General features: G+C 32.3%; 2 protein-coding genes across 2 annotated transcripts; one reads left to right on the top strand and one right to left on the bottom strand.

Annotated features, from left to right (window-relative positions):
- Positions 1-19807: 19807 nt before the first annotated feature.
- On the top strand, positions 19808-48884 carry LOC143066533 (sodium- and chloride-dependent glycine transporter 2-like). The gene is made up of 14 exons (XM_076239436.1): positions 19808-19830; positions 21788-21942; positions 22691-22822; positions 23671-23941; positions 27522-27654; positions 29181-29315; positions 30123-30226; positions 36409-36533; positions 37332-37444; positions 38557-38688; positions 39866-39965; positions 40739-40839; positions 41757-41924; positions 48738-48884. Exons 2-14 carry the CDS (start codon positions 21813-21815, stop codon positions 48822-48824), a joined length of 1731 nt encoding a protein of 576 aa, XP_076095551.1. The 5' UTR covers positions 19808-19830; positions 21788-21812; the 3' UTR covers positions 48825-48884.
- Positions 48885-62523: 13639 nt separating this feature from the next.
- Positions 62524-64511, bottom strand: LOC143066764 (GTPase IMAP family member 4-like). The gene is made up of 2 exons (XM_076239575.1): positions 64499-64511; positions 62524-63836 (listed from the first exon to the last, which is right to left on the bottom strand). Exons 1-2 carry the CDS (start codon positions 64509-64511, stop codon positions 62674-62676), a joined length of 1176 nt encoding a protein of 391 aa, XP_076095690.1. The 3' UTR covers positions 62524-62673.
- Positions 64512-72089: the final 7578 nt, after the last annotated feature.

Raw genomic sequence — 72089 nt, 5'->3', positions numbered from 1 at the left:
CTATGAGGCCTGAAGTTGTATAGTTATTTTGACGTCAGGCTCTGATTGATTATCAAATAGATGTTGATAAGTTAGTACAATGTGGAGTTCTTGGACGACATATGATAAATAAGTGAAGAACTAGCACAGGTTCAGATTTGAAGTCGTCAATATTGAAATCCTACAACCTGTATTTGTAATTGAACATTCAAGTCGCAACTGTTTTGGAATATATATAAGAAATTATCTGTACAGATTTATATCAATAAAAAATGAAGGTATTTGCCAGTGAAGTTGTTTTTTTTTAAGGATAGACTAAGACTTAAGCGAACTAAGTTTGAATACAACAACAATGATGAAAAGTCTGAATAAAAATAGAAAACATGTATCAATTTTAGAATGTACAACATACAAAAGTTGCTGAAATAATAGTTAAACATCAGTCGTATCAACATTATGAAATAGACTGTACAGCATGGACGTACAGTTGCAATTTTGCTGTTCTTATTTTTTAAAACATAAATATTTTTTTAAATGTTTAACAATAACTTTAGCTTTGTAGTTAAATATCAACTATACGAAATTCCTGAAATATGTATTTTTTTCTCGTTCACCTGCATTAAGCACCATACACAATTTATAATATAAACACATATACAACAGCACCAATATTTATAATGACACATTAGAACTAAATTGACTATAATAAAGTTCTAGCATCTAGTATAACATAGAGTCCTCCAGATTTGATTTCGTCTTTACTGGTTCAATTTCGTAATCTGTTTGTTGTGGTTGGTCTTGCAGCAATCTCCTTCTATGGTTGCTATAGAACTTTTTAAAACATTCACATACAAGAAAAATGAAGGCAACGAAAATACCAATTGCTACGACGTAAAATGAACTATGTATATCTATTAAAGTTATTGGTGTAGATTCTTTGCGTGCATCATTGTGGCACATACCGTGTTTCGGCCAGTGTTTTAATTTCCACATCTGAAATAGTCCATTCCCAAACAAGGCAGTCATTCTGGAATTTAAAACAAGTAAATTTATATTCATTTAAGAATTAACTTATTCAATTCAACTGTAGTACCTATAAAAGGTTCATACTTAAAGTAACGTCCAGCAATGGTAATCTTTTATAATAATAACATTCTTTATTTCAAAAGGCTAGGGACAACGTTAGTTACAATCAGGGTCGATAATCTTTTCGAGATTGTAAGGAGTCCGTCACATGCAAAGATTGCGGAAGTAACTGTCATTCAACAGCTATGCACATCGATAGGAACTATCAAACTATAAGAGAAATTGAACCAGTGTCTTCTCGTGGCGGGGAGGGACCATTGCTTCAAACTGTCGAAACGAAGTGTACTGCAATTTACGGAAATGGATTTTTCTGGAAATTTTTATTCAAAAGGTCTACAAGAAAGACGAACCTGAGAAATCCATAAAGAACGTTTATTACAAATTTTCTGTACACACAAGAACGAAAATGTTGGTAAAGACAACGTTTAAAATCAGCAACAATCATCATATTTCCCTTTCTCAATGAAGGAGGCAATTGAAAATGTACTTTTCCAATTGACTGTAGAAATCATCTGGGTAAACCTTAGGCGAGACAATTTCATTATTGTCAATCAATATTTTTTAATACGGTATTGTTCCTAAAAGAGGGGCGAGTGATACAAGAGGGACATTTAAATTCATAAATTGGAAATAAACCGACATCGTTATGGTTAAAAAGACAAAGACAAACAGACAAACAACACAACATAGAAAACTAATGGCTAAGCAACACAAACTCCCACCAGAAACTTGACGTGGTTTCATGTGCTCCAGAAGGGTAAGCAGATCCTGCTCAGTGTGTCGATCAAAAAGCAAATGCCTTACTCTTTTTCTCATAAACGTAAATAACAATATTTTCCCACACTGATTCTGATGATGGTTAATGTGTTATTTTGATTTAATCAGAAATTGATTTTGATATTATTGTTTCTGAATTAAAATAATTATACTTAATCAATTTGTGTGAGTCTGAGGTGTCTTTCGGGATTAATTGTTACTAAGAACAGTCAAATCCGTAGCATTTGGAAGGCATTGATGTAAAATTATGTAGAACCATAAGAACCAATACGACGAAAGGGACATTTTAATAACAGCCAATTCATCTCAGTTAAACTATGCCAGGGAATGTTGAAACCATAATTCTTTTGTATGTCAGATATGAATAATTGCAATAAATATTACTGTTGACTCACTAGGTTATATATGATTAGAAAAGAAATTGCAAAACCACATTTTTACTCGTTAACTGTTATAAAATTGAGAATGGAAATGAAAAATGAGTCAAAGAGACAACAAATCGACCACAGAAAACTGGCAATTTGTCATTCCAACTCACGATATCGTTGCATTTACAACTTTCAATGTTTAGTCATTTGACAGAAGATGTGCACACGTTATGTTTAGTCATTTGAAATAAGATGTGCACACGAAATGTTTAGTCATTTGAAATAAGGTGTGTACACGTAATGTTTAGTCATTTGAAATAAGGTGTGCACACGTAATGTTTAGTCATTTGAAATAAGATGTGCACACGTAATGTTAAGCGATTTAAAATAAGATGTGCATACGTATACGTAATAATTAACAGTTACTTACTCATCAGAAAAAATCTTGGTGAACGGAGAGTTATTAGGGAGTGCTATGGCGTATTGCATTGAAACAATATCTGATGGCACCATTGCCAGATGACAATTAGTAGCCATCGTTAATTCAAAGTGAGTTTTGTCACCAACATATGCGTAGTTTCCCTCCATTACAAGTCGTACTTGAACATCTCCGTCTGCACTCAGAATATTAGGATTCGTTTTGTTGTTGGCAACCACTCCCTTCCAAAACTTTACATAATCTGGTCGAGTGGAGGACTATTTATAATATAAAAAACACATGTAAAAAAAGTAACTGATCTGTCGAAACACAGATGTCCGTTAATATAACGACACACAACGCAAAAAAAAAATGAACTGTAGAAACATCAATGCATGTTTATAGTAAAACACAAAGCAAAACTAACTGAACTGTCAAAACATGAATGCCTGTAAATATAAAGACACATTAAACAAAAGTTACTTAACTGTTGAAACATGTATGCCTGTTAAAAAAGACACATTACTCAAAACTAAATGAACTGTCAAAACATACATGTCTGTTAATATAAGACACACAACGCAAAAGTAACTGAACTGTCGAAACATCAATGCATGTTAATATAAAAACACATTAATCAAAAGTTACTTAATTGTCGAAACATGCATGCCTGTTAAAAAAATACACATTAATCAAAACTAACTGAACTGTCTAAACATGTATGCCTGTTTATATAAAGACACAAAAAAAGTAACTGAACTGTCGAATCATGCATGCCTGTTAATATAAAGACAAAAAAAACAAAGTAACTGAACTGTCTAAACATCAATGCATGTTAATATAAAGACACATTAATCAAAAGTTACTTAGCTGTCGAAACATGCATGCCTGTTAATATAAAGACACATTAATCAAAACTAACTGAACTGTCAAAACATGTATGCCTGCTAATATGAAGACACAAAAAGCAAAGTAACTGAACTGTCTAAACATATAGAAAGCTCGCAGTAACTGATAAAGCAATTGAAGTCAGACCTGGCTGACGTTAATACATAAAAGGAGAACAGAGCATTCTAGAGTATTTTTATATGTGGTATGAGTGCTCATGATGGCTCACATCAAACAGTAAGGTATAAAGGGTCTCCAAATATATGTGTACAAAAATTCAAACAAGGAATCCAACCATAGAAAAAAAGAGCGCACGTAAATTCTACAATTTCTATTGCTATACAAAAACATAAAAAATACCAACTTTCTATTTGATACCCCAAATGCGTTTTCGACTTTAAAAGACTCAAAAACGAAACTGAAAAGCAATGGAAACTGGAAATTCAGAAAAATGTGGCCAAAATACGGATAAAACTATTGTGGGATATAAAAGAGATTATATAAAACATCAAACATCTTTGAAATTATGTAATGTTTACCTTGAAAATCGTTTCAAAGACAGTTCCCTCTTGTGTTCCCCATTTATAACTACCAAGTTCTACAAGTCCAGCAATATCAGAGAAAGGCAGTTTATCTTTAGTTACAGTTAGGAAGGCCACAAGGTTACCGCTGTATGTTGCCATCATTATGATGCAAAATAACCACCAAGAGCTTCACCCCCTATGTTTAGAAAAGTAGAAAATATCTATAAAATTAATATACATATTGTAGTTATAAAAAGAGTCTACGAAAGTTCTTATGTTATAAACTGTTGATTAACTTATATTTCAATTACAATTATTAATTTACGAAAAAGCATTTGTAGACGAAACAAAACTGGTTCATTTGTTAAAAAAAAAAGAAAGACGAAATATATCAAAGGAATATTCCTTTGTCGAAAGCAACTGCCTATGCCAAAACTTGCATAACCTGTTTTTACATTTTATCATAGACATGTTTTCATTAGAGTCTTATGAAAATAAAACCCATCTTTGATACAACGACCGTAGCAGTAAATCCTGTCTGATACAATTAAGGTATTCAAGTCATGACCGGATCAAAGGAATAGTTACAGGGGTGACATGCTATAATATTTTCAGTGTAAGTGCTTTTGTTTGATAGAACAGAAAAGGGGGGATTCGACAATAGGAAAACAAGTTCATTTGCTATCCAGAAAGTAAACAAAACAACATAACCTTTACAGTATATCATGTAACTTCAAAACTAATTATATATTGCCGAATGCTCTATCATATTATTTTAATTTATTTTTGGTAATCTTTGTCATCTTTTCGATTCTTTTTCACATGTATAACGGACTTTATATGAATTGTGTTCTTTTATGACATAAAGGGAAGTATTTAGAGCGTGAATAAAACTCTAATCGATTGCATTCCTTCATACATATATGTTACCATTGTAATAATAAATTTATGTTATGACCTTCAAACATATTTCAAAGAAAATAAATAAAAGTATGAAAAGGTGTGGAAGTTTGATAAGGGATAAAATTACCTTGAGTTAATAGGGCACCGTACATGTACCACAATGAGTCAGAGAAATGATGCAGTCCTCTTACTTTATCTCTTTCTTCCATTCTTCTATAGTATGGAGTATATTTTTCGAAAACAAACAAAAATAATGAAGTAACTGTAATGAAGAGGAATATACACAAAAATACATATTCGCTTAAGGGATCTATTAATGTTCTCCATTTTTTTGCATTTGGATCAGGCTTTTTCAACAAAATAGCTGCAGAATCATAGTAATATGGTATTGCAAAATCGACAGCGTTTTCCCTTTGAATTGTCATAGTTAAAGGGGCTGCAACTAGATCTACGTCCTGAAATATAGTAATTATTTAATTGAATTTGATAAATTATGAAAATCTGATTTCAACTACAGCTTATTTATAATATATATCGTATCTGTTCAAATATATATGCCATGTGTTTTTGAATTCCTTGTGCTTAATTGTGCTCCTAGTCTACTTGTGCTTGATATATTCGTTATAAAAAAGGATTATTATCATCTAGTATTTTTTCTTCTAAGAATGACGTAAATAAATTTAATTTACGTATACTTTTAGCTGTGTCGGTTTGAATATGCAGATTATTCTCTGTGTAAATCCTTTTGCTGTCTTTGTATGTTTTTCGTTAATCTTTGCTTGTTGGTCATCTGAAAATAAACATCTGCCGCCGTCTTTTTATAGATTTAACAAAGATTCAATCAAACTTACAGTTTCTCATGTCTTTTAATATGATGATTTTTTAATATTCTTTCATAAACGATACTGCGACCTGTCAAAGCTTTTTGTGTATTATTTCTTACGCCTACAACTATACTGTATTACTTTTGGGGTATTTACAGCACTATAATTGATTTAATATCTTTAAACAAACTGATACGAAATAAAAGACATTTTGAGTAGGCATTCAAACGTAGTATATACTTAAACCAAAAGTTCCTGCACATGGCTGTTACTTTGTCAATAATTAAATCATCAGGTAACTTTTGTTTCAAATAAAAGCTTTAGGACATGGGATCGGTACAAACAAAATAGCTATCCGTGCTTTTATTTGCAGAATTTATCATCGAAAGCCAGGAGACTTCCAATCAGCGTTGTTAATCTTTGAACAATTTAATATATCCAGCGCCAAAACATGATACATTGTACCTTGCTTCATAAAATACGTAACCTACAAGTCATTTCAGTAAAAGGAGTGCATTTAATCGCAATTGGAAGCAAAGGTGCAAATAAAAATAATTTGCATGTAATTTTTTATCTTCAATCAGTTATCCATGAAATTATGAGTCCTCGATTTGACCAAAGATTCCACGATACAATTTTTTTTCTACAACACTACCTACCCGTCTTTCAAGATGACCTACTAAACCATTCCATGATCCATTTTCCATCTGAGAACCCCATTTTCCATCAGGGGGTCGAGTTATCTCATATCTGAAATGTACTTTGAAATGTTAAAGAACATAAAGAATACAAGTGCAACTTAATAAAATTTGATATTGTTCCAAAACAAACTAACCATATAGTTTACAGTAAGTAACGCATAATCGTTAGAGAAGTAACAATGAAGTCCCTACCACATCTGAAATCATTGTAGGGATATTTGAAAAAATATTGACCTAGATAAAGAACAAAAGATAAAACACGAATTTTACAGGTAAAAATTCAATTGAAACATCCTGGCGAAAAAAATGTATCACAAATGGTAGAAAGCGCATATCTATATGTGCGTAATATGTGTAAAATTTAAATGTTTCAAACCTTTTAATTAAATTTAATCTTTTGTTAAGCTACAAACTTTTGATGTTAATAGTAATTTTTCATTAAAAAAAAATCTGTTAAAATACTTATATATCATTTACAACTTATCAAGCATTGCATGAACACTAGTCTAGTTTATTTGGTAAAGAACGAGTCTACAATTGTCAAAGAAAAAAAGGAAATACCTTGTGTGCGAAAACAGAGTCAATTAACTAGAATCTAAAAAGTCCACATAATGTTCTACAGCTTAAGGTCTCTTGAAGAACATCTCCAGCCCTAGAGTCTACAATACCGATGACAAATTAAGACCTAATTATACCATATTTGTATAGTCCTTAGCGTTTATATATGACAACCATAGTAAATATTCTACTTACGTAAAATTGAGGGCTAATGCAAGATGTTGTAGTAGGTCCATGGTAAATCCTGTATATGTATTTGTTTTCTCATTAAAGTTGACAAAGGGTTTCCACTGTAAAAGTTAAAATTGCCGTTTTAAAAGCACTGTTGTTACTATGCGGATCATTTTTCAGTTACGTCTGTTGTGATGAAGTTTCCACTTTTGTTTAATAATACATGTAATATAAGTCTTGTAAGAAGTAATTTTATGTCTATGTGACGTCATTTTTGTGTTTTTGACGGCTAGCGTCTACAAACATTATTATTATTTCTACTTTTTACAAATGCAAGTTGCATAAATTCGTAAAAGACATAATATGCAGTAACAAACATATTACACAATACTGCAGCCCACTCTTAACCCAGGAAGATATTTCTGAATATACATTTCATTTTTGAAGGAAAGTAATAGTTAATTAATTAATTTGAAAGGTAAGTATCATTAAGAAAATTCAATCACACATAATACAGAGGCAAAATGTACCTATGGATATTCAACTCATATAAAAATTATAGATTTAAAGACAATAAACAGTATACAAGACACAACTTAGAATACAAAATATTTTGCATCACGAACTTCACCAAAAACACCGTTATCTCGAGTGCTCCTGAGAAGGGTTGATGAAAAAGCAGTAAAGTGATGTTTTTGTTAACAAATATATGTCATCAGGACCGACCACTCCTGATTTTTACTTGTAGTAATATGTTTGATATGCTCGTTTCAGTAAAAGGACATTTTTTATTATTTTAATGATAATTTCTTAAATATCTCCACTGTCATTATCTCTTTGAAGATGCATACGTGACAAAATTTATTGAACGGAAACAGTCTGCTTACAACAAAACATAAAACGTTAATGATTTCTACTTTGATAAGATCAAAGAGCAGTGATAGTTTGAAACGAATGAAAATGTTTTATCACTAATTAAAGGCTTACAGGTAATGTGCTAACAAGGAATTTTCGTTTATTGAATCCCATCTTTGAGTTCGGAAAAAATTCTTTCATCGTCAGTAGGCTTCCAGATAGTTTCGTATAGCCAACTATACTCAGTCTTCTGCTTTTCTTTTCCCACATCAAAGTGTTTATGGGTAACCAACCATCTTTCATATCGCATAAGTTAATCTAAAATGATCAATAACAATAAACTTTGACTTACGAATACTTGTTATGTATGTATTGAACGCTTTATGCAATTTACTACATACATTTGTTTAGCTAGTCATAAAACCTGATTTTATTCACCAATTTCTGCATTAGAAAACGCCTTTACCACGTCAGGAATATGACAGTTGTTATTAAGTCGTTTGATGTGTTTAAGGTTTTGAGTTAGCCATTTGATTTGGGACTTTCGGTTCTGAAATTTCCTCAAAGTTCAGTATTATTGTGATTTTACTTTTTACTAAATCCATTTTACAATGACTTTTTTATCTTTTGTAAAAATCTTGTTCCATTTTCCTTATTTTTGATTCGCCCTGGTTTCATCATTTGAGCAACATGATGGGTTCCTGGATTACAAGTATGTTACATTTAGTCTTTTGATATGCCATGCTATTGTTTTCTTCAAAAGATAATCAAAAGATAACAAAGAGATATTCAAACTCATTAATTGAAAAAAATTTACAAAAAAAACGAATAGACAAACAACAGTACACAAAACACAACAAAAATATCGGGGATCATCTTATATGCTTTGGACAGGTGATCAGATCATGTTCCAAATTTGGCATCCGTCGTGTTTCTCACGTGAGTACAAACCCGGTGATTAGTATAACTAAGTGTGTCATATTCGGAGAAAAAAGGACACTTGTTTGTCGTTGTCATCTGTGAAACAGATATTCCATAATGGACATCTAACTCCTAATGGCGTCCGTACAGTTAGTATTTACAGTGTCAACTCTTTAACAGCTGATGCCAGCCGATTCAACATTTAATATTTTCGCATCGCATCATTTTTCTCATTCACTACTGGCAATTTTTTCTAAACTAAATTAGAGTGAAGAAATATAATACTTACCTTTCATGTTATTATTTTTATAATCACAACTACATGGACTATTTCGTCCTAATTGTGTTCAAGTATTTTTTTTATACCAATTGTCAACGCAGTATAGAAACACCTTAGTAAACATGGTAAAGTAATTTGGTTTCTAAATACAAATGTAGAAATTAAAATTAAAATTCGCAATTTGTTTAATTTGAGCATCTTTATCAGGTAAAATTTAGTACAAATTATGTTCTCTACCAGCTCATTCTCGGTCTAGTAATCCCAAATCATAAATTGCCCTCAAGTATTACATAAACGCAACAGTAGTATACCGCTGTTCAAAACTCGTAATTCTATGGACAAAAAAACAAAATTGGGGTAACAAACTAAAACTGAGGGAAACGCATTAAATATAAGAGGAGAACAACGACACAACATTAAAATGTAACATACACAGAAACGGACTAAGCATTAGACAAAATCCGATGAGAATAACAAATATAACATCAAAACCAAATACATGAATTTGGGATAGAAAAGTACCGTGACACGTCTTATAGAAATGTGAATTCACACTCAAATATAAGAGAAAACAAACGACACAACGGAAACACAACGTTAAAATGTTACACAAACAGAAGCGAACTTTTTACAACTCTTTTTTGTTTTGAAGAGTTTTTATTTTCTTAAATACCCATCCTGTGTTTTTGTCATAGTAAGTATATATATATATATAAAACGAGATTATAATGCTAGCTTTAACGGACTGAATAACCATGTATTTGCTATAACCTTTTAAAATTTTAAACCCCAACGTTGTTTAACTGAATTCTTGGATCAATGATGCAGCATGTCTAGATTTGTCAATATTCCCTATCTGTTTTATGTAATACATATTATTATGATTTTTGACAATTGAATAGATCATAATTTTATGTTACCGTATCGGTATGATGTTGTGATTTATTCAGAAATGAAGTAGGGAATTGTATTACTGCTACATTATCTAAAACAGTGCTGTAGTTGGTTTCCTGTTCATATGTATCTCCATTATGAAATATTCCAAGTAACCATCTGGAGTTATGTATTAGAGATGATCTGACCACATGTTTACGTCCATGGTCGAAAGGCTGAAATTATGAATTACAGAAGATTAAAAATTATATGTGATTGGTCAATTGAAAGGTTTCTTGGAGTTCGGTTTTTTGTTGTTGTTTTTTGTTATTTTGGATTTTTTTGGAAGGGGGGGGGGGTCATTTATCTTTTCCTGGTATATATTTGTTGCACAAATTACAATTCTTACTTCTGAATCTGAATCACGTGATATAAAATAGAAAATCAGCAAGTTAAGAATATTCAAAATCATCAAAGGGTCAGTAACATTAAAATTGTTTTATCTTATCTTTCGGTAGCAATAAATGTTTGTAATTACAGACCCTCATTTAATAACATAAATAGAGACAATCAGTCAATGAATTGATTAATATATGGGGTGTTTTTTGTTCAAGAACGAGATTTCTTTCAGTTTTAAAGTCTTGAACCAATGCATGTATATATGATAAACTTAGTCCTCTGTGCACAATTTTATCATTTTTTAAGCATATATATTGTATAATAGTCATTTTATTTTCTCTCTGTCTGTTATGATTTAACAAATATGGCTGCTCATCAAATGCCGTGTTTTGAAGCCGAAGTTAACCGATTGTCACCTTATAGTAAACAAATAACAAAAAACATGGGTATTGAGCACGTGTTTAACATGTACAATCAGATAATTGTTTATTTTAATGACAGATCCATGCGTATTGCGATCACCGGATTTTTTACGAGAAGGGTTACGTTCAGGTCACTATGCATACGGAAAATATGTCGGCGAATTGCTTCCTGGAAGCAAGCAATTAAAAATAAGTAAATTTCTTCTAAATGTGGAAAAATTAAAGAATGTTCTTCAGAAAAAAGTATATGTACATAAGTTGTATAATGAAAACTATCCATTTAGTTATAAAAAACACATGCATAATTTTTTTTTAATTTGAGATTTCTTATGACTTTAGGAAAAAATAAATGGTTTGATTGGCAATGACGCACTGTTTACCAGAAAACAAACACACGGATGTAAACAATTGTAATTCACAGTTCGCGGCCTTATACAACGAACAAATATCATACCGTTTAGTATGCTTTCAAAAGTATTGACATGGCAAAATCATTCATAAAAAGCAAGTCTGATTTATGTAAAATCATAACTACATTTGTTTTACATTCCTTTGAAAAAGCTTAAATATATTAAATTCTAATTGACTTTTCGGTAGCTAGTTAAAAAAAGCAATTACATACTGTCCCATGCAGCTTTAAGGTATGTAACTTGTAGAGTTGAACTGTAAGTTCAATGTTTACACACTATGAAATAAATATACATATCGTGAAATTCTATGATAATGTGTTATAAATGCAGATATTCAATATCGAATTCATTCACACCTTTTTGACGAGGGTCGAATTACATTTTATTTATTGGCATTAGATTCATAAAATGACACGGATGATGGTAGATTCAGGAAGTTTTACTTAGTATATGTTTTTAAAAATAAAAATGCACTTAAAGGTGTATTATATTGACAGACCGACAAAAGAAAGGCAGTTTACCTCTCTGAGACGTTGTTTAAAACAAAATAAGATAAACATATTTAATTAACTTTATACCTTTGCTAAGTAGTTTTGGCATACATTTAGACTACATAATAAAGTACAATTCAGGCTTGTGTCGTCATGTGCCGTAGTTTTCTCTGACATCAAATCGTCTATTCTCTGTGACGTCATTTGTTCCATCCGTTGAACATTCCCGAAAATTCCAGCAGCAGATAACGTCTCGTGCAATAGCGTTGCTTGGTATTCTGAGGAAAGTATACAAATAGTGAAACTCTGAATGTTTTTGTGATAATTATGTTTACAAAACAATTCGCCTCGAAACTGCTTTGACATACGCTCATGATACTCCTTCCACGGCAACTATGTAACCAGCCATATTACACCTCAAGGAATGCACATGAGACATAAGTCAAAATATTTACAAAAACTAAGACCAACAATCGTCGTATATCAATTGAAAAATGGTACGCAAAAGCTATATATCCCCTTTTTAAATAATTCAGGTCCTTGATAACTCCAGGCCAAAACTCAAATCGAAATGTACAGACATGGAAACTATCATTTCAAATAATTTTGTAAATAAATCGTTTCATGCATAGAGGATTTATGAAAAGACGTGTGTTTTACTATTGTGACCATTATAAACAATTACATCAAATTCCCCATCATTCTTTTAAAAATAGCTAAGTAAAGTTTGGACGAAATTGCATGTTTCATTTGGAAATTATCAGTTAAAAGTTTGACTTTGCGCCAGACGCGCGTTTTATCTACAAAAGACTTATCTCATCAATGACGCTCGAATAAAAAAGGGGGGAAAGCCAAATAAAGTACGAAGTAGGAGAGGATTGAGGACCAAATATTCCTAAAGGTTGTGTCAAATACAGATAAGTAATCTATTTATGAGAAGCCTAGTTAGTATTTCAAAAATTCTAAGTTTTTTTAACAGTTAATTTATCATTATGACCATGTAAACAAAAATTCGGTGCAATACAGGGAATACAAACTCTAACAGCAGTGGCATCGACCTAGTGCTTGTAAATAAACTCATCATTGATATATTAGGACAAAAAATTTGTCTTTGAGCCAGACACGCGTTTTGTTTACAAAAGACCACAAGTGACGCTAGAAAAGAAAACAGTTAAAAAGGCCAAAAAACATACAGTACAATTGCAATACGAAAAAGACAAATAGAAACAAAATGCTATCCAAAAAACATTGAACAAACAAATTCAGGATTTCAAAATATGAATCACAGCAAAACATGGTGAACTTGTGGAGAATCACTTTATTTGGAAAAGACTCTTTACAATGAGTATGTATGTGTATATGTAAGTGTGATAATGAAAAGAACAAAGTAGAATATGCAATAAAATTTAGCAGAATGTTCTAACTAACCTTACTTTGATTTAAAGTTTTCAATCATGAGTTATGTATTGATATTTGACATGTTTTACGACGTACTGATAATGAAAAATAAATGATTAAGCGACGTTGTTATGAATGATCGGAATCTGTATTTAAAGGTATATATGTTCCATTCATTCGGTTGTCTTTTAATTATGACATACGAAACGTTATCCACAATAAATCATTCTTTTAGAATATATTATCTACTACAATTATAGTATCGGTGTGTGCTGAATGCGTCAGAGTAGAAAACAATAAAGATTGCTCCACACGAACCCTTAGATTTATTGTCAGTCAACTGAGATTCACCATAAGTGTACGAAATTTCAGTTCTATTACATATCTTCATTTGTAAATGTAATTTGAAAAGAGCAGAGTATGACAACTCCGACAAATTGAACGTATCCATGGTCATAAATAACACATAATTCTATTGCTTAACAAAAACCAAGTCACGATGTCGCCCGTAAAACTTTTGAACAGATTATATCACTTAAGCATTGGTTTCGCTTGTTTCAATGCAATCACTTTCATAAGTACCAAGTCCGGAATACGGTAGCTGTTATCCAATAGTTTGATGTGTTTGAGCTTTTGATTTTGCCATTTGATTAGGAACATTCCGTTTTGAATTTTCCTCGGAGTTCAGTATTTTTGTGATTTTACATTTTACTGTAATTTTGGAACTGTCTCTGAATAGCAAGCCAAGAAATGTCGTTTCAAGAAGGCTATATATAGATTATATACTTTACATACAGTGAATCCTGAAATGTAGCTTCATGAAATTAACACACACATACATATATATTTACCAAGATTGATTTTGAAAGAATATTTCATTAAAAAAACAAATTTTTGCAGAAAAGTTTAAGGCAAACCAGAGTTATACCTTTTCAACCGAGAGGTTTTGCAAATTAAGTGACTTTCATCATGATAACGTAATTCATTTACAGATAATTTTTTCTAAAATGTTTTAGCCCAAGTCACACTGTCACGTTTTATTCCGTTTTAAAATGCTACGTTTCAAGTACGTTTGCATAAAAATGTCCCGTTATTTTAAAAGCTATGTTTTACTAGGTTTGTGCTACGTTCTTATCACTTTTTGCTACATATTAGTAGGTGTAGACCCACGTTCCACCACGCATTGATACGTTTCGATACCTAGAAAGTGCATTTTGGTACGTTCCGCTAAGCTTTAATACGTATTTACTAGGTTTCTATTCGTTTCAATTTTCGCCACGTTAGGTCCCGTTTTTAACAAAGGATCACTACGTTTCGATACGCTTCGTTAAGTATATTCTCGTTTCGCTACGCTTTCAAAACGTAGTAAAACGTAGCTCTTAACGTGACAGTGTGACGGGGGCTTTAAGCAGTCAATTGTGTCAATGTGTGTTATATGGAAACTATTATCTATTAGATTCTTAAGGGGCTCCTGGGTATAAATCAATTTTGTTTTGTAATATGGGAATTCGCTATATTTTTTTATAAATGAACTTTATCATATACTCAAAAGAAAAATGAAATAAAACAAAATGGGGTCACCGTTCATTTAAGCTCACAATCTGCCTCCGGAAGAAAAATACATTTTTGTTAATGTCCCTTTTTTCTGTTGAACTAATAGGAGAAATAGAGGTGATATCGAAATAAAAAAAATAACCTAATTACAGAAATCGTTTAAATTTTACTATAATTTAGTTTATGTACAGCTTATATGAAAACAATAATAAAAAATATAGGTCACCGATGAGTTAAAAAAGATATTTCAAATTTAATGCAAAAAAAATGGCATTTTTGCACCAAAGGGAGATAATTCGGAAATTTTTTAATGATATAAACATTTTAAAAGTCATCTGGAGCCAAACCGAATCAATTTTTTGGGTTGATTTTTTTACCATATCATAAAGTAATTACTAATAGTGTAATAAATAAAATTATTATTATAATTGTAATGAAAAAATAAAGGTTCAATTTTTTGCTGATATTTTTGTACCCACGAGCCACCTTAATTATCATTATCATACCATAGGTAAAAAAAATGAATTAAAAAAATGTATGTAGTTATAACTCATCAACATGGGAATCCTAAAAATGTTTTTATATGTTATTATCATGCCTGTTTTATTATCGTACCTATTTCACTATTAAAATTGTTTTATTATCATACCTGTTTTATTAGACATGTTACGAAAAGGTATATTCTCGACACTGATGTTGACAAATTAGACTTTAAATTTTGGGACGGTGTCAAAACATTGATTATAGATTTAAATAGGTAATATTTAAATTCTGTGCGTCTTGGTTATATCAAATTACATTTATCTAGAACATCATTATGTATGTAACATCTTATACGACAATTGCTTTTGTGATATCATTGCTGGCTAAAACCTGGCATAAGACATAAAAAGGTGTACGTGCGTAGGAGTGGGTGGTCTAGAAAAAGGGGGGGCTGAGGGTTATACAAGTTCATTCAATTCTAGATTGATAATCATATATAATACAAAGTAAGCAAGTTAAATTTTAGGATTTTTTTTTTGGCAAAGTTACTCATTCTGCCTTTTCTCAACTCAAAACTCCCGTCCTGTTTTTTTTCAAATTTAATCCTTGTCCCCCCTCTCCCTGAAAAAAAACACCTGGTACCTCCGTAGGGTAGTAATTAGGTACCCATCCAACAGATACATATCTGTTTTAGAGAAACTCCTAGCAGGAAAGACCCATTGGTCATCGGTGTCACTTTTTTCATATTCTCATTTTCTTACGAAACGGTTGGCGAATTTCCACAAATTTTCAGGAATTTATGAAATACAAAATATCTGCATAACGTGGTTTTAAGATGTAAATGCAAACTTTTCGGTCCCTTTATAGTTTGTTGTTCGATGTGAGCCAAGGCTCCGTGTTGAAGGCCGTACATTGACCTATAATGGTTTACTTTTTAAATTGTTATTTGGATGGAGAGTTGTCTCATTGGCACTCACATCACATCTTCCTATACCTATTAAGTCATTATGCAATGCTTTTGAAACTCTACAGGGTTGGTTAACCGATGAGTAGCGAATCATATTTTACACAAACCTCTTCTCGTTCTGGACATACATGAAACATTTGCAACTGAACGTTAAGCAACCAACAATCAACCAATCACAAACTATTATACAGAAAATACAAAATGAGCTGTCACTTTTGAATTTGAGACAAAGTTGGAAGGAAATAGGGAAAGAAAATACATGCCTTCGAAGCTATATGACCGGGCGAAAATTTTCTAAAAAAATACATACTGTTTTTTTTTTTCTTTTTAACTATATAAAAATGATCGTTCCATATATATTCACGAGTAGGTATACAACAGATTATAATACTTAAGATTATTTGCAAGATATATTGAGGGCTCGCCAAAGAATTCACACACGTATGTACCCCGTGTCTCCGTTGCCCCGCACATCTACTGCATTAACATGAACGTCCCCCATTTTTTGCAGTATTATTATAGTTTATTAAAAATATAATGGAAAGTATTAATATCTATTTCTTATATTTCTTATCGTATAAATGTTATTGAATATTCGTTCCATTCGGAATTGCCTTCTACGAAAGGATCAGTGCAGTTTTTAAATAAAATCCAATGTATACACAGGTAATCTCTTTGGTGTTGCGACACACTCCCCACATTTAAAGTGTAAATTGTCAACCTCAGCGTCGTGAATATACCTTTTCGTAACATGTCTAATACAATACCTTTGTTTTACCATACTTGTTGTATTATCATACCTGTTTGATTATCATACCTGTTTATTACCATACCCATTGTATTACCATACCTGTTTATTAACATGCCTGTTTTATTACCATATGTTTTATTATAATACTAGTTGTATAACCATACCTGTTTCATTATCGTGGACGATGCAAACAGAAGACCACTTAAGATAGACTATCACAGACATCAACGACACAGCCACTCCAGTCACGTTTTGTATTACTGGTTCCCGAAACAAATAGTTTCCTTTTGGTAAAAAGCATTCGGTAGAAGTTGTATTTGTAATCATTATCGTTTTTTATCTGAAAATATAAACGTAAATCTTCTTCTTATTTTTTGCAGTCCTCCGTTTTAAAAGACGTGATGTGTATAACCATTATGATAATCCTTTTTTACTTGAACACATTCCAAATCATTCTCACGTTTTTTGGTTTTTTTTTTTTGTAGTTTATTCAATCAGAAGATGTATAGGTATATAAACTGTTATACATTTCCCCCTGAATACACAAATGTTAATCTCATCCATGCATCTTGCAGTTTATTTAGTTAGTAGCGAACATTGTCGATAATCCGATTCATTCCGTAACAGTAAACAGAAAGCTGTAGCTATTAGATTATTAGATAAATCAATCGTTATTTTCGCATTTAGTTTTTTTTATAAAAAAATATAATCAAACTAAATGCGATATATACACACATTAATGATGGATAAGTAATTCTCCACGACTTTTTGATTTAATGGTATAGCTGTCTCATTGTCAATCATACCACATCTGCATATTCTTATACTGAAAGGTTTTTTTTCATAATTCAAAGGGGACTATATATGAAGGTAATTCCTTAACATATAATTCAGTTTGTTTTTATTTCTTGTAGTTCAATTATTGAAAGAAATCCGTTGTTAGCAATGGAATGTTTAGTCCTTTTTTGAATCCCAAATGTACCCTGTGATAAATATCATATGCAAATAAAGTATCCACGAAACAAATACAATACGAGAAGTACTAATCCCCAAGGAGCATGGAAAACGAAAAGTCCTTCATCAAATGACAAAATCGAAAGTTCAAACACATCAAACAAATGAAAAACAACTGTCATATTACTGACTTGGAACAGATATTTCCTTATTTGGAAACTGAAGGATTAAACTTGGTTCCTATTATAGCTAGGTAGCAGTCACAGTCTCATAGAATTTTATTGTATTGACCTTTTTGTGGGAGCTAAATAAACATACAAATGATAAATATAAGAGTACAACGGTCAACATTGCGAAGTAATGTTCATTTCTATCAAGTTAACAACTAATCATTAAAGCAAAAAAAAAACGGCATTTAGACACTCTAAAGAAGCTATACTATCACAGTAACATAATGGCGAGATGTATAGATAACGAGCGACGCCAAAAGGATATTGCCAAAAATTGACTTAACCGTAAACTTTAAATATACAAAGCAAACAAAAATGACCCTAGTTCACGTATTGAAGATATGTATCAACGTCAATTACTAGAAAACTTCAATTCGGGTGCGGCTGTTTCTCGCTGTATTGAAGACTAATTGGTGACATTCTGATGGTGTTTGCTCTATAGTCGGGTTGGTTTTTCTTTGACACATTCCCCATCTACATACAAATGTACATTCAATATTTCCAATCATACACCGTTTATGTGGTCAAATGTCAGAGCATCTGTTTTACTATATTCCTATTTCAGTTGTATTGGATGAAACATTTATACGATATTTCCGATTGATTGATTGATTGGTTGATTGATAGATAGATTGATTGATTTCATTCTGAGTGTTTAACCACCAAGCAGCACAACAAGAAATACACCGAACCTAGAATCTAACCAACATGTATTATTTTTGAAGGTTGATATGAAATATTATACAACAAGGTCTCGGTATCTTCAAACGCATTTTCTTTTTACGAATAATGTCCCTTGTTCATCAAATTTCTGTTCAGACACCTGAGTAACAGCTGCAAGCTCTTAAATACCTAATCAGTTGGCAAATATGTATCCTACATGCATGTGAAGGCGGTATCTTGCTGCTAAGATAGGGGGAATTTATAATTTCAATATTAAAAAAGTCTAGCTTGTCAAATATTCTAGTACTGAGATTACAGCTTTTGTTAAATATGAGGTGAACAAAGGGAAGGTCTAAAAATGAGGCGGAGGAAGCCGTTTTTATTTTTTTATTTCTTTTTGTTTCTTTAATTTCTTGTTTGGGTGGATATTATCAATGAAACTCAATCAGAAAAGAGACAACAACCCATACCATCATATAATATGAGAAGAACATAACGTTATATTTCTATGTCATTTGTATTGGAAGAAACATTCATACGATATTCCCGATTGATTGATTGCTTTGTTCATTTATAGATGCATTGCATTCTGAGTGTTTACCACCAAACAACACCACAAGTAATACATCGAACCTAAAATTGATTTTAAAAAATTAGCATGAAAAAAAATGCAGGGAAATCTGTACATTTAGCCAAAATATCCGCTACTATTGAGCTATTAAGAAATATGGTGGAAGGGTCTTCTTCCAGTTTGGCACATCAATCATAGATGAGTAGTCGATTTACACTGCATATCTTAAAACGTCTACTTTAATCACAATGGGTTAAAGGTGTGTACCCAGGTGCTCTGATTGTGGTATGTACAACTGGTTAATTCTCAATGGTCATATTCAAGTACGATCATAATTAATGCAAGGACATACAGATATACAATGAAAATATGATGTTAAATTCTGTGTAGACTAGGAAAAGACTTTTAAAGGTGAGTTGATGGTTGCACACTTATAACGTGATATAACTGAAGTATTTACTGAAAGACGTTATCGCAGCATTTATTTTGTTATTCGATATATATTTTAGAAGTTGTTTGATAGATAAAAAAGATGAGGTATGGATGTCGACGAGACAATTCTCCATCCAAGTCACATGTTCATTTCCCTGGACCTTCTTGTCCTCCAAAATCAAATTTAAAAAAAAAACATTCAATGATAAAAGAATTTTTAATGGTGTATTGTGGTTGAAAAAGAAAATTACTTTTTCACAACTCATTTGATTTAGACCATTTAAAGCTTAATATCATGAACGCTATTTGACAATCATATGTCTATTGTAAACCTTACTACACAATAGTCCATTTACAATCCCCGATTTGATACTGTTATTACACACAAACAAATTGCTTCCCTTTGTCAATCGTCTTTGTCAATCGTAGACTGGTTCTATACCGGAAAAATGGCGTTTGTATGTACGCAACGCTAGATAAGTTTTAAGTGATACTTCAGCGTTTAAACAATTTTTTATTGAAAAAATTACTTCAGGTCCTGTACTAAGTCAGGAAAATGGCCATTGCTATATCATAGTTCGTTTCTGTGTGTGTAACATTTCTACGTTGTGTTCCGTTGTGTCGTTTTTTTCTCTCTTATATTTGAGTGTGAATTCACATTACTATTAGACGTGTCCCGGTACTTTTCTATCCTAAATTCATGTATTTGGTTTTGATGTTATATTTTTTTATTCTCATCGGATTTTGTCTAATGCTTAGTGCGTTTCTGTGTGTGTTACATTTTAATATTGTGTCGTTGTTCTCCTCTTATATCTAATGCGTTTTCCTCAGTTTTAGTTTGTTACCCCGATTTTGTTTTTGTCCATAGACTTACTACTGCTGCCTTTATTGGAAGTAATAAGGTTAACAACAGGTCATAAATTAAATGGCAAAATCAAAAGTCAAACACAGCAAACGAATGGATAACAACTGTCATACTCCTGACTTGGTACATGCATTTTTGTTTAGAAAATTGTGAATTAAACTTGATCTTATAGCTAGCTTAACCTCTCGTTTGTATGACAGGCGCATAAAATTCCATTGACAATAATGGGGACCAACACATACAGACAAATTAGGCAAAAACGTCAAATGTAGGGGCATAGTAGTCAACAATGAGTCACGACCTTAAAAACAATAAAACAAACAAAAAATATATCATCAAAGAAAAAAATCATATTAACAAAGCACACTAGCTAAACCGAAAGTAAAGAGTACACAAATTTACCATAGCACAGCACCATTCGGGATATATAAATACCGAGTCACACCTAATGGATATTATCAAAAACAGACTAAACAATAAAAAGTTATTATTTACAAAGACAAATAAAAGAACACTATCACATGCAATTAAAATGATAAACAACGTCAGTGCCTAGAAGCTATGCTATTCTTCAAGACCATCGTGTATTATTTGTGAAGTTGACGCATAATATCAACAAGGTCTTCGTATCTTCTGACGATCTTTTTGAGAAAAAGGACCAGACGTTTTTAACATATTAACCATGGTTTATTGATTTTCTGCTCAGACACTGGTGACTTTTTTTTTTAAATTAGTCTGTAAGCTCTTGAAAACTGAATGAGTTGGGTAATGTATATCCCATATGCAGATGAAGTTGGTATGTTGCTGTTATGGTGGTTAAAATGGATAATTTAAAGATTCAAATCGTGTGTCCTACTAGGAAATTTTGGAACTGAGGTGATTAAAGTGACTGCAATTTCGGGAATAGGTCGATATCAGAGATAAGCTAAGTTCTAACCATATAGACACTGAAATACTAAGAATCCTTACAAATAAATAAGGTTCTTGTATTTTATTATGGCCTCGAACATCGAACACGACATTCTTTGCACTCTCATAATATGTGAATTAGATTTTCATGATTATTTTCAGGGAGTTACGTAGAGAATCAATAAATATGCCCGAACCTAAATTAAATCGCGAGACCTGGGGGAGCTGGTTTGAGTTTGTCTTCTCGTGTATTGGGTCTATGGTTGGATTAGGTAATGTTTGGAGATTTCCATATATCTGCTTTAAAAATGGTGGAGGTGAGCAATATTATTACATTTTACTTTCTTAGCATTATAGTCGACATCGTGGACGCCAAATATCAAAACTATAAACAAAACAAATCATTAAATATTGAAGAGCCCCAAACCAAATAGGTCATATTCATCGTCCCCGCCATCGCTATTGTCACTTTATAACCAATTAAGAAACTTTAAGCAGTTGTATGACCCTGACAGTTATCAAGTTTATTCTTCTCACCAGGAGGAGAAGATTGTCAAAATGTTTTTTTGTTGTTTTAAAGATTTTTTTTTTTCATAAGCTAATATAAAGACTGTACAGTTATATAGAATTTGAATGTTCGAGTTTTGAATATTTGTAAATAGTATATCTCTCGTTAGTTAGTAATAAGCATGTTCAAAAGACAAAATGAATTTGATACTTACATTAGGACAAAATTTAAACCTAATTTATTTAACACTATGAATAAGTAAATATTTGAAAAAAATCATAAAACATGAGATTAATTCTAGTTTTAAGGTATCTTTAAAATACTTGTTGATGAACGAAAAGAATGGGTGATACGTTACTATAATCATCACGAAAGTCAACCCTTTAAAATTCGAAATTCTAGGAAAAAGCAAATTATGGTCCTTTGTGACGAAATTTGCCTTTTTATATAGCTATAATGAGAAAATCACCTGAAGGTAACGTTGATAATGGAAATTGCTGTTAATTTAATGTTTAAATGATGTAAAAAATGTTCTACTATAACTTTTTTATATACAGGAGCATTTTTGATACCATATTTCATATTTATGTTTGCCATGGCAATGCCGCTTATGTTTATGGAGTTTTCAATCGCTCAATATTCCAGCCTTGGACCAGGGAGATTGTTTTTGTGTTGTCCATTGTTTAAAGGTAATACTTATAGTTCAACATTCGATAACATGTCCAGAGGGACAGTCAAACTCATAAATCGAAAATAAACTGACAACGCCATGGCTAAAATAAAAAAGACAAACAGACAAACAATAGTACGCATGACACAACATAGAAAACTAAAGAATAAGTAACACGAACCCCACCAAAAACTAGGGGTGATCACCTTTTGTGTTGTTCATATTATAACAAATCCAGTAAATACTATAATTCGGTAGGTAACATTCATGAAATGGAAGGGAATTGTAGTTTCAACGTAAGGAACATATCCGATATCATTTGAGAAACGGTTATTCCATAATGGTCAATGAACTCGTGATGGCGTCCGTAAAATTTAAGAAGGGATAATTTCAACTTCACCATTTGAAACACTTGGTTTAAAAGCTTCCCTGTGAGCAGTAACCCTCTATCAAGAAAATCATGATAGGAAAAACAAGCACGGGAATATCGTATCAACTTGGAGATATATACCTCGTATGCAGGTGCTGATGGTATGTTGCTATTTAGAAATGGAAAGTTCACAATTGGAAAGCTGAAATCATATCTTTTGTCGTAAAGTTTTGTTTTCAACCGATAATAAATGTACTTAAAAATGTAAACTATTGATCTTGCATTGTGAGATTTAAATATGTACTCTGAAATGGCATGTGATTTGACTAAAAAAACATTCAAATTGGAATTGAATAAAACAATGCCGGTCCAATCGTGAATTGAAAGTTGAAACCTTTTATTTCGGCAAGATCTGTAAAAACATAGTATACGCTTATCGTAAGGATAAGTTTATCCCTTATTTTTAGTTTAAATGTTAAATGTCCTTCTATTTACAGGTATAGGATATGGAGTTATTCTAATGTGCGTACTTTCAGCTTCTTATTATTCTACCGTCATATCCTGGACATTATTTTATCTTGGAAATTCCTTTCTGTCGCCGTTGCCTTGGACATCATGCAATAACACTTGGAACACACAAGGCTGTTATATAAGATCATTTTCTGATGAGGAAGCGATGAATGGTACTGTTAAACTAAGTAACATTACTCAATTTCATAATGGCAGTGTGCACGTGGAAGCTTACACGAGTTCCGAAGAATTCTGGGAGTACGTATTCTAATTCAAATATTCTTCAATTTAAAACTATTTCGGATAGGTGTAAAATAGTTTTGTGAAGCATGTAAAAAAATGTTTGAAGCCTAAATGTAGGTGTATAATAATTCTAATTTTTGAAGCTATATGCTATATGGAACATGTATCTTCATTTCTATCAACTGGTCATTTTTGTTTGATGTTGGCTTTACCTCCAGTGCCAATTACTTCAGGCGTATTCAGCATGAAACTTCAATAGTATATGACTTATATATACATGTAAATGTTTATGATTAATGCACAAATATATATTTACTATATAAATCTAGTACCTTTTCATATTATAATTCAGACATCATTCCATTTATAAAGCCTATAATTATTCATATTATCAGATTTGTTAGAACGGGCTTTAGGCTGTAGAGGATACACTATTTCGATAAAAGAGGGACGAAAGATACCAAAGGGACAGTCAAACTCAAAAATCTAAAATAAACTGACAATGCCATGGCTAAAAATGAAAAAGACAAACAGACAAACAATAGTACACATGACACAACATAGAAAACTAAAGAATGAACAACACGGACCGATAAAGGTTGCACCAATTTTTTGTATCGAGGTCCCAATAAGGTGCACAGGTAAATTAAATAAAAACCTGACAAAAATCGTGTTTTCGTGATCCTAGCTTAAAACATTTAATGTAATTATAAGTATTGCATGCTTCTTTTTGTAACTTCATAGGGTTGTAAAAGATTTGACAGTGCGCACATTTTTAGAAATTCATAGAAAATGTACTTCGGTCAACGCTAAAATTACACCCCAATAAAGTTACAAAAAGAAGCATTCAATTCTTAAGAATAAAATATGTTACTCAATCAAACAAATAAGGACGACTAACTTAAAGGCAGTCTATGGAAGAAGCGAATCGATAAAAACTTTTCTTATATCACATAGCGATATTGTCTAAAATCAAATGTTAATATGCAGACATTTCATCCGGAAAATGTTGTTTTCGACAGCGAAAAATTAAGAAAATACTAACTTTAAAACTTATTGTTCAAATATAAACAACAGTTGCGTCTAAGTATACATTCAGAAGTTAGTTAGAATTAAAAGTTTATGTCCGTGTAAAATTTGAAGTACTGTGTTTTTTTTTTTTTTTATATACATAAATATACAAATGCTATTAGTTCTAATATCAATGCGATACTTTTAAAATATCATAGCGGTGTTTTTGTTTTATCAATATTAGTACTTATTAGTATTATTTTATACCCACATTTGACAATTGTACCTATTATGTCTGTTTTGTTCACGCATCGTTGTAAATATGACAGAATTTGGTGAGACTGTCATACATGTGAGAAGTTTAGCGCTATAAAACCAGGTTCAATCCACCATTTTCAAAATTTGAAAATGTCAGTACCGATGGCGTTTAATAAACAATGTCGTAATCAAATAGTTAAGTATCAAAATTATTGTTCACATATATAACATAAACCAAATTTTATAATGAACGCACCGAAATAATATATATCTTATATGCTCGCAACCCACCCATGGAAGACTTTCGTCATTGATAACAATGAAACTAACTTGTGACAAAGATGAATCATACTGTCCTCGTTCAGATTGATTCGACAAAATCTGACCTGTACTTTTGAATCTCCATTTTTCTACAAATTAGACCGTTGGTTTTCCTGTTTGAATGGTTTAACACTAGTATTTTTTGGTTCCTATATAGCATGGTGTTTGCTGTGAGCCAAGGCTCCGTGTTTAAGGCCCTACTTTGATCTCTAATGGTTTTCTTGAAACAAATTATTACTTTGATGGAAAGTTGTCTCATTCGAACTCATGCACCATCTTCTTATATCTATAAATCTTTAAAATTTCCCTTTATGAATATCCAAAAAGAACTGTTTTCCTTCTCAATATTTTTTTCAATTTAATAATAAATACATTTTCTATTTGATAAGATTTTTGATTTTCGTTGTATCTGAAGTTGTTCAATTAATAGTCTGAGGCTACTCCGTTGGTATCTTCAAAGTCCGGGACATCAGCATTTGTACATTTTAATTTGTTTGGAATATTTATTTTACTATTTGAATATTCATTGTTATTTGGATCTGTATTGGATTGGATTGTTTGAATGAATTTTTTTTTTCTTTTAAGTAGTGATATTTTTTTGTCTATTTCGATATTACCCATGTGGATAGGCTATAGTTGTGTGACCTCAAGGGCGGATCCAACCGTTTTCAAAAGGGGTTCCAAACCTAGGATAAAGGGTTCAACCATATGTTCCCATTCAAATGCATTGATCGGCCAAAAAAGGGAGTTCAAACCCCTGGACCCCCTCCCCCTGGATCCGCCACTGGACGTATATTAGAATTAAACAGGTCGGTAGACTATATTTACAACCGCATTTAAATTCCGCCATTGCATCATCACTTCAAATAGAAGTAATCGGTTAAACCATGTGATTGAAAACAATAGCCTGAACAGGTTGTTAATACTTTCAACTATCAATAGGGTCAAGCAATATTTTCGAAATGATAAGGTCATGTAAGCGTTAATTTTGGTACAGATACGAAATTTAAGTGATATTGATCCTCAAACATTAAGTCAGTCATGAACTAAGTTTGTGAATTATGTTTGCGGTTTTCTTGACATGCATTGTGACGTGTCATCGTATTCATTTTATAATAGAAAACTATAGCAGTTATATTAGAAAAGTAACGCATTCATAATTTTTTTATATTAAAAAAACATCGCTATGATATAAGACAAACAACTCATTGATATAATAAAATATAGCATTATCTTTGACTTATAGGGGATTTTGGCTTAGCAAACAATTGAATTCATCTCAATTGCATTCCACTGAATTCGCTACATGATATTTATTGAATGACTTTGTGTATATCTACAAATAATGAACCGTACATTTATTTTTCATTTATTCAACAATTCAATATTCTCGTTTAAATACACATTGCTTGTTATTACATAAAATAATTCATTGAAATTATACAGCAGATGTATGTCGTGCTAGATGTCACACTGTTTTTAGAAAAGAGTCATTACTTTATACCGAGAAATCTGCCTTTCTTTGTATAAATGCTAACATTCGTCTGAAATTTCCCACAATTCAACTCGTTGATATAAGACAATACCGCTCGTTGATATAAGAAAAGTTTTTATCACTGCATGGTATTATAATAGTTAGCTTTTTCCTGTCTAATAGCACGTACAAGTTAAGTTCAAATTTCCAGATATTGTAATACGTTGTTTGTTGTTGTTTTTTTTATGTCTTTGGATTTCTGTATAGTTGATGTTTACCGAATGTCTTCTTTATTTCATACTAGTCTGAACTTCAATTTTAACAGAAATGTATTCATGTGTTTGAATTAGACATCAAAATATATGCGACGTCATTCGTATTCGTTTAATTATAGCAAGAAACCAGGGGAGAAAATGAACACACATTTCTTATTGAGCAAATTAGCCAGTCGCAAAATAAATATGTATAGCCTGAATCTCTCCTGACATATAGAAAATTTGTAAAAGCAATAATATTTCTTCTTGTATTTAGAAACCGTGTACTGGGACTAACCTCGAGCATTAACAACATCGGAATACTGAGATGGGAGTTAGTAGTATGTTCCTTAGGAACTTGGACTGTAGTGATCATGGCTTTAATAAAAGGCATCAAGTCTTCAGGAAAGGCTAGTAAACCGTTTTCCCAATATTATTGATTTGTGCAGTATGTTAATTTTGCTGGAATAAAAATGCAGAATAATTAAAATAGAAATATGCCCTGACACAGACATTGTTGTACCTACAGAATGTTTTGATAATTTCAGATGGTCCTCTTCACAGTCAACAATTCTTATAAATTAGTTGGTTTTCTCTAATTTTCAATAATTTAATCTACCCGAAAGATAAAGATTTTTTTTATTCCGAATGTTAATATTATTTCTAAAGATAAAAGAGAATGATACTCCCTCTATGGAAACCTAATGTATTTAACTGTCCAATTTTAACTTAAATCAAAAATAAAGTATCACCTTTCTGTAGTGACTGTCGTAAAATCTGTCTTTTGTAACAAACCTATAAAGCTAGTTTAGGTGGTTTGAATTTTGGATATAGCTGTTTAAAGAAAATATATTCATCGTTCTCCTCTTTCAGAATGAAGAATACATACTAGTATGGCGCCCCTTCTGTATTTATAGATGATGTGGTATGATTTTCAATTAGGCAATTGTCCACACGAGACCAAATGGCACAGACAATAACAACTTTAGTTCACCGTACAATCTTTAACAATGAGCTAAGCCCATACCGCATAGTCAGCTATGAAAGGCCTTGAACTGACAAATGTAAAACAATTTAAAGAGAAAACTAACGGCCTAATTCCTTAACAAAAAAATTAATGAAAAACGCATATGTAACACAGCATCAATTGACAACTACTCAGACACAATCATAATTCGAAGAAATATCGGCAGTGTCAGCTATAAAGGGCCCGAAATGACACAATTTATGTAAAACAATTTTAAAGAAGAAATCTACAGGCATAATGCCTTTACAAAAACGCAGCAACAAACGACAACCACGTGCATTGAACGAAATATCTGCAGTATCATAGCAACAAGAATAGTCATACAGCAGTCTAGATTAGTAACACGAACCTCATTAACACAGGGAGTTGTATTACATATAGCATCCGTCCTGTTCTTCTTTTTCATCTTTCCACTGCCGCTAATAGCCCATTAAAGATGTTTACTGTAAAATTTGATTAACAAAGCTACAGTACAAACAAAGTGATAGTTACTGTAAACATATTTCATTAAAATCATTATATATATAGCTACAAGAGTAAGGACATAAATACGAAATATACAAAAGATCCAATAACTGTAGTTACAATAGTTGACTGTATTAAGTCAAAAGTTCAAATTTGAGAACAAAACATTATCAGCAAAACATAACTGTTTTAACGTCAGATATATAATCCGATTTCACCTTGAGAGATGTACACGCCTGATGATGCTAATTTGTTTAGCAAAATTATGCATGTTTCTATTTAAAATATAATAGACGTTTTTAATGTTTTGATAAGCGTGTTTTAGTTATATTCTTATACATTTACATATATTTTTGCTGTTATAAATGTGTGTTATTTATGTGTAATTTATTCTGTTTTTATTCGTTTATATATTGTAGGAATGCTTTAATTTCTTTTTAACAGTTCATGTTGTTTGCGTCAACTCTCCCGTACGTGTTTTTGCTGATACTGCTTATCAGAGGACTTCTTCTTCCTGGTGCTCTAGACGGTATTAAATACTTCTTCATACCAAGATGGGCGGATCTTACGAAATTCTCTGTAAATAACCTTAATATACTATATATACTCTTCTGTTCACCAAACTTCTTTTTAAAATCATAATCAAGTTACGTGACCGCTTTAGTGGTAATGTGGTAGCTTGTTTATCTCGCTGGTTCGATCCCCAACTGGGATTAAACCAAAGACTTAGACATTGGTATTTACTGCCTCTACTCTATTAGAACGCGGCATAAACATGTATGTCTGGTCCGACTTTGACATAGAAATTAATGTGTTCTGCTAGGGGGATACATTTTTGCTTACTGTTACCCTGAGGATTAAAACAAAACAAATAAGACTCAGAGTTACTATTTTGACCTAGAGAACATTAACATATTCTTTGTATCTTAATATGACAGCACTGTAATATTTATCTTTTGGCGTAAAACCCCAATGCTGAAGTTTTTGCCTGCATTAAAACCAAATATCCCATATTCTATTTAAGTGGAAAAAAGTAGTTGACCTGAAGAGTTAATGTGATATATAGTATGCCACTTATCATTTGTATATAGTTTTAATGTCCTTTTTTTACAATGATTGCAAAGTCAATAACAGCATAATCAAGAATGAGTTTGCTCAATAATGAAACAACTTTCCACCAGAGACCAAATGACGAGAAAGTATACAACTATTATAGGTCAATATCCGACCTTCGACAATGATACTAAATCATACCATATCTCCTTATTTATAATACAGAAGCTTTTACACTGAGTTTCGGTTAAATTTTCATATACCAAATGTAACAACTTCAATACAGTTGTAATAAAATATAATGCATTACATAAATATAAATGTGTACATCAGGTTTGGAGCGATGCTGCTGTTCAAGTATTTTATTCGTCAAGTCTTGGAATAGGTGAACTGTTGACACTGTCAAGTCATAATCGTTTCAAGAACAATTGTCAAAGGTATATTATTTATACTTTATATAAGCAATTTGAAATCATTTTACGATTAATTGATACAAATATTTCTTTGGCTCAAAGGTTGTGTCTTAGTATGTATCATTATTTTGCCGCCCACTTAGAACACATTTATTGTATTTAGCTTCCATCCTTGTTTATAATTATATGTAATTAGATATAAGATATCGTATAACCAATTATGAAAGTTCCTGTTAAGGTACTTAATTGTAACAAGTGCTTTTATTTTGTAAAAAAAACAAAGTAATAATATATCAAAACGAGGCAATAATATCCGAGGTTAATGAAAAGCAGACAACACCATGATTTAAAGAAAAACGTAAGGACATCCAGCGCTGCGGTCAATTTAAAAAAGCGGGAGGGGGGATTCGTGCTCTCTAAAGATAAACAGTTCTTGTTACGGATGACATCTGACATCCGTTGTGCTCATGTCATGCATAAAATTGGCTTTAAGTCTCAACCGATCAGAGTCGTCAATTATAAGTTAACGAAATTTTGATAAAATTAATGTGAAACATTTCATTGGTCAAATTCAAACCAAAATTTCAATAATGTTCATAAAAATCATGATCATGTCAAGTCTTTTAGAACACTTCCACTTGCTTCAACATGCAAATGTACATATTCGAATCTAGTGTTACATTTTCACTTGACACTGATACAGCCCGTAACAGAGAAGTGATCGAATTGATGTTTCTTTACCGTCAAAATTAGCTACGTTATCGACAAACTTAATTCAGTAGTGACCGAACTATTGGTACTTTAACGTTAAAAAGATTAACAATGCTGACAAACTTTCATGTGTCGATAATCAAGTTTAATACCGATAATATTGAAAATAATTCTAATAATATAAAACAATATATGTCCATGCACCATTTCGATTGGGCGAAAAGTAATCATTTCTTCAAAGTCAGAACAGAAAAAAAAAGATTTATGGAAGGACGTCTTGATAGTATTATTTCCTTTACAATTTTACCCAAAACTAAAAGAAATAAACTGGTAAACAATTAAATAGTGTTTGATAGGAATGAAGTCCTTTATTTTTTCGGACTATAGCCCGTAACAGAGAAGTGATCGAATTGATGTTTCTTGACCGTCAAAATTAGCTACGTTATCGACAAACTTAATTGAGTAGTGACCGAACTATTGGTACTTTAACGTTAAAAAGATTGACAATGCTGACAAACTTTCATGTGTCGATAATCAATTTTAATACCGATAATATTGAAAATAATTCTAATAATATGAAACAAAATATGTCCATGCACCATTTCGATTGGGCGAAAAGTAGTTTGTTGTTGACAATTTTTTTTTCTTCATATGACAAAATATTGAGGCAGCAGATTTTTTAAGTCAAAATCAGGGTCAGAATATTGTTTTCTAAAAACTACCAGGCCCCTTCCTCCATGAAAGTTGAATGGTCCGTGGCAAAAATCAAAAATTCCCACATGTTCAACTTCAAAATTTGACCAGATTCTATTCTTAACTGTCGGATAATATACTAGGATAACATAGAAAATGTCCTGTATGGGACGATTCTGTACTCATACTTCACGCGTAGTTGGGTACAAGTGTCCTCGTAGTGAACGCACCCGACTACGCGTGCAGTAACAAGTGTACTCTTACGTCGGATTCCGGGCAGTTTTTTTGTTATATCTGTACTTTATCAAATACATGTACATGTTAATATTTACTTAATATTAAATAGGTAAAAATTATTGTTGAAAGCCTGTTCATGGTTTCTTTCTTGTGTATGATTATATAATTTTTCACATGCCTGAACTCATTGACGATAATGTAAGGTGCTGTATTAGAAAAAATGGATTTCTAGTTCGGGTTTGAAAAAGAAATTTCGCCTTTTCTTGAGCCTGTTTTGTACATTTAGTTTAACAGATATGATCCAATGGAAATTTTCACATGGAACCTTCGGTAAATAGGAAAATGAAAAGATATGGGGTAATTTACAGAGAGACCACACTCCAACCATGAGAAAAACGGACGGAATTTCAAAATCTAGAGGTCTCCACAAGGCTTTCAACAAGGGTGGAATCTCACTCCTTCTGCAAAGCTCTAAATCGCCCCAACGTGTACATACGTTTGTTCATCGAGAGATTCTGGTTTCTCTTTTTGTGTGTCATAAACATTCAATTCGGATTTGACTCAATTTACCGAAACATTTCCGTACATTAAATCTTAGGACGGTCAGAACATTTTAAGGACCCAACAGATCGAAGTACAATTTTAAGTAGTACATAGATGTGCAATAATTCAGCTTCCTGTACATATTCATGAAGTTCTAAATTTTTAATGTTGATTTCTTTAAAAAAAAAAACACCATTTTTTTACAATAAAAAATCTCAAAATGTCCGTTAACAATGAAAAAGTTTGACCATGAAAAATCACATATCTAAAAAAAGCAGTAGTTTAATTGATTATAAGAAAGTTTCAGTATATCATGTCAAATTTCTTTAATTTGAGAATTTTCCTTTAGTTACAAATGTAGCTCCATGTCTGATGGTGAAATAAAAATGAATGTCTCAGAAAGTGGTGAATTAGTTTCCATAAATGATAGATGAATCGGGCCAAGCTTAGTAACGTACAGTAAACAGACTACTGTAACATTGACGCACTCGTCAAACTGTTTAAAAGATTTGTGTTTATGACAAAAAATGTATATACAACTTCATTTATAAATTAATCTGAATTTCATAGCGGGTCGTCACAATAATGAAAGTTATAAAAAAAAGTCTATAACCAGCAGATCTATACTTCTATAAAGAAAGTATTCTTGTACAAAAGGGTATTTATTATAAAATGGTCCTAACTATAGAATAGATAGTTTACCACAGAAATCTTAAACGGAAGTTTCGACAATTTTAAACAGAAGAGATTTGAAAATAGATTTAACTTTAAATAAACACTGAAATAATTTTAATGAAAATGCCTATGACAGAGGTTGATTATAAAACAATGTTTTACTGTGTTAAAAAAAACTTCGACTTAAACAATGAAAACTTAAACGTTGGACATGAAATATTTTGTCGACGAAGAAAATTAAATTATGTCACTTCTGAAATAAGTTTGTCGATAACGTAACTTATTATGACGGTAAAGAAACGCGAATTCGATCACTACTCTGTTACGGGCTGTACAATGTGTACCGTATGTGTGATGGATTGGAATTCAATCAATAACTTTGAAATGTTTTCTCATATGTATACACAAAAAGGAGGACTGGTATTTGTACTTCTGTTAGAATATGCCTTCGTCCGTTTCACATGCCAAACTTTTTTTAGTACAGTTTAAACGGGAAACTTTTGTTGAGAGTTTTTTTATTAATATGACAAAATAAAGAGCAAAACTATTTCTTGCAATGGCACACACAGAGAATATTTTTTTTAGTAAAAATCATTAAAAAAAAATTTCTCCAAAATATACCATGGCCAGGACCTGACAGTTTTTAGCAGTGTACAAATGAAAATCGTCCGGGAAACTGCGCTTGCTGTCATTTTGAGGGATCATGCAACATTTCACCTATTACCCATAAACAACATAGGTTCTCAATTACTAAAAAAAGTTCTAAAAGATAATTTCAAATCATAGTAAACATATTAACTTCCTTATATCCAGTCGAATTTGTCTATAGGTTACACAAAGCTGGTTCTTAAAACGTTTGTATCAGGGAAAACATTTTTCTTTGACTTTTAAAACATGTAGGGGAAACGGATTTCCTAACCATTCACATATAATATTCCGTATTTCTGATTTTTTGTTCGATAACGTAAATTATACGACTTTTTTATGACTACGTGAACTTGTGCCATTTATTTTTGCTGGTCTTTAGGAAGACAATTTACAATTGTGCAGTGAACGAAGGCACTTATACATAACCTTATAATTCTGTTTGGAAACAAAAATAAATTCCCAATATACAAATATACATGTATGAATATACATGTATTATATGTCGTGTACATGATTGGATTTTGTAGATATAACTACCGCACAGAAAAAGTATCATGGATTTCGAGGCTTTCATATTCAAGGTTTTGAATTCTACCCTTGTTGAAAACCTGTGAAGACCTCTACAGTTCCTTAAACATCAATTATTTTTTTGTAAATTGAGTGCCGTCTCCCTGAACATGCTAACACTTAAGTCATATCTTTTCCGTGATTTTCATATTTTTTTCCCTCTTTGTCTCTGTTGTCTTGATTGTTGGAACGATTAGTGGTATCTAACAATATTTATGAAAACTTTCTGAGAATTATGAATATTTCTTCTCTGTCAGATATGGATCATTACCAATGATAAAATGAAATGCCGTTCATCACATCTTATAGAGGTTTAAATTTCAAATATTCTTCAATAACTTAAGATATAGAGCAATTTTGTCTTCAACATTACAAATGTTAAAGGGCACATTTGTATTTTTTACTTCGATTTGAAGGAAATTTATTTCAGTTTTTTCTGTGACAAAGTACAAGCATGTCGGTATTGCAACAATGAATGATTGACATAATCTCGGGACATAATAAACAGATAGGTATGAAAAAGAAAAGATATGGGGTATTCTGTATCAGACGAAAGAAAAACTATTACAGTGTTGAATCCCATAAATATTCACAGTGCAAGCAGTATATAATATCTACATTGAAAAATTTCCGTACATTAAATCTTAGGACGGTCAGAACATTTTAAGGACGCAACAGATCGAAGTACAATTTTAAGTAGTGCATAGATGTGCAATAATTCAGCTTCCTGTACATGTTCATGAAGTTCTAAATTTTGAATGTTGATTTCTTTAAAAATCAAAATGTCCGTTAACAATGAAAAAGTTTGACCATGAAAAATCACATATCTAAGAAAAGCAGTCGTTTCATTGATTATAAGAAAGTTTCAGTATATCATGTCAAATTTCTTTAATTTGAGAGTTTTCCTTTAGTTACAAATGTAGCTCCATGTCTGAGGGTGAAATAAAAATGAATGTCTCAGAAAGTGGTATATTAGTTTCCATAAATGACAGATGAATCGGGCCAAGCTGAGTAACTTACAGTAAACAGACTACTGTAACACTGACGCACTCGTCGAACTGTTCAAAAGATTTGTGTTTATGACCAAAAATTTATATACAACTTCATTTATAAATTAATCTGAATTTCATAGCGCGTCGTCACAATAATGAAAGTTATAAAAAAATCTGTAACCAGCAGATCTATACTTCTATAAAGAAAGTATTCTTGTACAAAAGGGTATTTATTATAAAATGGTCCTAACTATAGAATAGATAGTTTACCACAGAAATCTTAAACGGAAGTTTCGACCATTTTAAACAGAAGAGATTTGAAAATAAATTTAACTTTAAATAAACACTGAAATAATTTTAATATCTCGAAGGTGTAACGAATAAATCAACAATCTCAATCTTTAAAAGTGTCTTCATTGCACTAACCGACGAGTTCATGTTTACAGTAGAAACAGTGGATGTGACTCCAATAAATTCATTATCATTGTAGTCATGAATATCTATTGCTTATATTAAATTGATAAAGATTTGATCGAGGTCGCACCAACTGTTTCTACAGCTAAGATCAGTTACATGTAACATGATCTCGTCGATTCGCACGACGAAGCCATTGTTTATGACAGAACACACATTCTAGATTATGTATTTTTGTTTCCGTCAGTTCGAAAGTATTTAATCATTTCAACTCCTTTGTATTTCATAATATGTGTCATGAACAAAGACATATGTTCGATTGAATAATGATTTCCTCGTAACAAATGATAGAAATTTCGGAGATCCCGTTTTTGATCCTAAACCGTTAAAATGAAAATGCCAGTGACAGAGGTTAATTATAAAAAATGTTTTACTGTGTTAAAAAAACTTCGACTTAAACAATGAAAACTTACACTTATATTTTGTCGATGAAGAAAATTAAATTATGTCACTTCTGAAATAATTTTGTCGATAACGTAACTTATTCTGACGGTAAAGAACCGAGAATTCGATCACTACTCTGTTACGGACTGTATGAACTCAAAAGGGAAAGTACAAATCCAATCCGAACTTAATCTAATTAGTTTGACCAAAAAAAGCAACGAAACGTAGGCATTTGAAGTACAAAATAACTGGTAAACTATCAAAAATTTATCATCTTTTCAGAGATGCTATGATTCTTCCATTTGTTGATGCTTTTACGAGCATCTTTGCAGGATGTGTAATATTTTCAACACTGGGTTACACAGCTGCAGCATCGAATTTAGACATTGATATGGTTGTCAAACAAGGTAATAAATATGAAAAAAAAATTCATAAAATGTCCAAAGTGCTTTTTTGGAAATAAAATCATTAGGATCACCAATACCCCAAAACGTGAAGTCTAATTCATAACAACTAATATTTACAAAAAGAGTTAAATGACAAAAAGGTACATACAATGTAAAAAGGATATAAAATCAAATATCCATAGGTTGTATTGTACTACCAACACATACTTCTCAGAAATATATACACATATGAGAATGCATACCTAAATTCAAAACTAAAACCTATCATCAAAATCTGCAAACAAAGTATCAGAACAAGAACTATGGCTTTGTAGGCATCCAACGGTAAAAAGAACTGAAAATGGAAGCGTGGTCGGAGTAGTTCATCTACATATTTATTAGCTTTTTTCTGAGGTTACGAGTTCCAATCATTCTCGTGGGAATACTGTTTTGGGATAACCATTGCCAGTTTCCTGTATAAGGTCGATGGTTATATCCTGGCACGCAAGATTTATTTACCAATAAACACTAGGACGGCTTAACATAGCCGAGGTAACTTTAAGTTGCGTTAAACAAAACAAAAAACAAAACAAAAAAAATCAAACAGAAAATGTCAATCATTGAATATTTTATCCTAATATTCTCAAAATGTCAATTTTATTTCTAGTTTTCTTGATAGTTACTAATGTGCCATAAAAAAATGTTTTCCGAAATTTCCAAATTTAATGACATCTTCCAAGTCTTATCAATGACAAGTTATAATGGACCATTTTTTTATATTTCGATTTTTTTGAATAATTCTTTTCACGATAAAAAAAGGACCTGGAATTGCATTCGTCGTTTACCCAGACGCCTTAGCCACATTACCATTCCCACAGATATGGTCTGGATTGTTTTTCCTGCTGTTATTCATGATAGGAACCAACAGTTTGGTAAGTTCATTAAATCAAAATTGCACGTTTTACAGAAAGAGCTAAGTAAGTGCATTACATTTTAAATATATTAGGCTCTTTCTGCAAAACGTGCACACTTTGACTTTGAGAGAGAGTTGTTCCATTGGCACTCATACCACATCTTCTTATTTCTATGTACCGCTTCATATAGTTTTGTATACGTAAAGTATTTGTGCATTAAATACATTTTACACAAGTATTCATGATTCCTTATTTCCTAAATTCAATCACAGTGACCCGTAGTAATTTACTTCTACGTCATTTACTTTCTGGTTTAGAGTTATCGTATTGACAATCATACCACATCTTCGTGCTCTATGTTTCAAACTCTAGAACATATGGCAAATATATAAAGAGAGGCGAATGATACCATAGGGACATTCCAAGTCATATGTTGAAAAAAAACTATCAACATCATGCAAAAAAAAAAGAAAAGGGCCAACAGACAAACAACACTATACAAAACTTGACATAGAAAAACTGAAGACTAACAACAGGAACCCCACCAAGATCCCTTTTTCACATGTAGCACCCGTAGTGTTTGTTATGGTTGTTGAAAAGCGGTGATAAGTCTAATTTATTAGGTCACATTCGGGAAAATTATATATAATACGTCTATATTTGTCAGGTAAACGTTAGTATCCCCGAGTCTGTTGACAATTGTGAATTTTAATTTAAGAATTGAATGCTTCTTTTTGAAAATTTATTGGGGTGTAAACGCGTTGACCGAAGTACATTTTTTATGAAGCGCGGAAGCACTTCATTCTAAAAATGTGCGCACGGTCAACGCTTTTACAACCCTATAAAGTTACAAAAAGAAGCATTAAATACTTATAATTACATTTCTTAGCTATGATCATGAAAACACGAATTTTATATATTTCTTTATCTAATTCACCTGTTCACTTTATTGTTTGACCACGTGTTATCATGAATGAAAAGTTGTTTTGAGCAATGCAACTGCTTACGGAATAACACGTGATGTACAGTTAGCCAATTAGAATAAAGTATTATAATGAAACATACATCTAATGTAATTATTCAATTATAAATTTATTCTTAAATGACAAAACAGCAATTTTTCTGCACAGGTAGTGGTAGTACAGGTAATTGGCGGTGGTATGTTCGACACGTTCCCGAATTTATCAGCATCCAAACGGACACTTGTCACAATGTCTATATGTTTACTAGGATTTTTAACTACTTTAATTTACACAACTCAGGTGAGATATTGTTAATCATATGCAATACAAGATCATAAAATTGAGAATGGAAATGGGCAATGTGTCAAAGAGACAACAACCCGACCATAGAAAAAACAACAGCAGAAGGTCACGAACAGGTCTTCAATGTAGCGAGAAATTCCCCCACCCGGAGGCGTCCTTCAACTTAACCCTAAACAAATATATACTAGTTCAGTGATAATGAACGCCATACTAATTTCCAAAGTGTACACAAGAAAACTAAAATTAACTGAAAGAAAACTTAATTGGGACAGGCGCAAAAATGCGGCGGGGTTAAACATGCATGTTTATGAGATCTCAACCATCCCCATATACCTCTAGCCAATGCAGAAAAGTAAACGCATAACAATACGCACATTAAAGAGAAGTCCGGGCCTGATGTCAGATGATGTAACCAAAGAAAAGAAACAAAATGACAATAATACATAAATAACAACAGACTGCTAGCAGTTAACTGACATGCCAGCTCCAGACTTCAATTACACTGATTGAAAGATTATGATTTCATCATATGAATATCAGACACATACTTCCCGTTAGGGGTTTAGTATCATACCATCATAACATATATGAGAAAAACTGTTTCATAGCAAATTTAAGTCATTGACTTTCAACATAGTTCACAAGTTAATGTATATTTAACGCGGATATTTGAAACTGTTCACATCTAAGAAAAACGAATTAGGAAATTTCATCCACAAAACGGAATATCTTATTTCTTCTAATTGATATGCATTCATTTATTCTTTGATCAATATTTCTTACTTGTTGAAATTCAAGACAAGTCAAGATTGGAATTGCTATAATCGATTACAAAATAAAAAAAACGACATAAAGTAAAACAGCTTGTATGAGACATTATAAACCAAAAACGTTATCATAAAATTGAGAAAGGAAATGGGGAATGTGTCAAAGCGAAAACAACCCGACCATAGAGCAGACAACAGCCGCTTACTTTCAGCATACTTTCAACTAAATTAACAGAATAGAAAACATGTAAAATAAATTACGCATTATAGCGTAATTTTCTTCATAAACAGATGGAACCAGTATCAGTCATGTTTTATTCTGATAAATCATGGTAGACAGTTACTGTATTTACAAAACAAACCATGACTCTATTGTTTATGGGATAAATGTTATTTTCTATTTGAAGGGTGGTATGTACGTCTTGCAGCTTGTTGACTGGTATTTATCAAGTATACCTAGAATGTTTATAATGTTACTTGAGAGCATTGTGATCATCTACATCTATGGTAAAATCTTTAGAGGACTTAATGTGGTGCCGAACACCTTGATTAGAATAAATTTGACTTGTTTAATTTTCCTTAAGTTTTGAGAGTATATTTACTTTGATTTTTTGACAAAAAATGTACTTTTAAATAAAAATTGAACCACACTCTTTATCTAAAACAAAATCTTTGAATATATCACGAATTTTGATCATTGAGAAGCTTAATTTTTTCTGAACATAAGAATTCGATTAAAACGTTCAGCTGTTTGTGCATTTATCTCCCTGAAGTGTTAAGTGCACAACCCTAATAAATTTCGATATAAAACTTTGTTAAGTAATATGAATGCATATACATGTCATGCACGACCGAAATGCAATTGTTTTCAACTTAGCAAATTAAACTGTAAAACCACCACATCCTTTTGTATACTTACAAACTTCTTAACAATTAGAGTGTGTGGCATAATATTATAATAGGTAATCAAAGTATGTCATATTGTCATTATCGACGTGAGTACTGTTCCTGACTTCTTGTGATCATTTCTAATATTTCGATAATTCTCAGGAGAACTTGTCCTTGTAAAGGAGTTACATGTTCACTATCAAACGTTGGTTTGTTTACATCAACTATCACAAAATGCCCTACTGGTAATTGAAAGTCATTTCCTCCTACTTTCACATGTTAATAAATAAACAAATCATCTATGCTGTCTTTTCTTCTCGTCAGCAACGCTATTTATAAGAAATATAGCTTTATATCTTTTTATTTCATCACTTGAATATTTGTTTTTTCAGGTGTCAGAAGACTAAGTAAAGACATTGAAATGATGTTAGGCAAGCAACCATCAAAGATATGGAAATTCTTTTGGTTATTTGTCACCCCACCATTACTGACGGTTAGCATCTATATGACTGTCATTTACCTGTATGGGTTCGTTTTACCGAGTATCAAACAGCGACAATTCATAAAGTTCGTAGTATGGCAGATCTTATATGACATTTGGGTATCATTATTGTTCAAAAGGCTTATGACGTCAACACGGGGTACAATAACATGTTATTTGCCCCGGTGAAGAGTATGAATAGGTCACTATGTGGTAATTGTATATGTAAAACCCTATATTTTCATTACAAACATGTAATACACTAGTAGAATATGCACCAGCAATATTGCTCTTTATGTAAAATCTACATTTAATTGTGGTTGCTAAACATATATTATACGAAAGAAGAGCTGTATAAAAGTATTTCTAAAATCCGGTCAAAATAGCGTTGCCCTCTCCCTATTTTTATGCCCCACCTACGATAGTAGAGGGGCATCATGTTTTCCGGTCTGTGCCTCCGTCCGACCGTTCGTCTGCCTGTGCGTCCGTTCGCTTCAGGTTAAAGTTTGTGTTCAAGGTAGTTTTTGATGAAGTTGAAGTCCAATCAACTGGAAACTTAGTACACATGTTTCCCATGATATGATCTTTCTTCTTTTAATGCCAAATTATAGTTTTTACCCCAATTTCATAGTCCACTGAACATAGAAAATGATAGTGCGAAGTTCAGGTTAAAGTGTTTGGTCAAGGTAGTTTTTGATGAAGTTAAAGTTACATCAACTTGAAACTTAGTACACATGTTCCCTATGATATGATCTTTCTTATTTTAATTCCAAATTAAAGTTTTGACCCAAAGTTCATGGTCCACTGAACATAGAAAATGATAGTGCGAGTGGGGTATCCGTGTACCATGGACACATCCTTGTTACTTCATCAAACCTGAACGACAAAATATCTAATTATTACAAATACTTTTTTTTTGTTATTTTCAGATAATTTGGGTAATAATGGTTATTCAACTTAAAACCATTAAGTATGGCGAAATACCATATCCGTCATGGTCTATTGCATTCGGATGGATCTTGGGTATGGTCCCTATATTTGTAATTTTGCCGCCCATGATTTACACTATGTGGAAACAAAGAGGAAGTTTTATTCAGGTATAATTACTTCTAATTTTATATTGATTTATTCTTCTAAATGTTCGTAGGAAACTCGCCATTTTGGGACAATTTCTGTTTCTGTTATTATTTTAAGAAAAGGTGTGTCTCCTAAAAGCGTATGTGAGAAATGAATTTACTAGCATCGAAAATGTTGTTTAATCCTTGTTATACATCATATTATGCTTTTATTCGTTTGTTTATATGCATAACAGATCTGAGGAATTAAAATTAATTTTCGGTCAGCCAATCGCCATCAAAACATTGTTATGTTCAAACAGATACAAATTAAACTTCAAAAAGGCTTATATGTTTAAAAGTAACCATCTACTGTAGACACATTAGTAGCTTTCAAAATGAAAGAGTTCGACGACTAAATCGATAACGGTGAGCTTTAAAAAAAATGATCAGGTCGTGATTGTACCTGATAGTAGACAAACTTTAAATGACAAAATATATGAACGCAAGATTGAAGTAATCTATGTCCGGTTATGTTATACCGCAGTCCCACTAGGCCACGATCGCACTATCTGTGAAAAAAAGTGTTGACGATCGTAGTGCGATCGTGTAGATCGCAGTAAAGTCGTATTACGATCGTGGCGATGTCTTCAAGATCGTGATGAGCGTGGCCAACTTTGAACATGTGCAAGACAATCATGATGCTGTCGTGGCAAAATCAGGCCGTAATAGAAGCGCAGTGAGAGCGAACGAGGGTTGTAATAAGATCGCAAAGGTCACTGTATCATCGTGGCGAGAGCGTCACGAAAGTGTGAGTCTATTCGGAGAGACTGCGCTATGATTTCACAACGACGTTATTACGACCTCACTACGACCATTACATTCTCACTGCTACCCAACTGCGCTTCAACGACGACTATTCCACGTTTACACTTCGCTTCTCTAACACGCCCATGCCGTCTTTATCACCCTCTTCTTACGAGCTGACTACGTTCGTACTACGACTATCATTCTTATTGACATTTTCACATAAAATATTAAACATCTCCAGGCTTTGTTTGTCTGTATGTAATAAGGACCCCTTGTCCATTTTCTCTAACGGCTCAACCATGCTTGACACATATGTGTCATCTCTGCTATCGTTCACTAAAATATTGTCATTTGAGCTTGATGGACCAGCAATATGTTGTAATTTAGGTTGGATTGGTCGGTCCGACATCTCTGCTGGATCAAGATTCGTTACTATCAGAACTACTTCTGCCTCTGCCTCTACCCCTATCACTGAAAAAAATACCTAGTAATCTCTACTAGGTAAACTAGTAAACTTACTGTCCATGAGATTACTAGGCCAGAAGTATATTTACTAGCCTACTTAGTAACTATACTAGGCCATCAAAGTAAATTTACTAGGCTACTTAGTAATTACACTAGGAGTCCCTAGTAATTTTGCTAGACTGCTTGGTGACTTTACTAGTCTGAATAAGTAATTTTACTACCTTTTAGTAACATAACTAGGTCCTCCTAGTGGCAAATACATGGTAAGACTAGTGATTCTACTAGCTTCAAGTAATTCGACAAACATTTCCTAGTAGGAATACCTCCTTCAGCTAGTAACTTTACTAGCTATAAGTACTTGTACCAGGTCATCCTCGTGTCGTACTTTTTCATACCTACATGTAAATCCATTTTTTTTTAATAAGGGGGACTGCCATAAAAGGGGGCTCACTCAAGTCATAGTTCAATTTTTCACTGTATAATCAATTAAATTTTTTCCATGGAAGGTGCCTAAGGGCCCATAAATCCATCACTCAGTAAAATCAACAGGAAGCTTCTAGGTAGTTATATGTGTTTGTGATCTTTCAATTCAGGAAACACAATGACAATAGTAATAATTGTGAAAGATAAATATACAACAATGACCTGAAAAGACTAGCAAAAACATCAGCAATAGGTCACAATATCCTCAATATGAATTGACTTACAATGTATACTTTGGTTGCCAATGAATGCAGATAAAAATTTGTTGCATCTGTAGTGATAATTGGTCTTCAATGTCAATAAAGACAAAACTATTTCATTTCACTCCTTGTTCTTGTTGTTTTCTCTTTCACACATTCTCACTTAAATTTCACCATGTTAGGCCTGAAAGCTTTACAGTTACCTAACTAAATTTGTCAGTGTGTGAGGTTCAACAAAAACAGTGCCTCCCCGTGCTTAAGGTTTATGCTCTTATATTATACTAGATTATGGAGTGTGTGTCCGAGCGAGAACTTCTCTATGTTCATTACTTTAGGAATATCTATCTAAAAGTAGTATTTTAATAAGACATCTTATACGTTCAGGTATTTCACATCCAAAATTTTATGGAAATATTCTTTATAAAGCACAAAAATGTCAGTATTCTCCTCAGAAACTAACAAAACCTTTAAATAGACTTATTAAAAGGGGATATAGTTACGATACTGTTGTCAGGTCATTAAAGATTGCATATTTTGGCTTTAACATTGATTCACTGATAGGGTCTTTGCATCGGAACTAAACACATTTATTTCTAAAAAACAGTTGTTGGCATGACACGGGTTATGTTCTTCTCATATATTTTATGATAGTATGATACTAAACCCCTAACGGGAGGGATTGTACCTGATATTCATATGATGAAGACATAATCTTTCAATCAGTTTAATTGAGGTCTGGAGCTGGCATGTCAGTTAACTGCTAGTAGTCTGTTGTCATTTATGTATTATTGTCATTTTATTTATTTTCTTTAGTTACATCTTTTGACATCAGACTCGGACTTCTCTTGAACTGAATTTTAATGTGCGTATTGTTATTCTTTTACTTTTCTACATTGGCTAGAGGTATAGGGGGAGGGTTGAGATCTCATAAACATGTTTAACCCCGCCGCAATTTTGCGCCTGTCCCAAGTCAGGAGCCTCTGGCCTTTGTTAGTCTTGTATGATTTTAAATTTTAGTTTCTTGTGTATAATTCGGAGTTTAGTATGACGTCCATTATCACTGTACTATTATGCATATTTTAGGGGCCAGTTGAAGGACACCTACGGGTGCGGGAATTCTCGCTACATTGAAGACCCATTGGTTGCCTTCGGCTGTTGTTTGCTCTATGGTCGGGTGGTTGTCGCTTTGGCATATTCACCATTTCCTTTCTCAATTTTATTAAGATAAATCCTACATATTTATTTACATAAGATGCATAACATCAGAAATGTACTATACATTTGAGTAGACAATACAAAGTAGTTAATATCAATTATAGAAAAAGGTGTCCAACCATAAACAACAAACAAATAGGTAACATGTTATAAATTTACTTCGAAATAACCATTTAAATTCATGTTTCAAAACCATTAATAAGCTGTACCCTAATCAATATTAACAATATTTCATACATGTATTTAGAATATTCAGTTTACAATTCTAAAGTTATTTCGATGAAAAAAAATTAAAACATCAGTTTAATAAATTATAACCCATCTAGTTATTGCACGGCCCCTGTTTAAATCAATCAGCTCTCCCTGCAAAACCAAAATGAATAAACTCTCCCTCGAATATATATTTTTAAAAAAAGACAAAAGTAAGACTTATCAGTTATTTTATGTCTTCCTACTTCAAAGTTTACATTTTAAAACACTTAGAAGTAAAAAATAAAATTGTCAGGAAGTAAGTATACAAATTGTACCTAACAGTTTATAACTTTATAAAGCCTGATCACTTATCATTTTTAAAGCACTGTAAATTTTAGTTCGAGCAAACAGATCCAACTCAATGTCACCCCTCTAGAGCACCAGGATCTAAATACATGTCACCCATCTCTTATTGCACTAGGATCTAAATCATTTTCACCGTTTGCTCCTACATTGATATTTTATATTATGAAACTTTGTTTTATTTTATTTTGACCTTAATAAACTTGAACAGGCCTAGGTCAAAACTGATTTTATAGTCTTAACCTATTGAATTCTAATATAAGCTTGGATCAGTTTTTAGACGAATGAATAAGTTGACACAAAAGTTTGTTAACATTTTCACGGAACTGTCATGTATACAGATAACACTTTCTCAAAATTGCTTATACTATACATGTATGTCATAGATCACAACAAAAACAAATAATCATACTTGTACTGAAACATCAATAGATATATATATAAATGTTCATTAAATAAAACTTTTCATGCTATATGTATCTGCATTTTTACATCAAAGGTCCCAATTCTGGATTGAACTTGACGGGAGAGCGGACTCCTATTGACAGCCTTGGTGAGCTGTTTTGAAGCTCTCAACTGACTTGGCGCACACTACGTCTTCTTTCAATGAAGCACAGTTTTGACGAAGAATGTGTTTTTAAATTGCTCGTTTTCACAGTTTGTTGTTTCAATAGCCTTAACCAAATTTATAAATTATCACTTTCAAAGTCTGCAAAGCGTGTCGGCTTGATGTTCCTTTTTGGTAAAGATTGCTTGTTACCAATAATTTGTCAGGTTTGGATAGCTGGGACCATACCCTCAACCACTTTGTACGGTAATACTAGTCTTTGGTTTGTTCTTTTGAATTACAGGTTTTTCAAGTTCCAGTAAGTGTAGCATGTTGGTGGTCGATCCTTCTTGTCTAAATTTATCACCCCCTTTGATTTTTTCAGAACCTGAAATTATACAAAAATCCATAATAAAACTACATGTAGTGTTGTCAATATCAATTAATATAGATTAACTAGAACTCTACTGTCAATTTCTACTAATACATTGTATTTAAAAAACTATATTTCACTTTGTTTCTTATGTGTGATAGGTGAGTCATCATGTCAGACATATATAAATACACACTGTACATTTATGTGCTTTTTTTTTTAGCTTTTTAATGCAAAATTTTTCGTACAAGTATTTCAAGTAAGACATTAACGAGTGTAATATGTATGCATTAATATTAAATTTACAATTATACTGCTATACAGAGAGTTAGAATACTGGCAAAAACAATAATTATCCCACAGCCATGTTTAAAATATACTTTTATAAATATTTTCATATTTAATTAAAAAAACAGTTAAGGCATCACCATTTCTAATCCAGTGTTGGTAAATTATCCAAAAAAAACATTAGTAAATTAGAAAAAATTCTGAATTTTAACACTTTCTACTTTCATCCTGAAGCTAAGAGACGGCTAGCTTTTTAGAAAAGCTATTACTTGTTTGAAATTAGAATGCATTTGTGCACTCAGAGTCAAGATGCAAGTGTACACCTACATGGTGCATGTTTGTCATCAAGTACATTCTGTGGTGCTTTCAAATGTTTCTCAATTTCATATTTGATGTGAAAATATTGAAGATATACCATGTATTGACTGTGTTAGTTTTGGCAGGTTAATATTGTTTCACTACATGGGCGCAGCCATATTAATTTCATAACGAGGCGCACTTTCATTATATAATCATAAAACGTTTCGGATTTAAGTTACGACTTTCTGTGGTGAAATAAAAAGGATTATTAATTAGTTTTCGTATTAAAAAAGAAGAAAAGGTGTTAAAATTAGAATAACGAAATCTGCATCTTGTAAATCTTAACTTAAATAGATAAAGTTTATTCCACGTGTCACAAGGTTATCTTGACCATCTTCTGTAGTACATTTTATTTTACGTGAAAGGCGAGATGATGTGGTTCTTTTTTTTTTTGTGTAAACAAGTTAAGACGATAAAATAAAACACAAATTAGTTAAAATACTTACAGCTTTTCAATGAATCAGGCCAAAAATCACTCAGGTTCTTTGTTCGTTTGATTGCGGCCATCACTTCATGTACAACAGAACTTGGCCACGCGAATATGATATCGTCCGGCGGGAAATCCTGTTATCAGTTGCACAGCTGGTTCCTGGTAATACGATGCTTCCACGATAGTAAATATACTAGTCTAATTAGTTGTTTGATAATCTACTAGGGACTTTTAATGAAGTACTAGCCAAACTAGTAATATTTACTAGGTATTTTTTTCAGTGTACCACCACGTCCATGTGTTCTAATAGATTTTGGTGGCATGACTGTATTGTTTCCGAAAAATCTACGTATTACTTAAATATCGAAGAAAAGAAACAGTTTTGATATCGAACACTATGTTGACGTTATTTCTGAGAACGTAGCAAGATCGCAGTATGAACGTAGTATTATCGTGGTAAGAACGTGCTATAATGGCAGTAAAAGCGTGGTTAGATCATGTTACAATTGGATAACTCGTGGTATAGTCGAAGTGAAAATTGGATGCGCGTAGTAAGATCATGATAATCGTAGAAAAGGCGTGGTGAGAACGTGGCATATCGTAGCGGGATCGTTGTAAAAGCGTGTTAAGGACGTAGTATCATCGTGAAAACAAGGAAAATTTACATTCCCATACCGCGACCTCACCACGATCTTAATTAATTTTTGATCGCTTAGAGCTTGGTGCGATCGTTGTATAGTGGGACTAGGGCATTGATAAGGATCATGTGAAATATTTATGGAAGATGTCGGCATCATTGTAAGAATACAATATATTTTTAAAAATGTACTTTCTGATACAGCTTTGATACCATAATTTATATAAACAATAAATCATTAATGACCTATACAATATTTATCCCTGGTTCCCAAAGTAATTATAATCATATTAATTCTGGATAATTGAAACGAATTTTTACCGAAATTATAAGAAACTTTAAATTCGTCGGACCTAGAAAGTCAACACGAGCTGCCTTTACAGGTACATTATATTTGCGAAATCATTTATGTATGCATTTTAGAATAAATGTACCATGTTGAACGGTTGTCGCCATTTTTGCAGCTAACTGTTCCTATGTTTATTTTCACAGAGATTACGCAAATCAATTCAGCCAAGTTATTCATGGAAAGCAGTAGTCCCAAATGACCTTGAACTGCAATCAGCGATATCTAAATAGATATATGAAACATTAATAGAAAGTGTCTTTCACTTAGGGACCACATCAAAAGATCAATGTAAGATAAAAAAAACTTAATTCAAATAGTTTGGGGGTGGTGGGGGGGGGGGGGGGCAGGGGGGTTGAACTGCTGCAAGATGTAGTTATCCGACATTGATTTTTACATATATCTATATGGGTCAATCAATTTTTCCCAAATTAAGTTAAGAGGGGATAGGGGGGGGGGGGGTCAGAGAAAAAAACTATGTGAATTAAGTTTTTTATCCTTCATTGAACTTTTGATGTCGTCCCTTATTGTTATATAATTAATTATGAATACACTTTTGCACAACAATGCTGAGAAACACAATTGTGCATGCATTAGACACGCTATTTTCAGTATAGATGTATTGAATATTTATCAAGTAATAATGCGTGTCCAGTTAAATAAATTGTATGTGTTTGTAAAGAATAAATATTTTTGAAAATCGTCACTTATTTGTTAGTTACCGAAGCCCAGGAGTGCCATGCAAAATGAAATTACAACTTGTGCGCATAAGATAGTAACTTGTAAATCCGTATATATTATATATTTACTTGTAAAAATGATACATCATTATAAATATGTACATGTAACAGTAAACTGATAATGCAGATCAAGCATTTCAATAAGAAAAATGGACAATTTAAAATCGTAAAATATTGCTTTTAAAGTAGAATTATCTCCCATTGACAACTCCGGAAAAGTTAATTGTTACTTGTTCTGGAGGAGTTAGTCAAACACCGCTTATTTACTTTGAAAACCCAATTTCTAGAAGTTAAAACAAATCAGGAATTTAATTACTATTCACAGTTTATGTGAACAGCTGTAACCTTGAAATGTGATGAACTTTTAATGACGGTATGTATTGAGTGTACATTTGTAAACAGATACAACTAACAAATATGCATTTTTCAAAGGGGTTTTCTTCATCTTTCTCATTGTTTGTTTTCTTGGATGTAACCAAAAACATGTTTGATTATTTAAAGTTAAACAAAACCTAATTTTGTCAATTAGTTATGTACCTCAAACGTTTACTTTTATGCTGTGTGTCTATTATATAACACGTATCTTTCTATTCTAGAATCTAGGACTTAACACAACTATATCACAATGTATTATGTTCATCTTGAGAGAAACATGAAGCCATTGGTTTTAAATTTACTTTATACAAAAATTTATTTTCCTTAATCTGCAGTTAATGTGTTTGACATTCACTTTATCCTACTTAGCTCTAAGACTTACTGTTGTCACTTAGTACTTAGCTCTTACTGTTGTCAGTTAGTACTTAGCTCTTACTGTTGTCAGTTAGTACTTAGCTCTTACTGTTGTCAGTTAGTACTTAGCTCTTACTGTTGTCAGTTAGAACTTAGCTCTTACTGTTGTCAGTTAGTACTTACCTCTTACTGTTGTCAATTAGACGTTTACTCCTTCTCGGTACTGGTAATTGTGTCAAGTAATTCTTTGTTCCAAGATGGAAGGATCTTCTAAAATTTTCGGTAAAATACTTTGACGAATAACTTCATCGACATGATGTAGTTAAATTTTATAACTAACTGTTTATAGATTTTACAGTACGTTTATTGTATTTGTAACTGTTTTATGTTTCCCAAATGATATCGGATATGTTCCTTACGTCGTAACTACAATACTCTTCCCTTTGATAACTGTGACCTACCAAATTATACTATTTACCGGATTTGTTATCTCATAAACAACACGACGGGTGCGTGTTGTTCATTCTTAAATTTTCTATCTTATGTCATGTATACTATTGTTTGTCCAATTGTCCTTTTCATTAAATATATATTCCTTATTTTGTATACAATTTAAAAACAAAATAGTTGCATCCGTCGGACAGTATTGTTTTAAACTTCTACATGTGTTCTGCAATCTTTTTGTTCTCGAAATGAGACTAACGTTTGTGCAAAATTGCATGAAAAACCAAAATATAAAGTTATAACTTACAAATCGTATGCAGTGCATGTTTTATGTTTGAAGTGATGCTGCCGTTCAAGTTTCTATTTTCGAGTATTGGCGGTGGTGAATAACTTGCCAATTCGCCAATCATAACAACTTCAAAAATAACTGCTATATGTACAATTTTGCATGTCTCACATGCACAAAAGGAGGGAGACCAAACTAAAAGTTGTGCTCATAAATATATCATACACGTGACTGTAAATTACAGACTCTATATTACGACAGACACAAAATAATATGGCTTTCTGATTGCGATTAAAGTCATTTATTTTCCTTTTATAGACAGTAGCTTTCTGTCTGTGTTCAATTGCCATTGCTTTACATTTGATATTACAATTGTATACTTCAAATGTTGATATGTGTTACTTACGGCATATGCCATACCGATAGCTGGTAGTAGGGTGTGAACAAAGAAAGAACTGTGATTAAACTTTTATTGAGTGAAATGAGTTTTTAGCTAACCAACATTTTCTACACAAAGACGTTACTGTACCAATCAGAAATATGACAGTTGTTTTCAATTCGTTTAAAAAAATTAAAACAACACGACGTTCTTATACATGTTTAATGCTTTTAAGCACTGTTCTGAATTCATCTTCATTACGAAAAGTTAAAAGCCGAATATTAAAAGCCAACGATGAATAAGGACTGAATACTTTGAAGTGCTATTAACAAAATATTACATGAAATGAATAACCGAATCCATGTAAGGCCAACTTTGCCTGATAGTGATTTCCCTTGGCGTTCGGTATTTTTTTTATCTAATTTTTGCCCAAAAATTGTTTTATACTCTTGATATTAAAAGTTTATTTGAGAAGGAAATGCAAAAAGAGAACAAATAATAACACCATTATATTTGTTTATTTAAATCTTGTTCCTGCATATTATTACAAAACGCCCTTCGTATGCATTCAAGTTTAGACAGCTTCAAAATTGGTAATTTTTCATAAAAGCCGTACAATTAAACTCACTGATCATTTTAGATGACCTATACCTGATAACTTTGATGATTTATTTTGGTCATTTTCGGATCTATACATAGCTTTACTGTTTCCTTTTGAATCTGATAAATAATTTGAATTTGTTTTCCAAATTGTTTTGTTGAAAATATAAAAATCCAGAGATGACTTGGAAATAACAGATATTGTAACAAAGGAGATGGAAGATGAAATCAATTGAGTAGAACCATTGAAAGGCATACACAAACTTTAAGCTGTTTGAAATGTGAGAAAATTAATAAATTATAATTGAAAAAAAATATAAGATAAACAGTGTTATCACCGCCTCTACTGACTTGGACGTTAGAATGTGGTCATACCAGTATTTTGCTTATCTGTTTTTAGAATGTTCAATATACCTATTTATACTTATTAATACACGACAAGCTACTTACACAGAGCTATAGTTGTGATCGGAAACTATATTGTTTAAGAAGTATTTGTACCATTCATGATTAATTTCATATTTTCACTTTATTCAGTCATTTGTAATATCTAATTCACAAGGATAAATACCATAGACTATCCGTTGTCTGGCTCTTGTGGTTTGCATACTTTTTTCAGAGATGCCTTATTATGTCGTTTACGGGTGCATTTAAAAGTTTATCTGCTGGGTGTGTAATATTTTTTACCCATGTCTACGCAGCTGTTCTTTCTAACGTGGAAATAAGCTCTGTAGTGAAGCAAGTCAAATGTAGCAAACAGAAATTTCAATATAACAATACATTCAATTCTGATTTTACCGCATAGATCTCCACTGTATGGCGGAAATGGCGCTATTATAATTGGCCAGATTGGTCTAGAAATTCGATATCACTAAAAGAGAAAATATGTTGCGATAGTATTGCTTCATAAGCTCTCTTTATTATCTACAATTAAAAAGAAAAGATATCAATTTTTAAATCAAAAATGTTAATCACTGATTCGAATTCAGTATTAATATTGTTTAAGTTAATGCTAGAACAAAAAATCTATTATGAGACAATAGAGAAAGAAAACACAAGACATTACACCCAGTCAAACTTAAAAATTTTAAGAATGAATCAGAGTAATTCTAAGTTATATCAAAAATTCCAATCATAAAATCCTTTATAATTGATATAGTCTAGTAACACCAGCTGGTAAACAGGATCTTTTTTCAATATAAACACTGAAAACTCCCACACAAGTGAGGACCATCCTTGACCGATATACACTCTTTGTTATTTTAACGCATACTTGCACATGGACTTTTAAAATTCTTATTCCTTTCATTCTTTATTTTATTTTTATCCAAGGACCTTGTATTGCATTTATGGTAAACCCATCGTTATCAACATTACCACTACAAGAAGTGTGATCGACACTTTTTTTCTTACTTCTGTTTATCATCGGTATAAACAGTGCGGTAAGCATATGTGTATTATATTTTTTTATACACTAAAACTTGCAAAAATAGCAGAGGCTGAACGATCTTAACAAATGTTAAGAACACATAAGGAAGTAAATGTTTACTATAACTTTGTTATAACAACAAAATTAAATTTGTTTTTACATGACACCTTAAACTTCTGATTGTCCGTGATTTTAGCCATTTAGTTTTATGATAACATAATCTCATGGTCATGTCAATGAGGCCGCAAATAAAAAAAAAACACAAACACACAGAATACAAACAAACAAACAAACAATCAATCAGGGGTATGACAGTTGTTATTCATTCGTTTAATGCGTTTGAGCTTTTCATTTTGCCATTTGCTTGTGGAACTACTGTTTAGAATTAACATAAAACTGAGTATTTGAGCGTGAAAGGAAATTGCTTAAAACTGGGGTTGGAGTTAACTCCAGTGCCTGCAAATGCATATGCAGGTACAGATGTAAATAGTTCATGCTGAAAAGTTGAATTCGTCGTAATGTACCTCACAAGACAAATACGGTGATGCATACCGTGTATTCGTCAATCCTTAAATACAAATCAAAGGTACCAGAATTATAATCTAATACGTCAGACGCGCGTTTCGTGTACTAAGACTCATCAGTGACGTTCATATCAAAATATTTATAAAGCCAAGCAAGTGCGAAGTTGAAGAGCATTGAGGATCCAAAATTCAAAAAATGTTGTGCAAAATATTGCTAAGGTAATCTATGCCTGGGATAAGAATGGAAAGCAAAGCATGATGCGGCTTTATCCTTGATAATCTTTGACTATAATATATTGCAATAAGCTGAACCGAAACCCAATAAAGTTGTTAATTTTCGAATAAACTATGTTGCATGAACTTCTACAACATAATGGTATGTTAAATGATTGATTGCGTTTCCCTTGCTTAACGTCCAATGGGAATTGTTTCAGTCTGTTAAGAACGAGGCCAAGTGAACAGGGAATATAGTACATAGACATTCCAAGGTACATTGTAAGTCGATTAAAATGCATTTTGGACTGCCACTGAAAATTGAGGGGATTTGACGTTTTGCATTCCAACAGGCAAACAAAACGCATAGATCCCTTTGCGAGTTGATCATCAATCGCCTTGAACGATATATTCCATTATCTCAGAAAAACGTATTTTTAGAATTTAACGGTTAGTTTGAAAAAAAGTAAGAAAACAATGGAATGTGTGTCTTTAAGGGTGGCATGTTTGAAGTGCAGCTTATCGGCTGGTATCTAAAATGTTATGAGTAGCTGCTGAAATAACAGTCATTAAGATTGCATATTTTGGCTTTAATATTGATTCTTTTATAGGATCTTTGCATCCGAACTAAACACATTTATTTTTAAAAAAAAAGTTATTGGCATGAGACGGGTTATGTTCTTCTCATATATTTTATGATAGTATGATACTAAACCCCTAACGGGAGGGATTGTGCCTGATATTCATATGATGATGACAGAATATTTCAATCAGTTCAATTGAGGTTCCGGAGCTGGCATGTCAGTTAACTGCTAGTAGTCTTGTTATTTATGTATTATTGTCATTTTATTTATTTTCTTTTGTTACATCTTCTGACATTAGACTCGTACTTCTCTTGAACTGAATTTTAATCTGCGTACTGTTATGCGTTTACTTTTCTACATTGGCTAGAAGTATAGGGGGAGGGTTGAGATCTCATAAACATGTTTAACCCCACCGCAATTTTGCGCCTGTCCAAAGTCGGGAGCCTCTGGCCTTTGTTAGTCTTGTATGATTTTTAATTTAAGTTTTTTGTGCATAATTCGGAGTTTAGTATGACGTCCATTATCACTGAACTAGTATACATATTTTTAAGGGGCCAGCTGAAGGACGCCTCCAGGTGCGGGAGTTTCTCGCTACATTGAAGACCCATTGGTGGCCTTAGGCTGTTGTCTGCTCTATGGTCGGGTTGTTGTCGCTTTGACACATTCCCCATTTTCTTTCCAAATTTTATAGTGTCAGTTTAAATTTTCAACAAACGAACAATTCTAAATTGTATGGTATTAATCGGCTCTTGTAGTTTACAAACCCAGCGGCGACTGAATATTTTATTAAAGATGCACTAGCTATGAGTTTTAAAAAATGAAGTTTGATTTTTTTTTTGTCAATCATTTATGAAACTGAAATAATGAGAGAAAACATCACTTTCAGCAGTCAGTTTAGTTCAGTTTTGTCAAAATAATCAACGTGATATCGCTTATGAACTATTTGTTCATATTATTATTAAAAGTGAATAATTCGACCTCATTGACACCGTATTCATGTGAACTTTATTATAGCCACTTAGCTAGAGATGGGTTACGCATAAAATAGGCGTGTTCGGCTAGTTAAAAGATTCGATCTACAAAACCTCTTTCTTATACATGAAAAAAATAATTATTTACATATTGATTTAACCTATAATATGAAAAGGACCTAGAAAAATTCAAGTGTACGAGTTTGATATCTATTCATATCTTTGTTCGAATTCATATCGTGTTATATAACCGTCGGCATTCTTCGGAAGGTCACCTCGATGGTTAATTAGAAGGCCTCTCGACTAAAATACACACGAAAGGCTGATACATTATTTCGAGTTTATGCATTGTTAATTCTTTATCTCACATGTTTTTTAATTGGATATACATTTTGGAATGAAATATGTCAAATACGAGAATTTGGGTCAAATTTGTGAACATAAATCTGACAGCTAGTGCCCTTTTAAGTCGTTTTACATATAATGCATATGCAATCTGATTATTTAGCTGCATGCTTCATACAAAATGTACTTCGGTCATCGGTTTTACTATAACTAATTTCGAAATTATTATTTTTGTGACACTGTCATGTTACTATAACCGTTTCACAAATGATATCGGATATGTTCCTTACGTCGTAACTACAACCCCTTTCCTTTCATGAATGTGACCTACCGAATTAAGACTATTTACTGGATTTGTTATCACATAAGCAACACGACGGGTGCCACATGTGGAGCAGGATCTGCCTACCTGGCCTAGCACCTGAGATCACCCCTAGTTTTTATTCTTTAGTTTTCTATGTTTTGTCATTTTTAGCCATGACCTTGTCAGTTTATTTTCGATTTATGAGTTTGACTGTCTCTCTGGTATCTTTCGTCCCTCTTTTACTACAGGTTAATTAATCTGACGATTTACCATTGTTTTTATTGAGTGATAATAAATTCAAATTTAACTGCAAATGAAAAATCGCGTCTTTGATTTACAAGTAGTAAATTGATACTGATGATACACATTTGAAAATATAGAAAAAACAGTTCCCAAGAATATTTATCTTTAACTTGTAATTTAAAATTTAAACTTAAAATTTGAAAAAAAAACATGCAAAGACTAAACTACTGTTACTTATTTGGAACAAAACCGCAAAATTAAAGTTTTTTTACAGTCAAACTATATCAAATAAATTCATTTGTTTTAACTCTTTTTTAAAATTTGAAAAAAAAACATGTAAAAACTAAACTACTGTTACTTATTTGGAACAAAAACGCAAAATTAAAGCGTTTTTACTGTCAAACTATATCAAATAATAGATTTACATGATACAACTGCAGTATTTAACAATTCAGCACACGACCCAAAAAATATAAAAATAAAATTTAAACGTTTAAGTTCAGAAAGGTTATGGATAATTGGAATTGTAATAACTAGTTATCCTGTTTTATTTTTATATCATTGTTCACCTTCTCGAACAGCAAATTTCCTTTGATAGCTTAATATGAAACAAGGTCAAACCAAGCTGTGACACTATTTCTGTTACATAATTTGCTGTGATATCATATGGCCAGACTCCTTGTAATTCCAATGTGCAAACTTCAAAGCTATAATTAGTTGTTTCATTATTCGCTTGTACTTTCCGAAACGTAAAAGGAAAATGCATATCTTTTAACATTTATTTATACACAAAAAATTGTAAACAAACACGTTATTAATGACTTGCGTCCGACGCGCTTTTCTGAATTTACCGTCATCAGGAACGCTCAAAGCCAAACATTTGAAATCCGAAGATGTCTAAGTACCGAGACCGTTGAAGAGCTATTTGTCAAAATTACCTAAAATAAATAGCCAAATTCATCTACAAAATATATACATTTGTGGGTGACCTTGTGGAGACTGAAGTCATCTATTTAACCAAATTTTGCGTGGACAGCTATAATTGCAAATACAAATTATTTCTATTTCATAAAAAAGACAAAACAACACTCAAAGATGCAGAAAGGTTTAACTTTGAGGTAACGAAACGACTATGATGGTTTCCATACTCCTTGTCAAATACAACGTATATGTTATTTGATCGCCGAAGACAAGTTATTTTTGTGTACTTTATGGTTTAGTTTCAATGTCCAAAATATAATGCAGATCAATGTATACATGTACTTATAGAATGTATCGTTGATTAGAAATGCCCACAACATGTGTGTTCAACCAAATATAACAGGTATTGTAAACGCAATGATGACCATTTCAGAATAAATGAGACATTTCTAGTATTCATATTGACAAACACGTTCAAATACGGGATTTGTATTCCTTTAATAATTGATATATGACTATTGAACGGCGGTATACTACTGTTGCCTTTATTTATTGTTGTATATCATACTTGTGTTGCTTTTAATGTTTTCTACATCAAATATTTCGTTTGGACTGTTTTACAGTCCCCGAGGGTATCACCAGCCCAGTATCCAGTACTTCGGTACTGGCATGAAAATACGGATTTTTTGTGTTATTAATATTTGCTGTTACAAAATGATAGAAATTATTATAAATTAAGGAATGTATCTCCCTCATGCAAAGCTCTGATTCCTTTCACGGATTTGGCTATACTTTTTGGACCTTTTGGATTACAGCTCTTCATCTTTTATATAAGCTTTGGATTTCAAATATTTTGGCCACGAGCATCACTGAAGAGACATGTATTGTCGAAATGCGCATCTGGTGCAAGAAAATTGGTACCGTTAATTTTTTTTCATTTCATGTCATTTTATAATTATAGCTTGATTTTTGCTCATTGTTGAAGGCCGTACGGTGACATATAGTTGTAACCTTCTATTTCATTCTGGCCTCTGGTAATGATCAAAGTTTAGCAAGTACCCACTTTATTGCATTGTCTTTTTCTAAAATAAAGATTCTTTTATTTTGCAGTAAAATTTTGTTTCATAAACTAATGTATATATATAAATAGAAAACTACATTTTGTTTTAAACGCATAAAAAAAATGAAATCGGAAGCATATGATAAAATTGAGAATGGAAATGGGGAATGTGTCAAAGAGACAACAACCCGACCAAATAAAAAACAACAGCAGAGGGTCACCAACAGGTCTTCAATGTAGCGAGAAATTCCCGCACCCGGAGGTGTCCTTCAGCTGGCCCCTAAACAAATATATACTAGTCCAGTGATAATGAACGTCTTTAAAACTTATCATAGCTATGTTTGCAATATATTCAAAATTAATTGAGGTAAAAAAACGAATACTGAAAAAAAACATATCCCAAGTTGAAGTGAACATAACTTAATTATTGATACAAACATTTTTCCTCTTGTATTTTCCAGTAACAGAAAAATGATAACATACATAACTTAAAATGAACAGTTTGAGAGGTTTAGCTAGCAATAAAATTAGGTTTAATTCTCTATTTTTTACATACTGAAATACCTGTTCCAAGTCACAGATATATGATAGTTGTTTTCCATTTGTTTAGTGTGTTTTAGCTTTTGATTTAAAAATCTGATAAGTGAATTTTGGTTTTGAATTTTCCTAGTAGCTCGGTAATTTTGGGGATTATACTTTTTACCATTTTGGGCGATTAACAATCTATCAAAGTCCTCAGCTTGCCCTCAAACTTTCATAATTATAATATGTCATATTAAAAAATGATTTTATATGCACTATAAGACACTTTAAGTTATTAAAGCAACAATGCAAATTGTTCCTAAATTGTCATTAAAAAAGTATTTGTATTCTTTTTGAGTTCCATGTTTAATCCATAAAAAAAACTTCGGTTACATTGAATTTATAAAGTCTTATTTTTCATTTGCATGGGTTGGGATTAAAATAAGGTATTGACAATACAAAATTTATAAGTTGTATAATCCAATCAGTCGATCAATGATTGATTGATTGATTGAAATTGATCGCCAAGTGGCAAATAAACAGCCTGAAAATTCAGGACGAATACAAAATCACAAATTAAACAATATTTAAATTTTGCAATGTTGAATGGCCAAATATTTGGTCTGCCACTCGAATATTATAGTATGCTGGATAGGTTTCAAAATGTTGCCACCTCTGAAATACATGCTCAAAGGTCGTTTACGTGCAGAGAGCTCGGCATCATATAGGAGGCACCGAGTTTAATACCAAAATCTGGGCGGACGTTTTCAAAACGTATTTTAATTTTCTGTTGTGTTCCTACATATAAGGGTCCAATTATAACAGCTTTAGTCGGGAACTGTCTTGGTCTTTTGAATAAATTTGTACTACCTGATGGTTGACACTCTCAGTCCCAACTTCGCATGTAATTTCCTTTTAAAGTTAATAAATAATTGATATGTTGTTTTCATTTGTTTATCTATGATGAGTTTATTTACAACCACTGGATTGATGCCACTGCTGGAGGAGTTTTAATTCCCCGAGAGTATCACCAGCCCAATAGTCAACACTTGTGTGCTGACATGCTTCGGACGCAAGAAATTAATAAACGTGGTGTTTCCAGTTATCATTGATATGGTCATATCTATAAATTCACTGTTGACAAAACTTTTGAATTTTTGAAATGATAAGGCTTTTCTACCTTAGCAATATATTACCTTTGCTGTGTTTAGCAAAACTTTTGAAATTTTGGTCCTCAATGCTTTTTAACTTTGTATATTATTTTGCCTTTTGAACTATTTTGGACTCGAGCGTCACTGCTAAGTCTTGTGTAGATAAAACTCGCGTTTAGCGTTAATACAAAACTTTATCCTGGTATCTATGATGAGTTTATTTATGAGTGTTTCCAGACTCCTCTACAGAGCGCATAATTACCAGTTCTTTTTTTATACGCAACCTTCCTTGGAGTTTTATTTCAGAAGCGAGTCAATAATAATTTCATAGAAGAAAAGAGAAACTTACATTCGGACCTTATATGCAATGTTAGAAAGAAAAAATTGAAATACAGTAGGCTGTGTGAGATGATAAAAATAGAGTTTTAAATAACCGTAATATTGATCGATAATTTTGTCTCGACATCCTTCACTTTTTGTCCTTGGATTACACGGTCTGAGTATTTGAAAACATCCACAAAGTATAATAATATACTATTTTACGAGGCAAGGTTTGTCAAACAAAGAACTTCCTCAACTTCAATTGCTATATTGTATCAGATTGCTTCATTGTTAAAATCTGAATAACTTTGGAAAACCATGTCCTACTTTAGTTATTTCCCCATTTTTATGCTTGGCATTGAAAATAAACGGATTTAAAACAGTGAAAAAAAACAACACTTTATTTATACAAGGTTCATTACATGTATCGATTATCATAATTTTGTCTTGCAAATTAAAAGCAACAGTAGTATAGTGCTGTTGTTAACACAAAGTAGCCTATATGAATAATTATTATGCATTTTAAGTAACTTCTATATGGTATTTAGGTAACGCAATCAGATATGGTTTGTATTTACATGTATAGTCATTTTTCAACAATGTGTGCAAATTCAAGTAATATATTCATTTTTAATGACTATAAATGTCATGCAACTCGTTGAGTTTCATAAGCCAAGACTAAATTACCTACTAAATACCGATGTTGAAACAGTCAATATGATGTTGACATGTTATATCACAGCATATATTTCTTTGAATAATAGTACAAATGTTAAGAATCGGCATTGTCACATCAGTGTATCACTAAGAATATAATTCGATAAATGTATATAAGGGATAACAACCCATTTCAAGCAACCATTGGATGTGACTCATGATATACAAATTGATATATTTCGAGTATTAACTTTTGGTAATGGAGTTAATGAAGCATGAACAATCAAAGGAAACATATTTGTGTTTTGTTGAAGGCTAAATTGATATCATACATCTCCATTTAAATTGCAAAATGATGGACTAAATTCATAGGCAAACCGATAATAAAAAATTCTAATCTGATATCAACTCGTCTGAGGCATAGTTTATCTTTGTCTCTATAGGATTAAGGTATTCTCTGTAGCTAAATTTTGGTCGTCATCTAAACCTCCAATTTTTATACATTCTAAGCTAAAATTTGTATGGTTCTGTGCGTATGTTGAAAACAAAACTTTACGACAAAAGAGATGATTTCAGCTTTCCAATTGTGAATTTTCTATTTCTAAGTTGCAACATTCCAGCAGCACCTGCATACGGGGTATATATCTCCCAATTGATACGATATTCCCGTGCTTGCATTTCCTATCACGATTTTCTTGATAGAGGGTTGCTGCTCACAAGGAAGCTAGTAAACCAAGAGTTCCAAATGGTGAAGTTGAAATCATCCCTTCGTAAATTTTACGGACGCCATCACGAGTTGGTTGACCGTTATGGAAAAACCGTTTCACAAATGATATCGGATATGTATCAGATATGTTCATTACGTCGTAACTACAATCCCCTTCCCTTTCATGAATGTGACCTACCGAATTCGACTATTTACCGGATTTGTTTTCACATAAGCAACACGACGGGTGCCACATTTGGAGCAGGATCTGCTTACCCTTCCGGAGCACCTGAGATCACCCCAAGTTTTTTGGTGGGGTTCTTGTTGTTTATTCTTTAGTTTTCTATGTTGTGTCATGTGTGCTGTTGTTTGTTTGTCTTTTTCATTTTTAGCCATGGCGTTGTCAGTTTGTTTTAGATTTATGAGTTTGACTGTCCCTTTGGTATCTTTCGTCCCTCTTTGATAGTAAATGAAGCAAATTTATATAGTGTTATTTTCATTTGACAATAACATACATGTACATCTGCTTTCTGATGGCACATACGTAGTGAAAGTCAATGTGACAGTGAGCAAGAAAACAAATACATATATATCGAAAACGATCTATCCCAAAATGACATACCAAAGACAAAACCGTTCAAATAAACACAAAAAGCTCAACATACTATTGTTATGAAAACCAAGTGTTTTTGGCATAAGCGAAGAACAAAATCACTTCAAGATCAGATCAGAGGTGAATATTTAAACAGACTTTAGGAGATCTACCAGTAAAACCTAGAACGATAATGTTATGCTATATTTCAGATAGTTTTAATTTTATGTTTAAGTAACATCAAAGCATACACAAAAATCCATATATAAATGATTAATTTTTATGGGCGTAATTGAATCGTAAAAAAAAATCAAAATATTTTACAGATGTACGAAAGCATTGTTTCGGACTACATTACTCTTTATTCTCCGCCTTTTTCAAAAAGGCTTTTTATGTAATTTGGAAACTCCTTCGCGATTCCGTCTGCAATTGTCGACACAAAGGAAATAACACCCTCTTTCAGTCGGTGGGATATGGTTGGTTCTCCTTCTTCAATTTGCCTTCGCACGGTCTTGCGCAGTTGTGCAGTATCTTTTCTCCCTAAACTCTTTTGTACATCATCTTTTTTACATTTTTTTAAAAACTTTCCCGCTACGGTTGCTACTCCTTCTAAGTCTGTCATATCTATATTAGAAATATCTCCAACAAGTTCAGTGTCTATTTCAATTTCACCGTTTAACAATTCTCCCCCTTTCTCCTTAATTCCATTTCCAAGATGTTGTTTAATACCTCTAATTTGCTTATCTTTGTTTTGAACTCCATGTCCTTCTCTCTTCTTCTCTTTTGTCGTTTTATCGGCTGCTCTACTGAAGTCAACATTTACATAATTGCTTTCTTTTCTTTCTTTTTCTATGGCCATTTGAATTATCTTCTCTGTCTCTCTGTACATGTCATTGGTGTAAAATTCTCCTTCATTTTTACCAACAGTAGCTTGAATTAAGTCAAACAGTCGGTGAAAGTATTTCTTTCTTTTTTTCCCATTCGCTGCATTATTAAATGGCAGGCATCTGTTCTCACAAAGGTCTAGAAATCTTTGTAAATCATCGGGAATATTCTCTAGAAAACTGTCAAACTTTTGAGACAGTCTATGATCACCAGGCAGCGTATCAACCTTTGTAAACAGAACTATCAAATACCTATAAACTCCCTCGCCGAACATTTTTAAGTAAGTTTCCAATGTTTGTCTCTCCTCTGGGGAAAACCTTCCAACTTGAATGACAACAAGAAAACAATGTGGCCCAGGCGACGTCAGCCCTATACATTTGGTGATTTCTTTTTTCGTTTCCTCTGATGACATTTCTGTATCAAATACTCCTGGAGTGTCAACGACAACAATTTTCTTGTTTCCGCGAAAAACTTCTTCCATCTGACATTTTCTTGTTACCGAAGAGCCACTATATTTTGCATCGAAAATTGGTTTACCAAGAATAGTATTTCCAGTTTCACTTTTCCCAGATCCTGTTTTTCCTATCAGAACTATGCGTAGCTCGTTTGCAAGGTCATCATCAGAAGGATATCCGTTTCCTGTAAAATTTTAAAACAATGAGCTAAATGCATATATTAGTCAATGAAAAATATGCTACTAATATCAACCAAATGATGAAGGTAAAAGCAGAGAAGCGCTTAAAACGTATGATATTTATTATGTATTTTTATTTTTTCACAGCACTTGGTTGATATCGCTGTTTGGAGGCTATCAGTCTCCGAGTGTATCATCAGTTCGATTAAGTGATTCGGTACTTACATAATTTAAAACAAACCTTTCTTAATTTTTCCGTTTATTAATTTATTAATTATGTATAAATTAACTAAGATTTCAACTACTTTAGGCAAAGTTGACCCTTTATTCATATTGCACTGCAATGTGTCGATTCTTATACGTCGTTTTTTTCTCTCAAATATTTCGGCTTTTCAGAGTGTTGTTTCCATTTTATTTCGTCATCATGTATGGTAAACAACTTGCCACAAACATATGCACATACTGAACATAAAATTAGAAATAATGAAAAAGAGATTTTTAAGCACTGAGATGTTTTATTATATTCCTAATATCCGTAAAGAGTATTTTTGAACTAGTGCTTTAAAGTTAAAAACAGGCGAATGAGATGCCAACATTATTAAAATATCAAATTCAATAATATATTCCTTTTTTATGTTGTGTTCACGATTAAATAAATCACACTCACCTAGGGTTGCCATCATGTATGCCACTGAGTTGAGTATGAAGCTTACAGCTCAATTTATTTTAATATTTTGGAAATTCCCATTATTACATTACGTCACGCATTAATTTCAAACATGACTTTAAGCCAATAGTAAGCGTACGTCAGACTGTGACTTTGAAATGAGTAAGAGAATAAACAATAAAAGGGGAAAATATTGAAAAACGGTAGCAAAACGAAAGACATCCCACTGACCGACATTTTCAGCGTTTCAAATTCCAATCTATTTCCCACGCAATGTCCTTCAAAACACTTGTGTATTGATTTATTATGTGAGTCTAAATTATGTCTGTAATTTGATGGGTGTGAAATGTTAATTTTAAAGCAAAACAGAAATGAAATCAAATGTCTGTTTTGAACAAGAGGCCCCACCGTGTACCTGAACTTTTGCATACAATTTATACAATGCAAGATTTATACTAATTCAAAACTAAAAGACTCAAGGACCGAGGTTCTGTATAAAGTTGAAACTTTTAAAGACCATTAACAAAAAAGGTGCAATTGTATGGAACGCCATGATGAATGTAGTGGTCACAACATTATATGCACTGCTCATAACATTTGTTTGTTTTAGCGGAAATTACCGAATCCATAATTGGTAATGCCCAGCAAATAAATTGAAATAGCTATTAAAGTTATGTTATCATTAAGGCAGTATACAATATTTAAAACTGATTGAAATAAGGAAAATAAGAAGCATGATCAATTTACCGCAAATTTATTCCACACCACGGCATTTTTAACTGCACTATGTTGTTGCATGTTGACCCCAACCCGAAAAAAAAAAGAAAAATGTATCCCCCACTTTTCTTGCGGAGAAAAATATATATGAAGAAATTTTCTTTGTAATTTCTGAAATCTGATATTAGAAAAAAATTTCTTTACACATAATTTTAAAGCAGTACCTCAATATATTTTGATTACCTTCCTTACACTGGTTTCAAATTGTTTTAATTAACCAAGAAACCCTTGTTTTCCTCTCATTGTTGCCTCTAATTACTAAACGGTTTGTTTATTCTTAGTTGCATGATTTTTTTATTAGTTGTTAGTGGCTTTGAACTAGCTGTCAGATAACTGCGAGTACCCTCAGATCTGTTCATTGTGTCTTTTTGTGTCGGAATGTATAAGTACCGGGCCACGTCCACTTTTATTTTTGTCCATCTGATGAGTGAAGCCTTTTTCGACTGATTTTTATAGTTCATCCTTATGTTGTACTGTTATACCACTGTCCCATGTTAGGGGGAGGGTTGGGTTCCCGCTAACATGTTTAACCCCGCCACATTATTTATGTATGTGCCTGTCCCAAGTCAGGAGCCTGTAATTCAGTGGTTGTCGTTTGTTTATGTGTTACATATTTGTTTTCGTTCATTTTTTTTTTTTTTTTTTTTACATAAATAAGGCCGTTAGTTTTCTCATTTGAATTGTTTTACATTGTCTTATCGGGGTCTTTTATAGCTCACTATGCAGTATGGACTTTGCTCATTGTTGAAGGCCGTACGGTGACCTATAGTTGTTAATGTCTGGAAACTACAGAAATGTTTATTTGGTCCCCCTTTTTGGCCCCTTATTCAGAAACAGTTGAGACCATAACCCCCAAAATCAATCCCAACATTGCTTTTGTGGTTATAAACCTTGTGTTAAAAAATTATTGATTTCTATTAACTTATACAAACATATGTATTGATAGACATGTATTATTGTGCATTTTTGATCATTCAACTCTAAATAGATATCTTCAGATTACTGGGGACTGCAATTTAGATATGTTATTACCCAGTATTTTTTTAATAGCCAAATATCTGTCAGAAGTATACTGTTTATTGCATTTTTTTTTTTTTTTATTAATGTTGGTCAGCGATGTTATTCGAAATATACTTTTCTTAAACAAATACGATTTTCAATCTTATTCTAAAAAAGCCATGGCACAGCACTTTTTAGTGAAAAAAAAACTATTTTGTGAAATTTAATCCTTTTAAGTATATAATTCGGTCTATGCTATACATAAAAGTCAAATAAGTTTCGACAATTTTCAAATTTTTACCCCGTGAGTGATCCATACACAGGAGAAAGAAGCCCCACAGAAACAATCAAGATCCATCGTAAAAAGTAACTTTTCAAGATAATGAAAAAAATCAGATATACAATTTTTAACCTCTTACATTGATCCTAACATGGGATATGGAAAATCGTTGTTAGCAAAAATAACAGAAATTCGCAGACTATAGATAAGCTTATATGTGTCAGTGAGAAGAATTAGAAGGCACATAACAACAACGAGAAGAATTCACAGTAAAACAATACTTAGTCTAGTATTTCTCCATTATTGTACTTATATTACAATATAACGAGTGTCGTTTTTTTTTTTTTTTTGTGCTCCTGTTATGGTGACAAGATTGTTAGGTGGACTTTCATTGAAATCAAAGAAGTGCTCAGTAACAAATAGCATTCCTCTTTTGTGTGTTGTTGCTATCATCTAGACCTTAACACAAATTTTAATCAATATTTACCAATCGTGCGCAAAATATAGGTCGAGGCGACCAACTTTTTTCAAGGTCCATTGTTATCAAAGAAGTGCGATCTAAACGATATCATTCTTCTATGACTAGAATGTATCTTAACCAGAATTAATTAGTTCAAGATGACTCTTTTTTCATGGAAAATCGTTACTATCCAATAATAATCATTCTTTTTTCTAATCACAGTTTGTTTCAATCTTTACCTAAATGCAAAAAATAGATGCATGATTTTTTTTATTAGTTATTAGTGGCTTTGAACTAGCCGAGTACTCTCAGATCAGTACTTAGTCACTTTTTGTTGTAGGGATATACAAGTACCCGGTCACGTCCACTCTGTTTTTTTTTTTTTTTTTTTTTTTTTTGTTAGATGTATTTTTATTTGTATCCAACTGATGAGTTGGGCCTTTTTTAAATGATTTGCATAGTTCGTTCTTATGTAGGTCAGTTACACTACTGTCACAGGTTAAAGGGAGGGTTGGGATCCCGCTAACATGTTAAAACCCGCCACATTTTGTATGTATGTGTCTGTCCAAAGTCAGGAGCCTGTATTTCAGTGGTTGTCGTTTGTTTATGTGTTACATTATTGGTTTTCGTTCGTTCGTTTGTACATTAATTAGGCCGTTAGTTTTCTCGTTTGGAATGTTTTACGTGTATCATTTCGGGGGCATTCTTTAGCTGACTTTGCGGTATGGGCTTTGATTATTGTTGTTATAAATAAACAGTGAACATTAAAACTAGTCCAGTCAAACTAAGAGTAAACTTCAAACTAATTGCAACAGAAATGTTTTAGTTCTAATCTATAGCATTATGCCCTTTATATACACAGAAAAAGTCCCATAAAATCTTACTTGAGGAAAAATCAAAATCAGCATTTTTAATTTCCTATGGAACATAACATTTAAAGGGGCATAACTCTTACAATAATTAGTCTTTTTTGGTCTGTTTTTGGTTGCTTTTCTTGAACTTTATGTAAAGTATGATACTCTGATGGGGTTATAAGTTTGTATTTACCTAAATTATATAATCTTCTGTTCATGAAATGTACAAAACCAAAGTGTTATGGCTAGTTTTATTTTTTTCGTGCATTTTTCATCAAGAAATTGCAAAGTTGGCGCTTAGTGACCATGTTGAAAAAAATAATGTGAAAATTTGGTATAATTTATATCTGTACATTATATTTTTTCAGCAACTTACTTATTTAAAGAAACTTTAGACCACAAAAAGAAGAATACATGCTTAATCATTTTTATTAAATTTGAGATTCTTTACCTTGACATGTTGAAAAATTCAATAAATGGTCAACTAATGAATTACGAAATTTAGATTATAGCTTGATAGAAGATATGAAAACACCTTTAGAGTTGTTTGTTATACTCTAAAGACAGCAAAAAAAATCAATAATCAATACATTCTGATGAATAGAAGCGTAAAGTTATAATTTTGCATCAATTTTTATTGATATTTCTGCCTTTTTTGCAAGAGTAATCTCCCTTTTCAATGCAAATCTCCATAGGAATTTTAAATTTTTTAGTCTTCTTCAAGTTAGATTTTATGGAATTTTTTTCTGTGTATATTTGGGATATAATGCTAAAGATTAAAATTTAAAAAATCTTTAAAAAAGTTGCCATTACTTTTGGGTTAGGTTCAAATTTATGCTATATTGACTGGACTAAACATGGGATATCGTATACAGTACTAACAATTCATGCTGTAACATTCCTTTATACATTTTGAAATTTTAGAAATTTTTGCTATATCCATGGTAACTGGTACCATTTCTAAAATTCCAAAGACAGGTGCCACCTTGGGACATGCCATGCTACATATCCATTAAGTTGTAGAAGGTTTGATCTAATATTCTTGCAGGATATGCAGCTTCAATGTTTTTTCCCATAGGGCCAATATTAAACTTTCGCCCTGTTGCCATGACAATGGCGGCCATTTTAGAATTTCCTAATATTGTCACAATATCAGGGCATACCAAGAAACATTACCATAAAGTTTCATACAGCTAGGTCTTATAATGAAAGATTTAGAATTTGCAATTTTTTTTTACATTTTATCAGTTTCCATGGCAACGGCACCCATCTTGATAATGCCATAACCCGATTGCACAATTTCATATAGTGGATTACATTATGGTATAGTTCCATCAATTGTGTTTACGCCAATTCTGAGAAAAAGCATGGAAAAAAGTGTGGAAGAATAAATATAAGAAAAAAAGAAACGAACAATAACAATATGTTACCCCATTTAGAATTTGCAATTTTTTTCACATTTTATCAGTTTCCATGGCAACGGCAGCCATCTTGATGATGCCATACCCCTATTGCACAATTTCATATAGTGGTCTACATTATGATATAGTTCAATCAATATTGTTAAAGCCAATTCTGAGAAATAGCATGGACAAAAAGTGTGGAAGAATAAATATAACAAAAAAATGAAACGAACAATAACAATATGTCACCCCAACTCCGCTGAGGGTGCCATAATCACAAATAATACCGATGAGTTCATGAAAATTGGCTCAGCTAATTGTTTTTCCCAATTTGTGATTTTTTGCCTAATATATCGAAGTTCTGCTGTAAAAAATGATTTGAATTCCGCAGGTTAACAATTTTCTTTTGAGACTAAAGATAAAAAGCACTTATTGAAAGAAAAGTAACAGTATGGTCCGGCCGATTGGTGCGAATGTAGAGCAGAATTGCTCACTTGATGAGGATAGCATGAAACTTTGCATAGTAGTTCTTGGTTATATACCCTTTGATTTCAGCTATGGACCCACTCTGAAAAATCCAATATGGCTGATATTTTCAAGGTGGCGGGAAAAAGGTATGAATATCAAGATTGTCATAAAGGTATCCTATATAATTTAGGAAATTAAAGTAATAATTCTTTAAAAAATGACTTCATGTTCTTGAATTTGTTATCAATTAATCTTAAAATATAAAAGAATGATTTGGTTATTTCTTTAACACATACATTTGCAAATATGGCTGCATATATGACATATATATACAAAAACAAATAAGGGAATTCAAAATGTTAATCAATTTGTTACATGTTCTTGTAATTGTTCTTTAAACGTTTTCAGTTTCAATTGTTTGAATAAAATATGTTGAAACGAGTCGATTGAACGTTAATATAGGTCGGTTAAATGTGGTGAAATAGTAGGTAACCCATCTGAACTTGAGGCAAATCCGAAGGCACCTTGTCTCGTGTCTCTTCGATGCCATGTCTTACGTCACTGATCGCGTTTTCATCTGCCGTACCCACTATATCGTCAAATTATTCTATGTTATCATTAGGTGTACCTTTCTACAGGCGGATTAGACGATTGCCATCATTTAAACTGGTTATGGGGCAACTATTTCCTTTTCTAACTACGTGCGAAACCAATTCGCAACTATTCAGCGAGCACTCTTGGTCAGCACTTTTATTAGTTTTAATGGTAACAGTCATTTCTGAGTTTGGCAGAACTATGATGGTTCGTTTTATGCAAACTTGCTGAGTTGAAACCTGGTTTCCACTGTTAACAAATGCCACATTTATCAATTTATTGTTGATGGTAAGTGTGGGAGTACTCAGATTATCACTGCGCTCAGAGTGTCCAAATATATTAGTATAACCTCGTCTGTAAATGGCTCTTTGCACACATCCCATTGTATGTTTACTCTATCAATGTCGCGAGTCGTTCTTTTTTATCTTCCCAATAACTAGCTGTAAACTCAAACCACGTAGCTTTACGGTCACAAAATCTTCATTTTCTGCCGGAATTAATTTTTAATTTATCATTGCAACAGTGTCCACACTCATGCATACATTCTGTTCATTCATAGTACTCCGTACTGTCCAGCTCTTTCAAATGGTTCGTCTGATGACAATACCGGACGAGGCCATGGGCCTCTGTTTGATTTTGTGATGAGGTGATGTTTCATGGTCAATATACTTTGGAATCGTGCGTTTGCCTACTGGCCCTATCATTTGCTGTTTAGATATTCCATTGTTAGGGTTGCACTTTGATTTGCTCCGTATCCTTGTGAAGGTGACCGTTGTCTGAAATAACCGGGATTTCTGGAGTTTGTCTGTGGAGATGCTAACCGTTGTCTTTAGGGACTATATGATCTCTAGCTTAGTGGAGGTGTTGCTTATCGATAGGCATTAAGCTTGGGTGTATTTCTATCTGGCGATCTACCGCGATTTGTATTTCTCAGGAGATCTTCCACGTGTATATTGATCAGGTGATCTTCCATTGAACTGGTGATCTTCCATGATTATTTGATTAGAAGAACCGAGGTTATAATGATCGGCCAATCTACGGTTATGCTGAAAACATAACATCATCTAGTTTGGTGACAATTTGTGTGAGGTTATGCACCTCATTATCCAAAGGACTTCTCATATTTCCTTTATAGGTCGGTGAAACTGATCAGTCAGCAAATAAGACTTGTCGATAGTCATAATTGGCACTTTTTGGTCCATATATCGCCATCTAGTGTGCTATTGAGGTTTTCAATTGTTTTAACGCCTTGTTGAATGTTTCTGGGTTCCTCTCTATTATGATTACTGCTGTACCCATATCTTGACTATTTTGTTGATTATGTCTGTTTAGTTCACGCACCATTGTAAATATAACGGAATTTGACGAGACTGTCGTACAAAGTGAGAGGTTTAGCGCTATAAATCCACATTTTTCTACAATTAAAAGTCAGGAATATGACAGTTGATGTCCATTCGTTTTTGGTGTGTTTTGTCATTTGATTTTGCCAAGATTAAGGACTTTCCTATTTGATTTTGGTTTGATCGTATTTCTTGCTGAATCACTGCTTCAATGCTTTTTTTAAAGCCTTGTAATCATCATCTGTGTTTACCTTGCAAGCGTACTCAAAGCCAACATCGGCCTGGCAATCTGGGGTCTACACACATTTTTCCTGTGTTCCCTTGTCATCTACCTGCTGTTCGTTCAAATCGGCAAATGAACGCCTCCCAATTCAAGGATCCTCTTCAATTGAGTATTTGCTTTTTTGGGAGCTTTT

Source organism: Mytilus galloprovincialis, chromosome 3 (genome assembly GCF_965363235.1).
Source record: "Mytilus galloprovincialis chromosome 3, xbMytGall1.hap1.1, whole genome shotgun sequence".
NCBI lineage: Eukaryota > Metazoa > Mollusca > Bivalvia > Mytilida > Mytilidae > Mytilus > Mytilus galloprovincialis.
Note: the sequence above shows the minus strand (reverse complement) of the source record. Positions and strands in the feature narration are given on the sequence as shown.

Bases quoted from the DNA above. Each gene is read 5' to 3' on its own strand.
- LOC143066533 (XM_076239436.1), top strand. From the start codon at position 21,813: ATGCCCGAACCTAAATTAAATCGCGAGACCTGGGGGAGCTGGTTTGAG. The intron at 27,655-29,180 runs GCTAGTAAACCG...TCTTTTTAACAG, and splicing joins GCATCAAGTCTTCAGGAAAG to TTCATGTTGTTTGCGTCAAC. The intron at 36,534-37,331 runs GTAATAAATATG...CGATAAAAAAAG, and splicing joins TGATATGGTTGTCAAACAAG to GACCTGGAATTGCATTCGTC.